The sequence below is a fragment of the Taurulus bubalis genome (genome assembly GCF_910589615.1).
Source record: "Taurulus bubalis genome assembly, chromosome: 4".
NCBI lineage: Eukaryota > Metazoa > Chordata > Actinopteri > Perciformes > Cottidae > Taurulus > Taurulus bubalis.
The window spans coordinates 32323501-32395589 of NC_136592.1; the positions used below are offsets into that span (position 1 = coordinate 32323501).

At 43.8% G+C, this 72089-nt stretch overlaps 2 protein-coding genes across 2 annotated transcripts; both read right to left on the reverse strand.

Annotated features, from left to right (window-relative positions):
• Positions 1-6851: 6851 nt before the first annotated feature.
• Positions 6852-13746, reverse strand: LOC306735382 (methyltransferase-like protein 27; the record flags this gene model as incomplete). Its single annotated transcript, XM_079216842.1, has 8 exons — positions 6852-7193; positions 7875-7967; positions 8367-8502; positions 9272-9400; positions 10249-10383; positions 12106-12197; positions 13427-13566; positions 13631-13746. The coding sequence occupies 8 exons, from the start codon at positions 13744-13746 to the stop codon at positions 6964-6966; spliced, it is 1071 nt and encodes a 356-aa protein (XP_079072968.1). The 3' UTR covers positions 6852-6963.
• Positions 13747-20551: 6805 nt separating this feature from the next.
• On the reverse strand, positions 20552-45230 carry lrfn5a (leucine rich repeat and fibronectin type III domain containing 5a). The gene is made up of 8 exons (XM_079217256.1): positions 45022-45230; positions 43431-43559; positions 43111-43291; positions 42363-42518; positions 41202-41461; positions 39189-39656; positions 23640-23913; positions 20552-22420 (listed from the first exon to the last, which is right to left on the reverse strand). Exons 1-8 carry the CDS (start codon positions 45216-45218, stop codon positions 21536-21538), a joined length of 2550 nt encoding a protein of 849 aa, XP_079073382.1. The 5' UTR covers positions 45219-45230; the 3' UTR covers positions 20552-21535.
• Between the last annotated feature and the right edge of the window lie 26859 nt (positions 45231-72089).

Consider the following 72089-nt stretch of genomic DNA (forward strand, 5'->3'; position numbering starts at 1 on the left):
TGAGCCCATATCCACAAAGACAACAACACAAACACACACATTGGGTTCAGCTGTGGGTCAGTGAGTGTTGGTCAGTGCTAGTGATGCTTCCTCTGCCAAGGTTTTGCTTTCTTCAGCTTCCTTCTCTCTCTGTCTGTGTGTGTGTGTGTGTGTGTGTATGTGTGTGTGTGTGTGTGTGCTGACATCTATCTGGGCTCTGTTTTTCTTTTTTCCCCCTCTGTTCACTTGCCAACAGCAGTAATTACATCACAGTCACCACACTCGATCACACAAATGAGCGCACAGGACTATTAAATAGATGACCTGGTTTAAAGCACCACACTGGTACACCTCTTCTTTTTCTTTTTTCTTCTTCCATGCAGCTAATAAAGCCAACGTAGAGTCTCAAACCCCGCCGCTGTATTTACCACAAAGCTCCTGCTGTCTGCTGCCGCCAGATTAATTTACCTCACGGGCGTCAGAGGCTCCCATTATTTTCGTCGAAATCCCTAAAACAGCTCGTCCTCGCTGCTGCTCTGTCCTGACACAACGCATCACGAGTGCAGCAGCTTTCCCAACTTAGCTGCACTCGTAGTTTTTCTGCTGCAAGTGTAATCTCTTTTTTTTTCAATAGGGTCCACTGTCACACACACCTGGTGACAGCGGCAGTGTGAGATGAGCTTAACGTCTAGCTGGAGGCACAAAGTGATTCTTTACATTAAATTCTGCTCCGATACAGGAGGAATACCTCAGAGGCCGGCAGAGAGGTTTTTTATAGGAGCCATGTGAGGAAGAATCCAGATTCACAGAGCAGCGGCAACAGGAAACGTGTGTTACCTTTGAGATGACGACGCTTTTGGTTGGAAGGTGATGGAAGCAATTATTGCCATAGCTACAGCAGCGTCTGAGCCAACACTGGAAAATGACGAAAACCTATATTTCTTTGAAGTATTATGTATAGCCTTCACATACTTGTATGAACATAACGTTTTCTACGAGTTTTGCGCTCCAAAGATGGGTTCGATTAAAAAAAACATGTTTCTATAAATGGCCAAAGGTCCATCTTTCCTTTACTATGGGGCGGTTTAACACGGCTACTTAAACAATACATGTTCGCTTTAGATATTTCCCAGTCTGTCGCACTGCAAACCTACAGCATCAAGGTTTGTACTGTAACCTTTACATCCCATAATTGTTATATCAGGAGGCATTGTAGCAAAAGAGCACCGACAGACGGAGCTCACCGACATTATGAGAAGGGTTAAGCTTGAGTGGCAGTAATTGTATATTTGCATGAACTATCGTGCACACAGCCATTTGTCAATTATCCAGACATTGCACGAGTTAGCAGGTATAACGCACATAAGTCTCTGGATGTAACCTGTAGTCTCTTCTAAACTCCCCTCCTCTCCCTCTCTCCGAGTGTTCACCAAGTAAAAGAAAAGAAACAACTTGCATGCCTCCTTTCATCTTTCTCCTTCTCCCATCCACCACTCCCTGCTGGACACGCCCCTCCACTTATTAAAACATGCATTCATGCATCTCTTTTCCCCCTTCTCTCCTTCTCCATGTCGATCTATCAGCGTAACCATCCTCCCCTCTCCTCCCAGGGCTCTCTCTCTCCCTCTCTCTCTATTTAAACATCTCTCCACTTACCATTCACTCTCCCATCCATCCGCGGAGAGAGGGATTGAAGTGCACTGCAGAGTAGGGTGAATTGGCAAACACTGCCTGCACTACTGGGATGGAGGGAATGGGTGAGGAGCAGGACTGGGAGGGGAGGAGAGGAAAGTACGGCAGAATGGAGAGTTTTTTAAATGGAAAGGGAGAGACTGCCTCTGTCGACCTCCACTTTTTCACATTACTTCATTCCTTCTTCGCGGCCCCCTCCATCTCGATTCCTCTCCCTCTTTCACGCTTTATGCAGCCCATCCAGTGAGTTTGACCCCCCTTCCCCCCCATCCCCCCTCTTTCCACCTCTCCGCCCTCATTCTTACGCTTCTGCTGATTCCCTGGAAAGGAACCCGATGTAAATGTTGGAAACCTGCCAATCTGCCGGTGTTGTGGGATCATTTTCTCAATGTTTTCTTGTTTTGAGGCACGGAAGCTTAATGCTAATACATGTCGACATATGCAACTACATTAGAAAGCGGGGGAACTCTTTGACCCCCAAAACATCTCATCCTCCTCCCTCACGGCTCTCGCTTCTCGCCCGCCATCGCCACCCGCGGGACGCCAACAAGCAGGCTCAAGGAACGACGGATGCAGCGCTAACATTCAGCCCGCGACCAATTGATCCACATAACGTCCAGTTCTTCTCTCTTTTGGATTCTTCTTCGTCTGCAGTCAGTCAACCAGGAACTCTTTGGAGCCATCCAAGACTGAGGGTGCAGCCACCAAAACACCAGAGAACTCCAAATAATTGACCACCAGCCTGATCCGAGTAACATAAAGTAACTCCATTTACCAAACAGTCTCGATACCACTGGAAAGACATGTAAAAGTGAGCTGTAGCTAATCCTAAACAACAATGAGTGGTCGTTTAACTTGCTCATGCAATATGTAGCATACAATTAGGACACGTGAATAATCAATTCACAGTGCAATTACAGCTGATAAAAAATGTGCGCGAGACTCACGGACAGCATATGATACCGGAGAAGCTCACAAAGTGACCGCTGAGAGGTTTGTTTTGCAGAGTGTGTTAAGCTAATGGACGGACCACCACTCTCACTCACATTTAAGAACCACCGGATTGCCGTGACATTTTGAATCGTGTTCACCAGAATCATAACGGACATCGGTGAAGCCCTGCCTCTCTGTTGCCAACAGTTTCCCCTTCTCCTGTGACATAGCAGGTTCATTTAGCATTGAACTACTTCAAGAACCCGTTGAATGGTGAGTGGCGTCATTGCTTTATATAGCCAGGCTTGCTGTTTTCTCTTGCTTCATATTTCACTTATGAGAGACTTACAAAACACACAAAATGGCAAAATGCACTCCACTCAGATTTGCACAAAAAAAAGAAGAACAAAAATATGACGGTGATTACTGCGACTGAAGTCTTTGAGGCGTCTATGGGGGTGGTGAGGAAATGTTCTTATCTCGCCAATCTTATAGAAGTAATAACACCATATGCACTGTTGCTTTTCTACTCTGCAACGAGGCCTGTTTGAATAAATACTCTAATGCTCCATCTTTGACATCCGCCCGTGTTGACAACACTATACTTACCCAAGATGTGTTGGAAATTATACCTTTCCAGCCGCGCAGACGTTCTTCCATTTAACTATTCATCCGCCCGGTCGCTGAATATGGATTCAGAACCTACTTTATTCTCTCCTTCACCCCACTTCCCCGTCTGTCCATTCCACCATCCCTCCTTTACCATGCCTTCATGCCTCCTTCTCTTTTTTTCATCCCTTCATCACCTTCTTGAAAAGAAAAATGAGGCGGGCAGTGGATGAAAAATCAGACCGCAATGCAATATTCAAATCAATCACGGTCCTCGGGGGAGGGCTGCAGGAGAAGGTGTTTCACTTAAGGTGCTTAGGAAAAGAGGGGTGGAGAGATGGATGAAGGAGCGGCACAAGGGGTTGTACCAACGCCTCCCTTGTCCTTTCATCCCCCCTTTTTCCCCCCCGATAGTCCCTCACCCCCCAAAGCCTCCCTTGCTGAGCTCCGTCTCCGACTTTGCCTGATGCACAAGCAGGACAGACGTCCTCCGCACAGCGGGGAGGTGTTCGTTGAAACGTTCGTTCCCTAAACGTTCGTACTCCGTTTAGGGCTCGAGGTTAAGGCTGTGGGACGAATGGGGAGGGGGGGGGGGGGGGGGGGGGGGGGTAAGGGCAACGCGGAGCAACAGTGTGTGTTTTGTTCTCAGGGGCACAACAGTACATCAAAAGAGAACGTGATCCTGGCAGTGAAGGAAATGGAAATCTAAAAATACATATTCATATGACAGACTGTGAACCGAGAGTAATTAAAAGAGCGAGAGTCGAACATTGTTACTGTCGACATCAACCTTTCCACCTCAGCCAAGTGTGGAACTTTTTGTTGTTAATTCAACTTCTTTTTTAATATAATAGGTTTTTCTCAATGTGCAAATTGAAATTGTGCATAAAAACAGTTGTTAGTAATAATAAAACCTAATGGAGTCAAAGCAAACGTCCAGAAACACTTCACAGTCTCATTCATATTGCCTCCTCTCTGAAATAATGCAGTATTTGATGTAAATGTTTTCCCTGGCTTCCACAGTGATTGTACAATATGTTTTAAAAAGGACACAATGGGTTCAGCAAGTCGTTTCAACGTTGCCTTGAGATCGCTCAGGTTATAAAAGTTGTATAACTCTGCATGAAAGAAGAAAACATTCAGATTCTGAATGGTTTGAATACTATATATATATATATATATATATATATAATAAGGCCTGCTGATCCTATCCAATATGACTCCGCTTCACATCCGCTTTTACAACCTCTTCCCTTGAATATTCCTCCCATTCCATTCCATTCATTTTCTACTTTCCCTGGAGCGCATCGATGTTTCCATCACCTGTTATGTACGGATGTTTTCTTTGAATTAAGCCCTTGATCATGAATGATGCCGGATCCGTACGTAAGACGCTTAAGGACAAACACAAATAAAAACTAAACAATATATTATACAAAACAAATTATTAGTATATATATACAATATATACAATATAATATAAGTATATATACAATATATATACAACAATAAAACATAATAAAATAATAATTAAAAAATATATATATATATATTATAAAATAAAGTAAATAAAAAAATATATATAAATAATTTAAAATTGTAATTAATATATATATATATATATATATATATATATATATATATATATATATATATATTTATATATATATATATATATATTTTTTTTTAAGCTGTGGTTTGGATATGCTTACTCATGCAATGTCTAGATACCGTAAAAGTCGGGTTATACGCCGCTCCTACCTCCGGTCAGTGTCCCGCTGTAGCAAGCTAGGAGCAGCGCTAGCTAGCACTGCTGCTACTGGCCGCTCCTGCTGCTACTGTCCGAGTCCCCTCTGCCCAAGTTGGGTGTAGAGCCGGGGCTGGTCCCTACCTTTGGTGGTTGTCGGGGAGCTAGCGGAAGTTAGCGGAAATTAGTTAACTAGCATGAGCGCCAGCTGGCTACAGCGGGGTGCAAATGGGGACAATGACCGAAGGTAGTAGCGGCGTGTAACCCGACTTCACGGTAATTGAAAATGTCTGTGTGCTCGACATTTATGATGACTGCATCAAGCTTCTTCTCGGTGAGCTCCGTCTTTGCCTCCTGATGCCGCTTAAGGACCTTGTTTTATATTCTGATTCTGATTTAGTTGTTGTTTCCCTCGCTCATGAAATTGCATTTCAAAATACATGTAAATGAAGACAAGAAAACAAAAGATACTTCAAGGTTTCTGAATGTTTGTTTCATATATAGCTATTGTATATAATGTTTTACAGCATGCATGACTAGCAGGCATTTTCCCACCCGTACCAGATTAGTTCATTTTCCTGCAGAGTCTGAACCTCTCGCCCTCAGCCGGTAACTTCTGAATGCCTGCTAGAGGAGAACAAGACGTGGAGCCTCATTTGTTCGCTGCACGGTCCATTTGCTTAATACAAAATGATGTTGCTAACTTGACACTTTCACTTATTTAATAAAATGCTGTTCAAAAACGAATCTCATTATTTTGCTTTGAGGTGACGTCGAGGTGATGTTCGCTTCACTCATTGCACATTGACACACACACACATGCACACAGCGCTGCGCACAATGCTGACGCCCTCTTTCTCTCGTGCACAAACGCATCACCACAGTTGCCTGGCACATGCTGACACCCTCATTAAGCAATGCTTCTGGCTTCGTGAGCAAAGGAAAGAGGGGCAGAATCATTCTTTTTCAACCCTGTAGCCTTTAGCTTAAATCTGGAGGTTGGAAATGAGGGATGCTCCTCTGTTGCTTTCTCTACTTGTATCCATCTATCCATCTATATATATATATATATATATATATATATATATATATATATATATATATATATATATATATATAGATAGATACTCAAAGCAGGTCTCAGGACTGGGATGGGCTGTGTGGACCACATGGGGACATCCACAGCATCACAGAAACATTAATGCTTTTTTGTTTTCTTTATCCCATTCATCGAAAAAATAATCAACAGATTAATCGATTCTTAAAACAATCGTTAGCTGCAGCCCTAGTCTATACCATACTTTATTTAAAAAAACATCTTAATATGGTATATAATTAATAGGTAATTATGTCACAAAAATAATAGTATACTGTCAAAAAGTCACTTTATAGATGTGATAAAAAGTCAATGTATCAAAAATGTCAAAGTGTAAAAAGTAACTTTATAGAAGTGATAAAAGGTCCTGGCATTTAACATAACAAGTAATTACATAACTTTAAGTATAAAAATCCACTTTATTACATTATTCATTACAATTATTTGTATATCACTAATATGTTTGTAACATACTTAAAAAAAGGATTTAGTTTTTTTTGTTGGAGTGTATTTGTAACCTGATTTTAACCTTTTAATTTAGTTTTTTTGTAGATGTTCCAGGTCTCTAAATACAGGTGAATCGGCAGGAGAAGAGTGGTGTTCAACACGTGGTCCCTGTAACCGTCGGTTCGGACTACGTCAGTGCTCGGGCCCAAATAATTCATTTTATTTGTGTAGCGCTTTAAAAAGTACTCAAACGCACTTTACATGGTAACAACAGACAGAATATAAGTAATACCAATATAAACATGAGAGGTGCCATAACAGTAAGAAACAAGAGAACAAAATACCCTTCCACAACTGTTTATTGTGTTTATTATTTTATTGACGTTTATGTCATATTATTGTCAGAACTTCCATCCATTCGTCTAAAGGTCTGGACAGAATGGACTGAGGCCCAGAGGGACTAAAGAAGTGACTTCCTGTAGAGGTACAAGGTCCCAGAGATGTATCTCTCATTCTGTGCATCCTCACACTTACTGAACACATCTATCATGTATTTGTCCATCTCTTTGGTGCTCACATGACTCCATAGTCCCTCATCCTCCATCAGCTGCAGCTCGCGCTCCAGAGACTCCTTGTATTTGTCTCCAGCCTCCGTCTTCATGCCGTTTCTCGACATGCAAACGTATCCACCTGCAGGATACAATATTCCATTATGAAAGAACTGAAGAAGAAGAAGCTTTATCATCCTCTAATATCATATAATCCTGTGAAACTCTTAGGATTTAGAATAGAGCTGTAGTGTATCTGAGGGGTAGTTTAAACCAAAGTAAATAATAACAGAAACAGAAAAATCCAGGCAAGAAGTACTTTTTTTTTCACTGTTGTTATTTGTTATAAAACGACAACACACTTTGTCCGGAAACTGACTAACTCCAAATGGGGAGCCTCAGCACACTGAGATCTACTGCTCTGGCCCGGTGCTACCCCTCTATATGCATGTCCTGTTTGGGGGAGTACATCCATGCCACAAGACTTGATCGACTGACCAACACCTGCAAAGTCAACAGCTCAAGTCAAGAAGAAGCTTTCTCAGCCACGTCCAGCCCCTAACGTCCCTCCTCCAACTTCCATGGGAATAACCCCGACTGAAGACCTTCAAGACCGGCACCACCACCTGTGAGTGTGGAGGTGCAGACCAGACTATGGAGCACTGCCTTGTCTTTCCTCTACTAACAGACCCCTGCAACTCAAGAGACCTTCAGTGTTCAGTACAAAGGCAAAGGACTGTGTAAAGAAATGGGAAACTGTGATATAACCACCACGCTTCAGTGAAACCAAAAGCAGACTATTGGGTTCAACAGTGTTGCTTACCTGCTTTGGCGGCGTTGCAGAGCTCCCTGACGACGCTGACCGGCACGAAACCATCTCGTAAAGCGCCGACGATGATCACCACATCAAACACACCTGAAACCAGAGGAGGAGGAGGAGGCGTGAGCTGGTTTCTGTGTGGAGAGGTAGATCCCAGACTGAACCCCAACACTAAAACGTGACGATTCATAAGCAAACTCTAGTATTTCTTCTATGATTTCTTACTGGAGTAATGGTTTATTGTGGATGGACATCAGATATGATATCCTCTAGAAGTGTAAGTCACACTGAAATATTCTATATATCCGTTTTATGTCTGTGTCTTTACCTTCCACTGAGTTATGAAGAAGAGAAGGAGGGACAGTTTTCACTTTAATACATACAGTACAACACTGCAGTTTAGAAGTCACCTCCTCCTGTGAGGTTCCTCCTGTCTGAACGTAGAAGTCGAACCCTAATCAGCTGTGATGAGCGGTCAGAGTGTATGTAGCGTACCAGTCTCTGCAGGCAGTGGCACTGTTCCCAGTAAGGCCTGTTTGAGCTCCTTATAGAGGCCGGTCTTAGCGGCTTGATCCAGCATGCCTTGACTGCCATCCACGCCCACAAAGTGCTTGAAGCCCAGTTCAACCATCTATAAACTCAAGAAGAAGAAGAAGGCTGAGGAGGAGGAGGGAGGGAACCTGTTTTTTCTTTTGCAATCTACACTTGGAACAGAATATTATGGACTCTTATTTCCCAGATAAGTAATCATAATGTATTGTCAACAAGTCCAGCTCCAGTGTGTTCTGGATGACGCCAGTGTCTCTCTGAATCGTCTGCACAGAGGAGCAACTTGCACTTAATAAAATAGTCACTGTTTCAGAAATAGTAGTTCCACACTTGTCCTTTCTACAAAGTGCTCATTTAAAAAACATTGGGAATCTTCCCATTTAGGATGCACAGATTGAAAATGTGTGTCAAGCTTTCCTGGTGAAAAGGTTAGTAAAGGGTTTGGAGACTAACATGTCCAACTCAAATGGGCCCTTCTGCAGGTTATACTCTCCTTGCCATCTAGTCATTTAAAAGTAGTTAATTATAATATAGTAGTTAATTATTATATAAACAAATATATATATATATATATATAAACAAATATATATATATATATATATATATATATATATATATATATATATATATATATATATATATATATATATATATATATCCATGTGCGAAGATAGATTCTACAAAGTGCATTCAGAAAAAATGTCACTCCACATCCGGCTCCATTGAAGCTGAACATTGAAGCTGAACAGAACATTTTATCTTTTTATTTGTTATGTTTTTTTACTGTTATGTCTTTGATTAATAAACTGAGGCTATGATTCAGTCATGCAGGAACACTGAGGTTCTCTCACCAGGTTAGCGACCAATCCAGACCCACAGGCCACGTCAAGAACCTGGACTTCCTCAGGCTTCCCGGAGAAGTTCTCAAACAGGAAGTCCACTGCCTGGTTTGGTGCCTTGTAGTTCATGATGCTGTGATCCTGTTGAAAGACATGTGTAAGTCACATGAAGTGTTCCAGGTCCATCAGACGGAGCGGTTCCCTTTAGGGGCTCTAGGGTTCCCTGTACCCATTCTTCAAGTAGTCGTATGGACCCCAAATTAGTTCTTTCTTTTTGTTTCATTCTTTTTTTTATTGGTAGTAGGCATCAATCAGACATCTATAGATGCTCTTCAGACAATTGACCTCCCCGATGATGCTCATACTAGCCATGTACATATAGAACAAGGGGTGAAAAACAGAACAATCAACAAAAAGTAACAGAATGAAACAAAGAACAAAAAGTAAAACAATGTATAAGGAGCGATCTGTCCATTGTACATTCATTGATCCATGAAAACAAAATCTCATCTATGGGGTGCCACGTATGCAACCCAGTTTGTGGTTGACAGATGCGATTATCTTCTCCATGTTGTAAATGTCCATTTTAACCACGACGTATGAATGGACCAGAAGGAGAACACAGTGCTATTCTATGCAGATGATCTGCTTTCATACATTGAGAACCTTGAAGGGTCAAACATGTGCCAACTGACAACACAGCCAAGAAACTATTTACCCCCAGAGAGTTATTCTTAGAGATCAGAGAGGAGGTCACACAAGGTCAGAGACATTTTTGGGGAAAATATTCAAATGCAAATGTGATTTACGCCCGATTGATTCTGAGAGATCACAAGATAAGGTAAAGACTGATGGGTGAGGTTTCTGTTGTGTTTTTATAGGCACATTTAAAGCCCACAGGAAATGTGTGTTTGATTCCTAAAAGACAGATTGTGTAGTTGTTTCCCTGTCCATCGGACCTGAAGGAGGAGGAGCTTCTGTCCGCTCACCTGGTCGTACGTCTCCGCCCAGTTGTCGTAGAACTTCCTCCTCCGCTGTGAATCGGCTCCTTCGACGGTTTTGATCAAGGTCCTCAGATCCTCCAGAGTTCTGCCGTCTGACATGATGGGGACACGACTTCGAACCTGCCGGAGGGGAAACATGTGACATGTGATTCATACCTTGTTGTGCAACTGTTTGGTTATATCCCTTGTTGTGTAACTGTTTGTTTCTATCCTTTGTTGTGCAACTGTTTGGTTCTATCCCTTGTTGTGCAACTGTTTGGTTCAATCCCTTGTTGTGCAACTGTTTGGTTCTATCCCTTGTTGTGCAACTGTTTGGTTCAATCCCTTGTTGTGCAACTGTTTGGTTCTATACCTTGTTGTGCAACTGTTTGGTTTTATCCTTTGTTGTGCAACTGTTTGGTTCTATCCCTTGTTGTGCAACTGTTTGGTTCTATCCCTTGTTGTGCAACTGTTTGGTTCTATCCTTTGTTGTGCAACTGTTTGGTTCTATCCTTTGTTGTGCAACTGTTTGGTTGTGCAACTGTTTGGTTCTATACCTTGTTGTGCAACTGTTTGGTTCTATCCCTTGTTGTGCAACTGTTTGGTTCTATCCCTTATTGTGCAACTGTTTGGTTCTATCCCTTGTTGTGCAACTGTTTGTCACATAGCACAAGGTTTTTATTGAGCAGATGTGCAACATGAGACACAAGCTGTGATTTCACGAACCCATTTCAATGATTTGTACCTTTTGTTTTTGGTCTTTTTTTTTGTATATAGTTTCATAACTTAAAACATTTGTATGGATCATTATAAATGTCTGTTCAGTCAATGAGCCCAAGTGAGGTAAATCAATGCTGACTGAGCCCGAGGTCACCGATGAAATAGTTCAAATAGAAATAGTTCAGACACGTTCCAGATGTTGATAACGTTCATGAGACCAAGTAGCCTGGAACCTTTCGGTTCTGGTTAAACAGGTTGTGGCTCCTCTAGTCACCACCATGAGGTCTCCTGATACCCGGCCTCCTCCATTCCCCCTCCCTTCTCCCTCCTAACCCCCTCCCCCCATTCCCTCTTTCCTTCCTCTCCACTGATGAAAGTATTGCGAAATAAAAATTGTTCAGACACGTTCCAGAAACAATGTCGATATTGTAGATTTACAATAATGTACTATGTCTTAGGCTGTAAATAAGGAATGTTCACGTGTAAAATATGATACTTAAGAAAGAATATAAACAATAAGGGGGAGTGAACCTTATGAAATTGTGTATCGTATCATGGGGAAAGTCACAGTTAGTTTAGTTAGTGTGTTCACATAGGAGGTGTTATAGGAAGGCCAGGAATGTGAAAAGTGCCAGGTACCCCTGAGGGGTGGAGAGATGCGAGCTGAGGTACCGCCTCTGAACCAACCCGAATACTGCCTCCACCTCTGTTAAACTTACAACCAATTGCACGTTGTAATATTAAGCCAATGAAAGACGACAACGGCCATTATATAAGATCTATAATATCAAATGTTTTGCACTGATCGGTGTGCATAACTGCCGTTAGATATTCGGTGGTCTGTGGATGCTGTGTTTTTGTGCACCCTTGTGTACACTGTACCATCAACTTTCTATTACATCTGTTTTATTATAATTTACTGAATCAAGAACTATTTCTTCGAGTCAACCACCCAAAGATTTCAGAACATAACAATAGCATTCATGAAACCTGGAACCTTTCGGTTACACATGATCAAGATGGATTTTGATGAAAGAAAAACAGCCCTCAATGATCATTGATCAATTATTAAAAGTATTTTTAGCAGCCCAAATACAAACACAGTCTGACTATGATGAAGGTCTGAGAGCGGTCTGTACTCACCTGTGTGTGAAGGAGCAGGTATGAGGAATGAGAGGTGGTGGTGATGATGACAGCCTTATAAGACGGTTGTCTGGGCACGCCTGCGACACCACCTGAGCACGGAAACAGGAAGGAAGTTTATGTTAGTCCCTTTTATGGTAAAACAAGAACCCAAACCTGTATTCTCTGTGGAGGGTGAAAGTAAGGAGCCTGAGGAAGGGGGCAGATCTGGTTAACAGGTTGTGGCTCCTCTAGTCACCACCATGAGGTCCACTGATACTCGGCCTCCTGCATTCCTCCTCCTCCCTAACCCCCTTCACACATTCCCTCTTTCCTTCTCTCCTTCATTACATTACATTTCATTTAGCTGACACTTTTATCTCAAGCGACTTACATTAAGTGCATTCAACCATGAGTACAAACTCAGAACAACAAGAATCAGCCACAGCATGGAACTAAAGACAGTGGGGTAAACAGTAGAAGCAGGTAGAGAGAAACACTCCATTTGGGGGAGATGAGTAAACCTTCACCGCTACTCGTTTACAATATTCAATAATTAAAATCCCTCAACGATCATTATTGTGATGTTCAGTCGATGGTACCGATGCTGTTCTGTATGTACACAACTCAATGTTATATAATTGTAATTATTTATGTCTTTCATTATCTAGCCAAGAACAACAAAATTGCAAAAACGTATATTTCAAAGAGATAAAGTTGCAGTTTAAAAGTCTATCGAGTCGTTATTTGCGAAACATTTTTACTCATTGTATTAATTAACTTATTTCTTTATTTCCGATGTGCTCTGTGTGTTAATTCACTTATTATATTATATTTCCGACGTGCTTTGTGTCTGCTGGATATGGAAGTCGGCAGATTTGAGCTAACGCTAATATTAACTAAGCTACTTTATTAGATGCTGAGTTTTCAGATTATTCTACTGAACCAACTGGATAGACAAGTACAAAAACGATAAAAAACGATACTAAAAGTAGTATAAATTGTTTTATTGACATACGTTACATTGCATTATGTATAACCCCATTTTCAGAATTCAATCGACTTTCCCAAACGTCCTGTTTATTAATGACTGGTTTTAATGGAGGGATTTCTTGTACAGGTAAGTGAGGTAAATCAATGCTGACTGAGCCCGAGGCCACCGAAGAAAGTATTGCGAAAAAAAAATAGTTCAGAACACATTCCAGAAACAATGTCGATAGCATTCATGAAACCTGGAACCTTTCGGCTCCACATGATCAAGATGGATTTTGATGAAAGAAAAACAGCCCTCAATGATCATTGATCAATTATTAAAAGTATTTTTAGCAGCCCAAATACAAACACAGTCTGACTATGATGAAGGTCTGAGAGCGGTCTGTACTCACCTGTGTGTGAAGGAGCAGGTATGAGGAATGAGAGGTGGTGGTGATGATGGCAGCCTTATAAGACGGTTGTCTGGGCACGCCTGAGCTGCGACACCACCTGAGCACGGAAACAGGAAGGAAGTTTATGTTAGTCCCTTTTATGGTAAAACAAGAACCCAAACCTGTATTCTCTGTGGAGGGTGAAGTAAGGAGCCTGAGGAAGGGGGCAGATCTGGTTAACAGGTTGTGGCTCCTCTAGTCTCCACCATGAGGTCCACTGATACTCGGCCTCCTGCATTCCTCCTCTCTCCTAACCCCCTTCACACATTCCCTCTTTTATTCTCTCCTTCCTCTCCTTTATTACATTACATTTAGCTGACACTTTTATCCAAAGCGACTTTCAATAAGTGCATTCAACCATGAGTACAAACTCAGAACAAGAAAGTACAATTTATTCAATAAAGTTAAACTACAAAGTGCTATCAGTCAGTGCTACTAAAGTGCTACTACGGTGCTACTAGGTGCTACTTTCCTTATTCAAGGTGTAGTCGAGAAAGATGTGTTTGCGACGGAAGATGTAGAGACTTTCTGCTGTCCTGATGTCAATGGGGAGCTCGTTCCAACATTGAGGAGCCAGGACAGCAAATAATTCTTCCAAGAAATCTCCAAGGAACCAGGTGGACGGTAGAGAACAATGTTCAGTAGAACCGGATGAGTCACAGCATGGAACTAAAGACAGTGGGGTAAACAGTAGAAGCGGGTAGAGAGAAACACTCCAATCGGGGGAGATGAGTAAACCTTCACGCTACTCGTTTAAAATATTCAATAATTGAAATCCCTCAACGATCATTATGAAGAACCATCGTGTTCCAGTTATATTAGCTTAGCCTTTTAGCTTGTTGGCTAGTAATAAAATGTGTGGAATGGGGGGGACTGTTGTTGCATTTCAATTCTTTTTGGTTTGTTGTAAAGTAAAGTGTGTCAATTTACAACAAACCAAGCTGTAAAGTGTTTCTTTCTTATAATTAAAGTGCAATTTGTCCTGGAAAAGAATAGTGCCGTTGAAATGTTGAAACATTGTATCAGAAACTCGTTTCAAGTGTACTTATTTATGCATCGAAAGTATCCTTCTGCAGCAGTAATTTAAGCAAAATGCGCCCCGTCAAAATGTAATAATTCTCAATTCTCTCTTGGTTGTAGGTGTCACGGTTGTGCGGGGCTGGACCCAAGAGCAAGGACAACAGAGCAGTACACAATGATCTTTATTTCAACAGAACCAGAGGTGGAAAAGGTGAGGGATCGGTGATGCCGTCCAATGCGGGCTGGTCTCATGGAGCGTGACGCTGCCTCTGTCTGGGCGAAAGGAAGACACAAACACCTGCTTATGAGCGAGGACAAACTCATCGGCCAAGACGGCTGCTTTAGACAATGACGTCACCTTTTGCTCATTTAAGAATACCACCACCTTCTCTGGTAAGGTACCCTTGAAATCTTCCAACAGCATTAACTGACGAAGGGACTCAAAACTATCTTTGACCTCACTAGCGTCACACCACTTGTCAAAGAGTACGCCTTTTTCCTCGAGCAAACTCCACAAAAGTTTGTTCGCCAGGCTTTTTATGGTTCCTGAACTTTTGTCTGTAGGCCTCTGGCACATGCTCATAGGCACGCAAAATTGACTCTTTGAGCACGTCATATCGCAAGCTTTCTTCTAAGGAAAGAGATGACACAACCTGGATTGGCCCATGTCCTTAGGCCGAACTAGAGCAGTAGCAATCCTTTCAAATGCATTGAACTATGAGTCAACTTCAGCAGAGCTACCAACTGTCACGGTTTGACACACGCTTTTGCATGTTTTCACACGCACTCACACCACGCAACCAATTTCTCACGGCAATTTTTTTTTTCTGATTTTGGGCCGAGGCGCGTTCTTCCTTTTCAAACTCCCCGACGATAGATGGCGCTAAGGAGCGCATCTGTAAACCTATTCGCTGCATAGACATCCTATTTACCCGAAAGCAGGGCGGACTGGCCATAGGGGACACCCCGGTAGGCCACGACTATATTCTATGGCTCAGAGAAAATGTTAAATTTACTCTAATACATAATGTTGATGATCACTGACTAACATTTATAGTAGTCCTCGCGTCCCTACTCAAACTCATGGTTTCCACAGTTTCCACACCCAGCATGCAAAACTACTGATCGCGATCTGTATTCACATTCATGGTTTGGATGTTGCTTGCAGGTTTTCAGGATATTCTGCCATTAATTTAATCCAGAAGTTCCAGAGTTGAAAAGTACATTTTAGTTTCATTTTGGGGGTCACGTTATCACGTAGCCTCTTGACATGTGTCAAGACTAAGAGGCTCAGACGCACAGACGGATGTATCCACTCATTCTTCAAAATAAAACATCTTTTGATTATTATTTTTTTCATTCTTTCTGTGCAGCCCGGTACTAAGGGGATCTTGCGTCACTCGGTCACAGACTAAGCCGCTTTTGAGTGTGACTCGACAGCATGGCACCAACACGTAAACCTTTAGAGTATACTGATATTGTTTTTATTACCATGTGACTGCACCTGGGCCGGCAGAGTTAGTTTAGGTTCTGTTACTTAACTTATTGTTTTGTTATGCACCTTCAACATACACACACTTTTTGATTTTGGATCATTTCTCCCCAACGGAGCAGTGCCAGACCGAACTTCCAGACCTCAAATCTTGTGGGCGGGGCTAAGTTCGGCTGGTACCAGGCTACATCTTTAGCATACCATCCAAAAATTCACTAGAATGCATGAAATAACATCTACTTAAACCAAAATATCCTAGGGGTGAACCATCAGCTATGTCTTTGCTTCACAGAATGTAACCAATGTTGTCCATCTCTAGTAGGCCGCCCCTATCAACGACTTTGGGCCCCACAAACCACCAGAATGCAGGGTACAACATGGGTACAACATGGGTACAACATGGGTACAACGGCAAAATAATTCCAATTTCCTGATATTTGAGCCACCAACGTGTGTGGCTGTGTGCGCGGAAACATTTTGGTCACCCCCGACAAAATCTCACTCCAAGGTTTTTTGAAAAGTTGGCATTCTGACTTCGGCCTCACGAAATGTTGGCACTAAGGCGTTGTTTTTGCTGGCATCAAACCCTGGTTGGTTAGGAATTGTACGGGAAGGTGCAGAGAAGTCCGTCGGCCGTTGTCCAGCAGAGATTCTCATGGCCTCTATGTCAAGCTGTCGGAACTTTACTTCTTTCTCAGCCTCTATTTCTAGCTTGCGTATCTGTAATTTCAGATCTGCTGTACGCACCATTTCCTTTTCCCGGGCCTCTAGCTGAAGGCGGGCAAGGTGAACCTTCAACTTGGCATTCCCACTGGATACAGGGAACTCTGGGGAAAAAGGGTCAAAACAAGGCAAAGCTGCAGGATGAGCACCACGGTCCACCTTTTCACCCGGAGGTGTAGCGTGTGTAGTAACCTTGCTACTTCCAACAGAGGAAACTCCTGGTCCTGCAAAAGGAACATCGTCACAAACAGGATTTACAAGGACCTTTAAGTCTACCAGTTTTTCTAACACTTGGTTTTTCATTTCATGCTTAACAATGTTCTTCTGTACCGACATGTTAAAGTGAGATGCAATACACAATAGATCATCTTTGCGACATGAATCAAAACTTGGATTTACAGGGCTCTCAAGTTTTTAAGACAGGTAAGAGTGACATATCCGTCACAGCATGGAACTAAAGACAGTGGGGTAAACAGTAGAAGCCTGTAAAAAAAAGAGTCTCGTATTGTATGTTGAACAAAGTTAAAGTAGGTTATGTGGAGTAAAGTCTGAAGAAATATTAAAAAATCTTAGGAGGTGGTGCAGAGTCCAAAAGAGTTATAATAAAAGTATATTTAATAAAAAATGATAGACAGACAGCTTATGCTTTCGATCGAGCTCTTTTGCTCCACGGCGATCTCCACTGACCACAGGTCTGAGTCGCTCGCTCCCATGCAAGTTAGTTTTCTACACAGTCGCGGAGCTTAGAGCCCTTCCTATTGGTTAAAAGTCCTGTTTTAACACCTGGAGTATCACTTTACTCGTTCATTGGCCTGCAGCTTCAGGGGCGGAGCTATTCTTCTTCTTCTTTAGAAAAGGGTAGATTCTATCATCTCTAAAGTCAACGTTCAGCTCCGCCCCCTCAGGCGAACAAGAGAACTACAACTCCTTAAAGTGACAGTTCACTGCTCCTGCAACATGCAAGATTGTCTAACATCCATTCACACATTAATCATTATATAGTAAATAAAAATGACCTTCATATGCATACAATTACAAATCCTTCTTAATAATATCCCATATTAATTATCATATTTATTGTGCATTGTAATGTACACACAAACAATTTCTTTCTTACATGTGCAAGTTCAAATTTGGCCAACTGAACTCTAAAAACCCTACAAGTCGTAAAAAAGTAAATAGTATAGTGTTTGGGCCTAAATAATAACAGTGTAGTATAGTGTTTCAAAATGTCATGAAATTGTATATAGTGTGTCATAATAAGTCATGAAACAGTCGATAAAGTCAGAGTGAAGTAAATCTTATAATGTAAAAAAAAGATGTTATAATGTATCAAATAACTAGTATTGTGTATTCCATGACGATTCCATTGATTTCACTTTAACTTTGCACTTTTAACTGTAGGTCTTTATTCTGCAACAGACTCTTCTGGATCACGTAGCAAAGTCTGTAATTAGCAACATTAAAATATCTTGGAATTCTGTAATAATGCTTTTCTCTCTTGTCCATCCTCCTCTTTTTTTTGCTTCCCAACTAATTTGTTTAATCATTCTTTCCAACTGTTTCCAACATTTCAGTTTCTTCTCCCTCTGCCACCCACCACCTGCTTCCACATTATGACTCAACCCTCCGCCGGGTCTTGATCAGGTTGCCCACATCAGAGCTCTCCTCCAGGTTCTACTCCCGAGTCCCGGATCATGTGACTCTGGAGTCCTCAACCACATTTAATGAACTCATGTTGCGCCTTATTCAGAGTGTTTAATAGTTTTAAATGCAGGGTGAATATCACAGAGTATTGCTTCACCTACACAAACTATCACTTCCTGCAAAAAGCTCCTGCTAAATCCTCACAAAAAACATGAATGATAAATGAGAGAAACTGAGAGATGAAGGGAGCGAGAGGGCTTGAAGGGGAGGGGAAAATGAGGGGAAAGGATATAGAGAGGGATTGTCTCTTCCAAAGCCTATTACCATAAGGCATGTACAGCTTAAGAAACACATTGGAAGGTCAGTCAAGGAGGCGTGAACCAGGACATCTTGTGTGATGGTGGAGCTCTCCAGTTGAGGTAAATGTGCTTTTAACACAAATTAAACAAGGACAATTGTTTCCCCGCTCAGCCGATCGTATGGCCGTCCAGCCACTTGGGTTCCCGTTTAAATATTCACCAGATGTCCGTTGGTCGTCATCGGCCATTGTAATTTAAAACCAGGGAGATAACCTGAATGCAATAGGAGTGCAGTAGTGGGGGGTATTTTTGGTTTTAATCCCACAGGAGTTCAGGTTTGCATCTCACTCGCTTTAATTAAAAAACTTTGTCGGGATAAGACGCTTCAGTTTCATCGACTTCATTATTGATCATTTAACCTAACGGTCTAACGGTGATGGCCTGCCACTGCAGAAAAACACGGAACAAAAATACAACAAAATCATGCTCAGTTCAGTCAATTCAATTTACTTCATTAAAACAGCAATGTCTGATAATTGAAGAGAGAACATCCATTTGCAATTGCCTGTCAGAACTGTTTCATGTCAAACTAATTTCAGGGGTTTCATTCCAAAGTGAATTAATTCCCTGCGTTGACGTTAACCGACAGTGACTCGGCCCATACTGTGTATAGGTGCAGGTCTATGCAGCGTACATGGCGGTGATTATGATGTGCAGTGTGCGCCCCGCATCCTTATTGCCGTGATCACCACGACTTGATGTGGTAACGTATTTGACGTGATTCTAATGTGTTTGGGCTGGTGCGAAAGACGTCCATTAAATTCCGGTTTGGTTTGACCAATCAAACGCTGGTGTTTGTGTTGTGAATGTAAAACAGAAAGACCAACCCCGAGATTGTGTGATGGTCGAGTTGTTAACTCCATCTGTCAGTCATGGGATTTCTCAAGGAGGAGATCTACGTATATAATTATGTAATATCATTTGGTTACCATGGGGGGAGCAGATGTTATGGCTGGGTTATGGCAGATATTATCACAAAAAAGGAGTTCAAACCTCTACGTGCATTTTTTTCTACAGCATTTCCCCCTAATATGAGTAGAAAACTCCTGTTACAGCATGTCCATCACTATTTAAGACACACTATTAATATTGTTCGCATTTCCTTCAATAATTGCAATTTTAGCATTGATAAGAAAACTTGGTGACTCAAATATCAAATGTATTATTTACATTTGACCTAGTTTGGACCTCAAAAGAATGACTAAAAAACCGATAAGACGATGGTTATTTTTGTAAGCGCTCAACAACAACATGATGTCCCGTGGGACTTCATCCTCGGCGTATCTTGCCACCGCCTCGTGGGAACACTTTTATTCCTTCTGAATTGTCACACTCTCCAAGATGAGTGTACAGCCGGGGGGGAAATGTGAGGTTTGGAAATTAGATTCTCGAGCCCAAGATTAACAGCCCAGATGCATCAAATCACAAAAAGATGAACGAAAAAGTGAAACTTCAATTGTTTTGATTAAAAATTACCACCCATCTCTTTTGATTTGCAGTAGATTATTTTGGGAGAAATAAATGATGCAGTAGTCTGACTAATGATCGATGTCACTTCGAAAAGCGCCTGTGACCTCCCGTTAATATTTCCGTTCTTGGTAGCAATCCATCTCAGTGGTGATTGATGCTGGAGACATTATCACTGCAGTCAGAGCCTCAATATGCAAACATCAAGTACATTTCCTCACGAGTACATTGTGTCCATAAAACACACGGTTCACAATTTCCGGTTTTCATTTTTATCCCTTTTTATTTTACACAACATAACAACACGGTACATGTTGTCTTTTTCTGTACAGTAGCTTTCCGGGAGCTCACGACCAACACAGGCTGAAGTATACCAATGTCAGTGAAAAGCTCACAGGGTTTTTGTGTGTTTTTTTTGTTGTATTTTTTTTTGTATTCTTCCGTTTAAAAAATATCAATTTCATCAGAGGTCCGTTAAAGTCTTCATCTGTTTGTTGCTTCCTGTGTGCCAGGAGACGTGTTGCTCCTCAGTAGGTAAGAAAGGCTCTGTGTGAAATCTCTCTCTTCCTGCTTGTCCGTCCCCTCCGTCCTCGGACCCCCGGGTCAGAGTCCTAAAACTGCTTCTGTCACCTGTGGGAGGGTCTGTTAGTGCAGAAGAAGGCACCGACTGCTATTCTCTTGCTGCGGTACGGACACACACACTTCCTGTGGGCGTGTGAGCGTGAGAATGGTGTGCTTTGCACTTCTTGTATTGTTTTGTTTTTTATTCCTCTTTTTTTTCCTGTAATATTTCCCGTTTTCGTGGTATTTTCAGATAAGGTGAGTGTGAATCGGGGGGGGGGGATGACGTGGCGAGCCCATTGTCTTGTTTTGTGCTATAAAGTGGAACCGACAAGACGACTCGACGCTACGAGACAAGGCGAGTTATTTTCCGCTCGCCGAATGACTGAAAACCAGATATGAAACTGTTTAGGTGGAAAAAAGAAAACTGTAAACTGAATACAAAGAATCGCAAAGACAAATTATGAAAATCATGATAATAGAAAAAAACAGAGTGAAAAAAAGGATGTGTTCACGCTTTCAAGCTTCTATAAACACAGGTTTCTGACATGAACACACACACACTGTACACACCAAAAACCCACATCCAAAATGTCAACAACACGCACAAACACACAGTAGCCTTCACTCACACACCTGTAGAGAAAATCAAAATAACACACGAAAACCTCACACACACACACACACACTCATACAAAAATGATGCACAATTATGGATGAGTCAAAGTGAATCTTATGGTTGCGGCCTCGCTTCCAGTTCACACCGTGCTCTCTAAGATCCAGTCCGAATCGCACCGCCCTTTTTCCGAGTCTCCGTCCCCGTCTTTCGGGAGTAGGATCCCGCTCATCGATTGGCTCCTTTTGTTGCGCATGATGCGCCCCACTTTGGACGCTCCTCCTGCTCCCTGATGGGGCGAGTGAGTCTTTGAGCCTCCTTCGCTGAGCGAGTACCTCCTCCTCGCCCTGCTCCTCCCGGCCTCCTCCGCTGGGAGAGTCTGGTACTTGGCGGAGGCGCGGGGAGCCCGGCGCAGGATCGGCGTCTCTCGAAACCGGGCGGAGGGCGCGGGGCTCAGGGTGGCGAGGGGGCTGGAGAAAGGGCACGGCGAGTAGGAATACGGGTTTTGGTTGAGAGAGGTGGAGTTGTTGCGGTTGGTGTTGAGGTTCTCCAGCGGGGTGGAGGGGAGGAGAGCCGAGGACGCATTGGAGAAGGAGGAAGGAGGCCGAGGGGAGGCGGAGGGGAGGTTGTCAGCAGGGGCCGAGGCGTTGGAGCCGGGCTTTCCCGGAGCGGGCTTCCTCTTTGACTTGCTCAGGGAACCGGTGGCGCCGGTGGGCGACGAGACGCCGACCTGCGCTCTCTCCTCGTCGGCTCCGGCTGTCGGGCTTCTGGCGCCCCAGGGCTGGCTGAGGACCGACGTGGTCGTGGAGCAGTCGGGGAGGGACGAGTCGGACGACTGAGTTACCGTATCCTTACACACTTCCGCGCCGCTCCTTTTCTTCCTGTCCCCCGAGTGGTCGTCTAATCCGATTGAGCCGTGTTTGGAGGAGCTGGGAGTCACTGTGCATCCCTGCTGCCCGTTGGTCTGTGAGTGAACGTTGGTCATCGACAACGAAACGCCTTTGCCGCCCTCTCCAGGGTTACACACCTGAGGAGAAAGACAGATGGAAGCTTCAAGGTTTCTGGGGGGAAACTGAGTGATTGCTATATACAACTGTAAATCATAGGTTGTTTTATGATTTAAAAAATAAATAAAAGCCCAAAACTTTGGATGTATTGAACATTTTAAGTAATATACAAGTGAAATATATGGTTTGGTACATGGTAAATTCAAATAGCATTCAAATAGCCCAAATGGGCCCCAATGAGACCTTGCCTGAATTTTTTGAACTAAAACCCTCTCTAACTTTGTTCTGCTTCACTTTATCAAAGTCAACCTTTTCAGAGAGAATGTTCACATATTGAGCTATGATTTGGGTTAGAGAATGTTCACATATTGTGTTAGGATTTGGGTTAGAGAATGTTCACATATTGTGTTATGATTTGGGTTAGTGAATGTTCACATATTGTGTATGATTTGGGTTAGAGAATGTTCACATATTGTGTATGATTTGGGTTAGAGAATGTTCACATATTGATCTATGATTTGGGTTAGAGAATGTTCACATATTGAGCTATGATTTGGGTTAGAGAATGTTCACATATTGAGCTATGATTTGGGTTAGAGAATGTTCACATATTGATCTATGATTTGGGTTAGAGAATGTTCACATATTGATCTATGATTTGGGTTAGAGAATGTTCACATATTGTGTTAGGATTTGGGTTAGAGAATGTTCACATATTGAGCTATGATCTGGGTTAGAGTTGGACCTTACAGCTGCATCATTCCAAAGAAATAATCATCCTGAAAGTGATTTTTTTCGTGGCGGACCTGAAACCTTTTTATTTCTTTCTGTGTGTCATCTTCATTTACTCTTAACCAGTAACATATAGACTGATATTTACACATCTGACCAAAATCTCACATGTGTACCTTTTATTATAACACCAACATTATTCAAACAGCCCTAGTGGTTGCAGAGATACACCCTTTTTAATTTGGGGATGCAATTTTTGAGCAGAGGCCTAAAAATAGGTTGGTTTTCAAAAGGTTAAATGTTTGCATTTGAACTCCTTCGCTTGTGGCTGTGATATGCTGCATCTGAAATGGTCAAACATATCTTGCTTGTCTTCCTGCTTAATGATTTCTGGTCAGAATGCATTAGGCGAGACCGACAGAGAGAGAGAGAGAGAGAGAGAGAGAGAGAGAGAGAGAGAGAGAGAGAGAGAGAGAGAGAGAGAGAGAGAGAGAGAGAGAGACCCACCTTGTACCGTATCATCAGAATGATGATGAAAACGAGCACCGAAGCCACGATTATCCCTCCGATGATGATGATCATGGTCCCGCCGAGGAACTGAGACTGCATGAAATGACACCTCATGTACTCCGACTCGGTGGTGAACTGCACGCAGCCGACCACGCGTGTCGCCGTCAGCGAGGTGATGACATCGTCGTAGATGGCCAGAACGCACAGGTCGTACTGGGTCCCTGCCGCCAGGTTGTTGACCAGAAAGTTCTTGCTTGACGGCGGGATCATTCTGTGGCAAAGGAGAGAGTCGGAGAGACAGGAAGTACAATTTAATCTTTGGCAGCATCAGCAGACTAGACGCCCGTTAAAAGGAAGAGCAATGTACAAGGAGGAATGTACCGGGAAGATTTGGATTCCCATTTGGACCAATTTCTTCAAATAAGTTACGTTAAATAATCCGACATGAGGCATTTAAGTGGTGCTGGTGTTGATTCACCCTTAACCCGAGAACACTAAAGTTAAAAATAGTCACACTATCACTAACGTAATGTACCTGATAAAATATACTTCGAATCGAAATATATTCAAATACAACAATACAAGGCAAGTTGAAGTACTCTTCTTGTATTTTACCCTATAGAACTTCTCATAAAACGAGACTCCGGTGAAAAATTAGGGAATTGTCAATAAAACATGATTAAAAATATAAATAAAGGAGCCTGGACATGTGAGTATTGATCTGTAAAGGAAAAGTTAATTAATGTTAAAAGTCAATGTTAAAACCCATCCGGAAAAAATAGTCACACTATCACTAACGTCGGGTGAAAATCACCCGAACAGGTGTCTGTAGAAAAAAACAGTGATCGGAGCAGGAAGACACGCCCACCTTCACTGAGACACGCCCACCTTCACTAAGACACGCCCACCTTCACTAACGTCTGTGAGCAGCATGAAGCTACAGAAGGACCCACACAATAATAAAGTATATATTCATTGAAGTATATATTCATTCATTCATTCAGGATATGTACGTTTGTCTGTTTGTTGCTAGGCAGGTGATGTACCTCCTCCATTGCACGGTAAGAGTGAACTAAAATAGTGAAGTTATGGGCTATAAAAGCAAAAACATTGAGCTAAAACACAGCAAAAAGCTTGGCTGGGTGGTAGTTCCCTATATGGTTCTCAGGCGACACCTTTGACAAACATGCGATGGGAGGATTACATGTTAAGATAGCAGCTTTAAACAACTTGGAAACCCTACATCATTTTAATTTGACTGTACAAGTCTGCGAATACAAATAAAATACTCAACAGAAGAATTAATGAACGCTCCGCTGTGTATATCACTGGGTGCTGAATCCTCAAAAACTCCAAAGTCATCAGCAGAACAGCCGACCAATTAGATGATTTATTATTCGTGAGCGATGCCCTTCCTTTTCCAAAAGCTTTCATCTTCAGGTTTTGCAAACAAAACATACACAGGGAGTAGTTTAAGGTGGATGAATCCGGATATTGTTTTCGACAAACACAAAGGGCGCCTTGCCACTTTGGGTGAAGTTGGTTATTCCTCACTGGACGCTTGACACGCCGATGAGAGGATTTGCACATTTTCCCTCGTCAGCTCTTCCTGGATTCCCCTCGTTAAAATGCAAATGAAATTCATCATTAAAATCAAAGAGGGTGGCTAGTTCACAGCTCACGGCCTCGTGTGCACCGGGAGGAGGCGAGGGCTGTTCTGGCCGGGTTAAGCATCTGGTGGAGAGCTCGAGTTAAGTGAAGGTTAGGAGACATGGCGCGGTTTAATGGTCAGCGTTAAGAGCCAGGGAATGAATGTAGCGGCATAGGTCATTAGCGCGCCCTCGGTGGAATAACAGCACAAGGCTGTAAGAGTGTGAGTGTGTGTGTGAGCATCTATATGACCTCCATGAATACTGATTGGAGCGTCTGAACGCCGGGTGACCATGAGTGTTCTCCTCTTTGCTTCTCGTGATGTTCTCATCACAGGGGTGGTGAACCTTGGTCCCCGCCCACACCGGCGATGTCATTATCTGTGTGTTGGGACACGAGGAGGCACATCGAAGCGTGCAGGTTAACGATCACCGGCACCAACACGCTCAGACACAAGCGGCTGCATTTGTATACATATACATACGCGGACAGAGATTAACTTCCCTACTAAGCCTTGGGCTTCATGTGTGTGCATGGATGTGTGTGTGTGTGTGTGTGTGTGTGATGTTAGCCACAAAGCATCACTATCTTAGTGTTGAATAATGTGACTCTGGGTTCGTCTTCTTTTTTATTTGTCTCTGGGATATGCATTCATATAGTGTGTAGAATAAAAAGGTTATGGATATTGTTTTTGGAACATTTCTAGACCCTGAGTGCCCGGACGTCTTGGTTACATTACATGACATTTCACTGTCGCTTTTATCCAAAGCGACTTACATGTTTGCTCTCTATACACCGTAGACACAGCAACGGGGAGCAACTAGGGGTTGAGTGTCTTGCTCAAGGACACAACGACATGGACTAGCACCCACCAACCCTCTGATTGAAAGACAGGCATGCTAACCACTTAGCCACAGTCGCCCCTTTCTTCTGCAATGACAGTATAAGAATAAAATACCTCAACCAATCTACTCTGTCTGAAGATAATCTTGTGTCGACAGCATCTGCCTTAAAACGGCAACGTCCAGCATTCAATTCTGGACCTTTGTTGGGGCGTGAGTAGCTCAGACCGCGGATACTTGGGTATTTGATATGGGAACCAGGCGGTTGCCAGTTGAAATATGCGTATGGATGGATGGGAGAGGTGCCAGTTCGCCTCCTAGGCACTGCCTAACTTTTCTTCTTCATCTCAGAAAACTGTGGGAACGGAAGACAAGGTACATTCTCTCTGCAGCAACAAGTTGATATCAGCGTACAAAAGTAAACTGGTGGCACTGGCTGACGGTGGAATGCGTTGTAAGCTTTTGGGCCAACCCGACGTGAGGGTTTTTTCCGCCCACTCTCTCAATCTTTGACTACCGACCTCCCTATAATAATACAACGGTATCGCGGGTTCAAAATAACTGATTGAATCACGGTTGAGTAGCCACAACAGAACGCAAAGTAGTTTTTTTCACTGCTATTGAAAACAGAAACGGCTTCGTAACGTCACTTTCCTGAGACGACCTCGAACATCATATTGAGGTGAATATTATGAACAAGAATAATAAGCAGGTTGAGCTCTAAATCACCATAGGTATAATATAGGGAATGTACATAACTATTTATGCCTCTAGAATTAAAAGCGGTTAAAAAAAAGAAGCCCCTTGATAAGATGCCGTACTCTGGGGTCCCATTCTTCCCATATTTCTTCCGTTGCCGGATTAAAGAGGGAGACTGATGGCCAACATGCAGTCTCACGACGTGTTGCCAGTTTTGGTCTTCTCCGCTGGTTTCTACATGGAAAGAAACACAAAAGATCTCTGAGCATATGTCATCTAGGGCAGCGGTCCCCAACCCCCGGGCCGTGGGTCCCTTGGCCGCAGAGAAAGAATTTATGAAGTCGGAAAAAAAAAATATTTTGAAAAAAGACCGGATACATGCGTCTGTTCGTAGCCTCAAACGTAACATCTTGACACATGTCAAGAGGTTCCTTACGTTACACCAACAATGAAACTTAAAAGTCTGTTTCAACTCGGTGTTCTGGATTGAAATCAAGGCAGAGTTACTGAGATCGGCAAAAAAGCTCTAAACCCTGCCTCCATTCCAACATCCTGTCTTTGTGAAGCGGGTTTTAATGAAGTGACAGATTGCATATAAAGGTTTAAGGTACGGAGTAGAGTCAGTCGACTGGACATAAACACACGTCGGTCTTTTCCTCCCGTCACCCCGAGGCGGACCGGCTCGTAGCAGAGAAACAAGCTCAGGGCTCCACTAATGCAGCGTCATGGTGAGATGTATCTTTATGCATTTTATAATTGTCTTTATGCCGGTCCTATCATTTACGTCATATTTATTACGTCATTTTTCGCCCACACCGTGAAAGCCAGTCGGTGAAAATATTGTCTGACACAAAACCGGTCCGTGGCTCAAAAAAGGTTGGGGACCGCTGATCTAGGGTATCTATTAGTAGGCCTTGTTTACAGTGAAGGCAGACAGTTGTGATTTAAAAATCCATGAAAGCGGCAGCAATGATGTCCCTCGCTTGAGGGTTTTTGTCTCCAGAGATTACCCTTTCTCTCTTCTCTCCACCTCAGGAACATCCGCTTCCAAGAAACCATTAGCTACGTGACTCCGCCTGACCTGGACACGGCCCAAATGAGCCTCTGAGCAGAAGAAACTAAATCCATCCGACCGGACGCCGCGGCCAACGACACTCACGTTGCACGGCGAGTATCCGGCGGCGGCGTGTAAGCCAAGCCGTCGCCATTTATAATTCATAGACGCCACGCGACGTCGGGATATCGATAATGTGTTTGAAGCTCACGAAATACATTCTCATGCAAATGTGGTGGCTTCTCTTTTTTGGGGGGGAGGGAGGGGGTTCTCGCATATGATTATTCCCCCGACTGTGAGAGCCGTTAGGATTGTGAAATCATCCAAACTGACTCATTCATTGTGGTTAATTTCTTTGTGTCTGAGCGGGATCTTGCTGCCAGTATTTGAAGCCCTACAGTGGGCAGATGATTGCCTTGGCCGAGACTATTACACTAATCTATCTACTCTGCTCTGCCAAGCCCTCAGCCCAGGGCGCCTCTCTGTGTGTGTGTGTGTGTGTGTGTGTGTGTGTGTGTGTGTGTGTGTGTTTCTGGGTTTCATTACGCTTTCATTACACAAGAGAAAGTGTCTGTGTGCATGCTCCTCTATGAGTATGCATTTGTGTACTTATGTCTATATGTGTGTGCAGTATATTATGTGTGTGTGTGTGTGTGTGTGTGTGTGTGTGTGTGTGAGTTCCATTACAGTAATCTTCCCTTCCCATGACAGCCTCTTCTTCCCAGTGGCTGTCACTGCGTCTGTCTGTCTGCCAACATTCGTAACCGATACGCCGTACCTTCGCCGCAGCGCACGCTCGGATGTTTGCGTGCGCGTTAATCAACTTTAGCTTTCTTCACCCCTGAAAGCCACGGAGGACGACATTAGTCTCTCTCTCTCTCTCTCTCTCTCTACTTTTTGACGAAAGACAAATGATCGCCTCCATGCACAGAACAGTGAACTATGATACCAGATTGTTGTATTTTCGGGCCATTTCACTTGATTAAATATTGGACATCGCCTGCAGGTCGGAAACGCGCATTATTCCAGCAGAAAAAGAAAAAAAAAGGCATTCATGGCAATGATTCAACACACAAGGGCGAGGGCTTCCAGGTCGAGCTGGAGCCGTGCGATAAGGAGCAAGGGCTCATAATAACTCGGCTGCCCCCCACAGCAGAGCCCAGTCAGACCGTGTTTTTAAATGATATTCACTGCTCTGGGCGAGCTCATTAGTGGTTTCATGTAGCTGCAGGTCGATATTGTTTTTGCATTCCATCAGGGGAAGTGGAAGCTGTCCAGTTTCCAAGGAGAAAAAAGAAAAAAGTCGGTGATCTGAATGTCATTTTCGTGTATTTCGAGTTTTTTTTGTTTTCTCAGAGACTCACGCCTGGCAGGTGTGTGAACATTATTCCACTTCTTCACGTCCTCATGTCACATCCGCGGTTTAGATTCCCGGGTTTACTGGATGCTTTTGACCGACTTAAAGGAACAGTTGTAACATGCTGGGAAACACGCTAACCCGTTGCTATGTCTGCGGTGTATAGAGCAAAAATGTAAGTCGCTTTGGATAAAAGCGTCAGCTAAAGGAAATGTAATGTTTGCTTCCTTGCAGAGATTTAGGTGAGGAGATCCGTACATATGGTAAATATAGAAGTTACAGTCAGCAGCCGCTTAGCTTAACTTCGCATAAAGAGTATAAACAAGAGGAGACAGCTAGCCGGGCTCAGGTGACAAGGTAACAAAATCCACCAAGCACAGCTAACGCTGGATAATTGACTCGTTATATCTCATATTTGGTCGGGTTGTTCTACTTTTATGAAATGCCAGCCGTGCTAATCAACCTGCTTGAGCTGTGAAATGTTCTCGATAAAAAGAGAGGAGAAAAAAATGGTGCAAATATCAGTGGGCTCCTATATTAGCACTACCCACTTTCAATAGTGTGTTTGAATACAGCGAAATAAAGTAATACAAAATAAAACATTTTAAAATCGCACAGCAGTGTTGCCCAAACAGGGATGGGACCAAAATGTGGGTCACAGATATCTAAAAGTAGGTTGTCCAATTATTTCAGAAAATGGTATTCAGTGCTTCTGGCTAAAGCCTCCCATGCTACCGCAGCGCAAGCTAGTCCAAATTAAATAGCCTGAAACATGAAAAACTTTGTCAGATAAGCCCAGAAAATAGCATGCAGAAGCAGTTATGTGTTTTAAAAAACTTTTCTTTACACAGCACTTTTTAAACATGTATTATCTTCATACTTCTCTTTTTGCTATTATATAATGCATACACTAAATTATGGAAGAGGATTAGGGGCAACTGTGAGAGTTATGAGGTTAATATTTGATTGTATTTGTGATTCCTTATTATTCTTCATTTTGATCAACACTGATAAATGGCTAAGACTTATAGTTTGTCTTTGTATATTTGCTTCTGATTTATGATTTTTCTTTATTGTAATGTATTGTTTGGTCTTACTGGTAATTTGAGGATAGGGTATTGGGTAAGAGCAGTATTAAGGCGAGGTACAAGTAGCTCAACACTTCCAACCCGTCCAACGCAGTCTGCGTTTTGACAGTGTTTACGTTTTGTAAATAATCATATCTTCGCGATAATACATCCCAGAAATATATTTTTCGTACTACCGGAAACAGTAAGACTTCCTGCTCCCGCTGCCTTCCTCTTGCGACATCTTACGCGATTCAGACAGGGAGATATGGGCATCGGCGTGTCTTTTGACGCGGTGCAAGAAAGTACTCGGCACACGAAATCCTTCACCGTGATTTGTTGCATCATGTGTCCGTCGACATTTTGTGAAAAAACTGACCAATGAACACTCAAGAAAATCACAAACAACCAAGATGGAACTACACACCTGAGCTTTGAAAACACGCTTTCAGTCCTAAAGAAGAGAGAGAACATGGCGTGGTTGCATTTCACTACGGAGGAAGCTGTGGCGGCGATTTTGGCGAGTAGCGACGAGGACACAGGAGCGTCAGACCCTGAAGGCGTCGACTCCTGTGACCAAGAGGAAGATGCAGACAGAAGGGATCCATTTGAAGATGGGTAAGTGGATTTAGCTACTAAACTTTGTGTTGCAATAGCATATTTACGCTAGCAGAGTGAGCACATTTAGCTCACGGTTACGTTACTGACTAGTCATGTTTAATAGTAACTTAGTATTGATTAGTCGTCATTTATTTTACAGAGAGGATTCACCACAGCCATCCCCACCAGCCCGGGTCTGGTTTTTATTTCTTAACATGTATATTGTGTCAGTATATATATTTTTTTTATGTATAATACATATTTTATATGAAAACAATGTTTCATTTGCACACACCCCATGAAGCTTTATCTGCAGTATGAAATCATTTCTCAGTCTCATTTCTATCATTTTGGTGAAAGATGTGACAGACCACATTTCTACTCAGAAAATGCTAATATAAGATTTGTTTTTAAACATGTATTTACATGTTTCTACCATTTTATTCATATATTTCACTGCTTTTGTTCAACTAAGACCTTTGGTAAACCAATTTCCAGCACCAAAACCGTTAACCGTAAAGTTATGTTTTTCCAAGAGATATGAAGAATTTCCAAAATCGAGATTCCATTTTTGAATATGTTTCTCTTTACACTTTTGCCTTATGACAATGGCTTCATATATAGAGAGCTGAGATTGTTCTGCAATTTTTGATGTAAAATATGGGTATGTATCTTATATGCAAGTGCCTTAAAAGGTGAATTTAAGAAATGATGTAAAATCGAGAAAATTACCTCAGTGTTCAGAGGGTTAACAATTTCATTGTTGATATAATGTCATATTATTAACCACTTTCATAACTGCATGTGTTGCATTTGGAATAAATGTGCCGGAACATAAACATAACTGAATGTAATTCAGAATTGTGCCACCAGCACACCACACACTGGAGGTGTGCCACGAGTCAGATCAAACCAGTTAAGAAGAACTGGTTTTTAAGCACAAAGAGAAGAGGATTAATGGCGGCTCAACTCCGGCCCTGTTACTCTTGACCTCGGAGCTAATGTGGCTTACACAGCAGATGGCACTCTGCCATGCTAATAGGTCCGAGTCTCTACGGCAGGCAGAAACACTCAGGAGCTAGCTTCTTATCTCTGATGTACCATGCATAATGCCCTGATTCCTGAGCTAATGGTTAACAAGCACCCACACAGCGTGTAGTCAGAGGTGGAACAGGGACTTAGAGCCCCGGCCAGGTGGGCTTTGCTAACACCTCCCCATCCATTTCTTCTTTCATTAAACCGTTTAGAGCCGGGCTCAGAGCACAGAGCTGAAACCACATGTCTGCTGGCCGAGCAATGATTCCACAGTTGTATTAATCCAGCAGTGGAGAGGACCAGTTCACACTGGTGGTAACGTCTCACTGGGAAGATACAGAGAGGATAATATTCTTCAACACGGAACTGTTTCATAAATCTGTATTTTAATTACAGTCACAACATTGCAGTTCCCCATGAAACAACCTTTTTTTTTTTTTTTTACACCAGAGTGGATGATCGTTATCTAAAAACTGTAATTAGTGCCATCCTTTGATTTGTTATTCACAGGATCATCCTCACTCACTAACATAACTGGGAAGGAAAATAAATATGATCAAATAGCTGCGTTTAGCTTCTTTATGTGGAAATAGTGTGCAAATACTCATCTCTTACCAATGAACACAAATGTTTCCTCTAATTAACGTTAGAATATGTAAAGGTTACGAAGGAATTAAATTACATTTAAATGAGTTTAGTGCATACGCGCCTCTTTGTGTTTACTGTGTATTTACTGAAGTGTGGCAGAGCATGCATGCCAGAAGAAAGAATCAGCTTTTCTATTTTGCCAATTCCTAAATCTGATGATAAGGATAAAACAAGAGGATCCACCAAGGATCTCAGGACTGCTGAGCTCAGTGCTGTGCAAGGCAAGCTGTCCCAGATGTGGGGAAGACCTTTCAGCAACATCTGTGGCTCGGTACAGACCTCCATCTGCCCAGCTCAGCTCCATCCCTCCACTTCTGCTGACTCATCTACATTTATTTTTAATGCATTTGGCTCCTTCCACACTTTATCCCTCCATACTGTCATTTCTTCCATTATCTCTTACTTGTATCTACTCTACTAGTATGATGTTTTTAATCTCCCATACATTATTATTTTCTCCCGGTTCCCTCTTTTTTACCCATTTTCCTCATGAATTACTTTTTTTCATGTTTCTGTCTTTCTTTCTATTCCTTCCTTCCGAGTCTTTTCTTTTCACGCTTTTCTCTTCGACCTTCCAACTATAATTTTTTCATTTCCTCTCCTGCCTGTTCGTTTTTTTCCTGTCAATTCTTCCTAAAACCATTCGTTCTTTTCATCATTGTTCTATCTTTCTTTCCATTTTCTATTACCCTTCTTTTTCTTCTTATCCTTACTTACTTTTGCCTTGTTTTACACCTCCCTCCTTTCTTTCTATTCTCCAATCTCGTTTTATTCTCCATTTCTCCTCCCAAAAGCATCTTCCTTGATCCTTTCTCCCTCATTCTTCTTGCCACTCAATAATTCTTCCTTTGCTCACAACCTCTTTCTTCTGTTAGTTCTTCCCTTCTTGTTTCCTCTTCCTTTTGTCATTCCTTCCCACAACTTCCCCTCATCTGAGTCATATAAATCTTCTTTATGTCCCGTTTGTCTCCCTCTTCCCCTCCTTACGTCCTTGCTTCCTTTTCTGCCTTTTACACCTCTGCCTTCCCTTTAGAATCATCCCCCCGTTTAAAACCTCTCAGACGACTTACAACAATAACACTGTTACGTTAGGCCCTGCAATGCGTTCGTGGTGCTATAAAATCAGAATTGGAACATTACGACGGGATAAAGGCGGATGTTTTTTCACGCCTTAAGCACAGCTGAGCAAGGGGTAATACCTGGGCTGCAGGGACCAAAGGCAAGGATAAAGTACTTCCTCCTGTGAGAGAGACACGGGGAGAGAGCGCCTTCTTAAAAGCCTGGATTCATCCCCCGTTCCCTGTTGTGTAGCCTCATAAAGAAACTTGCCACACAATTTGCTTGATGTGTATTTTTTCTGCTAAATGGCAACCAGCCCCTGTAGCTCCATGGATCTGCTGGAGCAGAAAACTACCGCTGAATAAACAGGGAGGAAAAACAACAGGCAGAGCAGATGAGGACTGGGATCGAGGTAGAATGGGTTCTGTGTGTGTGTGTGTGTGTGTGTGTGTGTGTGTTCGTAAGTAACTTAGTGAATGTCAAAGAGGAGTGTGTGTCCCATGAAGACAATGCAGCTTCAGTTATGGCACATTGTGGAGCCTTCACGCCTGCAGGCTCGGGGTGAATGAATATGACTTTATTCTACCTGTGCCTTTAATAAACCATTTGTCCAGTATTCATGCATGACAAACGAAATGTAGGTATTTTATTGAATCAATTCCAAAACTCAGCCTGGTTTAGCCGCTAGCTCTGTACTGGTTGTCGTCTTTGCAGCTTTGGTTCCTCAGAGGCACAAGATGGACTCCACAATGGGACTCTCCTCTGTCACCGGGTCCCCAGAACATGGGACAACGAAAATTCTTAATTCTTAATTTAGTGTCCTTCAAATGTCTTTCTCCAATTATTATTTAGTATCTCAGTGTAATTATCATCATTACATACCTCCTGGTTTAAAATACAAGACCAGTGGTTCTCAATGATTTAATGGGTTGAAAGAGTAAGACATAACTTATATATATCTTCTATACTACTTTATACTTATTTTAGAAAACCCTGTGATGAGGAATGACAGAAGTAATAAAGGGTTACAAGAACAAAGGTTTCAAAGCCAAAAGGTCCAAATAAAGGTATAATCCAACCCAAATGTCAGTGCCTTAATAATAGCTTATTATTGATTAAAAAATGTATTATTACGTACATATTTAATTTATTTTATGTTATATACCTGTTCAAGGCACAAATGTCTATTAATGGATTAAACAATACATCCTATGATTTGTGAATTAATTCCATAATTCCAGAAAGGCTTAATGATTGTGTTTACTTCTAAATAAGAGCACATTCTACGTTTCATGATCATCGTTTTCGATGCCAGCAGTGACTTTTATCATCATCATCATCGACGCGGCGGCTGTGGATTCTTCAATAAAACCAGCGAGGTGTAAAGGCCAAAACCTGCATGATAAGTCATTTGTAAAAGGTCAGCACATTATTTCAGCAACATAAGGCTTCCCTTGACCTGACCTTGGAAGAAGGGGTCAACAGCTGAGGCCTGGATGAGGGCTGTGTGGAGGACTCAATTTAGTTCTTTACAGTTTGCAGTCAAGAAGGAAAAGAAAAGAGAAAAACCGCAAAGGTCCGACGGATGAGTAATGAAGAACATGTTTCTTTTGATGGCCATGCAATACGAGCGTTTGACAAAGCCAATACATGGAGATCAACACAAAAAGCTAATTGAACTCAATTATGTGTTGACAGATGGTCCCTCGGTAAAATATTGCCAACAGGAAGCTGAAATAACTAAATCTCTAATTTAATTCTAAGGACTTTGGACTAGAGCTGAACCATTTGAGTAATGTATCCTATTAACATTCTAATTAAGACCATTTTCCATAAATTAAACTATTGGCCAACGTTTTAAACAAGATAAGTATGTCTCAAGCATATTCATCACGATCCTACATGAAGAGAATAGTCGGAGAATAAGAGAACAACCAGTTGCTTGATGTTGAGGTCCTCCAAGGACTTTGATTTTCAGTAGAACATTGCTGACAATGTGATGTTCAACATGCTATCATGTGCCATGATAATTGCTGAATCTGAAAAAACTTGTATGGGATCAGCATCACTCACGAAACCTTTGATTAACGATATTACCAAAGTGGTATACTTTACTTTAATCCATTATCAAAGTGAGTCATGCCACTTAAAAGTGCCGTTTCTACATAGACAACAGCCTGTTGGCTTGCTATGTTAAGACAAACTGCAGCTAATCACTAACAAACACTACAGTTTGTTTGCACTGAAAATGCTTCAGCTAATGCTAGCTTCACAGACTCACACATAAAAGAAGCTAAACTGGTAAACCCAGCAGCTGTCGGCCATACGCTCGGCAACTACTGAGCGGATATAATCACCTCCATTGTTTCTGTGGAAGCAGACTCGCCACACTGTTCATTTTGTACGACACAATTCAATTTGTGATCTGAAATTGGCACTTTTTTGCTATTTGGATTTAGAAAATGACTCATTGTTGAGCCATAATTCACTCTTAACAATAATCCCCAGTAAAATATCCATCATTATATTAACACATTGATCACTTACATGTTGAACAACAGCAGCATTGCTGTGAGTTTGCTGCTGTGACTGTAGAATAGAAACACAATACTTAAACAGGATTACTGCTGTTAAAACACCAGTACTGTATCAGTGAACATCTGCCTGTCTCGCGTGTCCTTGAGCAAGACACTGAATCCCCGTTAGTGCTGTTGTGCAGCCGACCCTGACCTCCCAGTGGAAGGAGCGGAGGGTGGGGCTACCCCGCGGGGATCAATACACAATCCAGTGCTACAACTATTTCATATGGGCCGCGTATCGCATGCTCGGGAGGTTAACATCACAAGGACGATGTGCCTGTAAAAGCTTTAAACTATCGCTGACTTATCCTTCTGTTTACGCAGAACCCAAAGTATGAAGGCAACACACAGGTGGGGAGTGAAGCGAACAAACGTCAATGTGCGGCAATTCAATAAGCTCTCATTGAACCTGAAAGGTAAGTGCCCCTCCTGTGACAATAGACCCATCTTCCAGTGTCTGTCATTCGCTTTCCTTTTCACTCCCGCCACCTCTCCCCAACATCGTCCCGTCTATGCTTTCCATTGGCCTTTTTCCTCATTCTCCCTCTTTTGTATTCTCTCTATCCCTCTCTGACCCTCTTCTCTTTTCTTCTCACTGTTTTGGGTAATGAAAAAAACGAAGCACAAAAAAACCCCAGAATCAATGGGTGGCTGCTTTGTGCAAGAGGAGGTGTTGAATGGAAATCAATCTGCTATCTAAAAGACAGGAGAGCAGCGAAACAACATGGGGAAACACGGATGACTTCAGTGCTTAATATTGTGTGTGTGTGTGTGTGTGTGTGTGTATCAGGGTCGGTGGCGAAAGGCCGTCTAAGGAAGTGGTTTGTTTTTTCGCGGCCTCGGCACTATCCGGCGTAATCATCATTACCAACACGTATTTTAAAGGCTGAGAGTATACACACAGCCTTTTTTTCTCTTTTGTAGGATGACAATCTTACCAATGCACAACGGCTTCGGTGTGCTTATGAGCACAAAAGAGAGAGAGAGAGAGAGAGAGAGAGAGAGAGAGGAATGGAAGAAGAGATGGATAGAGAGGGAAAGCGGCTATCTTGATGTGAAAAGCGATGGCGCTCTATCTTTGTGAGACAGACAGCTATGAATCCCGTCGGCGCCAACCCCTCGATGATGCATTCTCTGAACCGGGTTAAGGGCTGATGAATTATGTACAGAGATTAGGAATAATATGCATGGCCGATAATACCAGCAGACTCTTCTATGAATTATCTGTGTATGTTAATCATATATTGGTGTAGTCACAGGGAGATAAAGACCGTAAGAGATCAAGGATCACAAATCCATAGCTCATGGGAAAACATGGCAACCTCCAGTATTGCCGTTATCCTGACCCAGGCGGTCAATCTCAATGCTCCCCCAGCTCTTCCTGAGGACGCGTACAGATGAAGTATGTATAGGGATTAGCGGCGATATGAAAGGCAGATAATACTGACAGATTTCCAAATGAAAGCTCTATGTGTTTGTTAATTCCCTCTCTCCCTCCATTTCACCTGAGTAAATATTTAGCTCAAATAACAATCATTCCCTGCGAGATCGATGTAATCTGTGAAATCCTGAGCAAACGGCAAAAGTCAAGAAGGACTAGCACGGCTCGCCCTGTCAAGGCCGTCCTGGTGAGTCAGCTGGATGGAGCGTGCTGCATCCTTTTGGCTGGGTTTCACCGGCGGGACTGGGAACTTTTTCACGTGGCACTGTTTGGCGTCTTTGCAGTCCTTGCCTGTTTCATCTCTCTGTGTTGGTCTGATGTGCCCTGATATGATACATATATCTATATGTTACTGTGCTGTAAAATAAGACAGGACAAATAGTCTGCTTCAACCTCTTCAGCATTAATAGGATTTGCGTTTTCTTTTTACATTTACTATGTTTATAAAGATATGCAAATTGAACTCTAACTGAGGCATTCATAGGTTGCATTGTGTACTAGCCTCAGACACATTTTTACTTGCCATTCTATTTGGGTATGTGTCATATGCTGTACTTAGTTGAAGTATTTACAGAACTTATTTACAGAATCAAAGCATTGAAGCGTTCTTCTAGCGCTCATGTAGTTTCCTGGTAGCGCTCTTGCAGCGCTCTTGCAGCGCTCTTGCAGCGCTCTTGCAGCGCTCTTGCAGCGCTCTTGTAGCGCTCTTGTAGCGCTCTGGTAGCGCTCTGGTAGCGCTCTGGTAGTGCCCCGCCAGCGCCCTGGTAGTGCTCTGGTAGCTCCCTGGTAGCTCCCTGGTAGCTCCCTGGTAGCGCTTTTGTAGCGCCCTGGTAGTGCTCTTGTAGCGCCCTGGTAGCTCCCTGGTAGCTCCCTGGTAGCGCCCTGGTACCTCCCTGGTAGCGCACTGGTACCTCCCTGGTAGTGCTCTGGTAGCTCCCTGGTAGCGCTTTTGTAGCGCCCTGGTAGTGTTCTTGTAGCGCCCTGGTAGCTCCCTGGTAGCTCCCTGGTAGCGCCCTGGTACCTCCCTGGTAGCGCACTGGTACCTCCCTGGTAGTGCTCTGGTAGCTCCCTGGTAGCTCCCTGGTAGCTCCCTGGTAGCTCTCTGGTAGCTCCCTGGTAGCTCCCTGGTAGCTCCCTGGTAGCTCCCTGGTAGCGCCCTGGTAGCGCCCTGGTAGCGCCCTGGTAGCGCCCTGGTAGCGCCCTGGTAGCTCTCTGGTAGCTCCCTGGTAGCTCTCTGGTAGCGCCCTGGTAGCGCCCTGGTAGCTCCCTGGTAGCTCCCTGGTAGCTCTCTGGTAGCTCCCTGGTAGCGCCCTGGTAGCTCCCTGGTAGCTCTCTGGTAGCGCCCTGGTTTGGTTTTCAGGATCCAAGCAAGATCATTAAAATTGCATCTAATCTACTGTAATCTGATCCATCCATCTCAGACTTGGGTAATTCCCTACCTCCACGTTGACCATATCATGGTTCTGTTTCCATTGTGCTTTGATGAACGCCATGGTGACGTAGTGACAGTCTTACCTGTAGACCAGAGAGTCGTCTTGGCTCCCGTTGTACTGTATCTGGAACATCCTAATGCCGGGAATAGTCCTCTGGAAGTTGAACTTTATCAGCGCCGTTGATGACGTGGCCTCGGCCGTCACCACCCTCTTGTCCACTCCGCCTTTCACGTCGCCCGTCACGTTGCTCCCGTTGGCTCCGCCTCGGGTCGACGTGGAAATGTCTGAGGATCCCGGGTCGGGCTCCTGGATGTTGTTGGTGTTGTTGGAGATGTGGGGGAGTTTTATGATGACCAGGTCTATGGTTTGGTGGGCTTCGCCGGCAGGGTTGGAGGAGATGCAGGTGAAGGAGCCTGTGTCTTTCACCGTACTGATGAGGATGTCCAGAGTACCGTTGGTGTAAACCAACGTCCTAGAGGAGCTAGATACCAGCTTGCCCTCAGGAGAGATCCAGTGGATGGCCGGCTCTGGGTCACCTCTTGCCTTACACCTGGAAAGAGAGAAAAAACTGTATTAGTTAAACAAGACAGAATGGGGAAGCAGAGCATCGCTTCAAGGACGTTTCTGGATTCCCTCCATCTTCTGGCTGAGACTCAGGTGGGAAGAAGAAGAGGCTGAACATCATCTACCGTGTCGCCAGAGCACATTTAGAATATGCTTTACGTTACAGCCTTTGAATGACTGTGTTGTCTGTCCTTACTGAGTACCAAATCAATCATCTCCAGTACCTACAGGGACAGAGAAGATATCATGGAATAAGGCAATGTGTTAGTGAATAATGGGATCACAGTTCATCACTGATGAACTTTATCTGTTAAATGATTACAGATGAAAGTTATTTTTAGTTTTGCACTAGGAATCTTTAGGTGCAAAAATATTTTCGGGCTGCTTACATTTACTTTAATTATCAATGAATAAACTGGTCTGTAGAAGGTTCTAAGGGTCCTTTGAAATATTTGAAAATGTCTTGCTTCACCTCTCCAAAAGTCACAAAACCCAATAATGTTCCGTTTAGAGGACAAAGAAAACCAGCACGTAATCACATTTAAGAAGCCTGAACCATCGAGTGATACACAATTAAGTAGTTAATTATCTGTCCACTGACTGATCCATTACTCGACCTATAGTTTATGTCAGGACAATAAACCAAAGAACTACATGAGTGTGACCTACTAGCTCCTTCGTACATGTTAATGTGGTTCGGTGAAGCAGAGATGCAATGAAAGGACAGGAAACTGTTTTATGACGATGGCTTTAAGGGCTTCAGACAACTAAGACATGGATTGTGCCAAAACAAACATTTATCAGGTAGGTTCACTATTGGGGGACTGAAGAAAAAGTCTTCTATTCCAACTGGCGGATTTTCTACAATGATTGTTTGTATAAGTGCATCACTGCTGATTTTAATTGGTGCATAAAAAAAAAGAAAATATTTTAAGTTAAGTTGTCAAAATTATAAGCAATCAAAAATAAGTGTCACAGTCATTGTTACATTTCTCATTTGCTGTAATTCTAGTGAAGTGCTGTGATGAAAGTAATAAATAAGAGCTTCCTCAAACATGACTGGCGTTTGAATGCATTAACGTGGACACGGCACAAGATGATAGATGTCAGGTGGGTTGACCCTCCGATAATCTCGACTCATACCTTATATGCGGAGCTGAAGACAAGCCACAATAAAGGAAAGAGAATAATAGTGTCACATTAATTTCCATTGCCCCCTTTTCTTCCTGCCCATACTTCAATATTTGAAAACATAACATCTATCATGATTGGAAGCGTGTGACCAATATATATGCAAATGAAGTAATCATCATCTCTCAGACCTGCTCTTGATTTAGTTTCAACCTCCTTAACATGTAAGCGTGATGTCCTTGTCTTGTGCTTCGTTGAACAGTTGGGCATTTTGTGTATTCCTGTGCAACTATGAATTAAAAGAGAGATTCTAAGTGTGCGTATGCTCGCGTGCCACTACCTTTTTTTTGCACATCCAGACAATTCTTTTTGCAGCTCAGTTAGAAACTGATCCAGGTACCTGAGTGTAACTCTCTGCCCTTCAAGCACCCTCATCTCATGCGAGTATCTGGTGATGAGTGGCGGCTCGCAGAGAAACTCCTCCTCCGGGACGGACCAGAAGTATCGGCCAGACAGCTGCTGAGGAGAGGCGCACGTCTCCAGGTCGTCCTCCCTGTTCAGCCTCCGCAGCCACAGCAACTCACAGTTGCAGTGGAGAGGGTTCCCACCGAATGACAACGCGAAGGAAGTCGGGGTCATGATCCCTGATGTGGCCAGGACCTGGTAGTGGGAAACAATGGTTGCATATTTTAGCTTCATTAGTGGAGTAAAACCTTGCTGTACACTCAAATCCACGTATTCAAAAGGTAGTTGTCTAACCGTGTGCTAAAATACATATTTTTCCTTCTCTAACATGTTGCCAGCCGCTTCCCAGAATGTGATGACCGGTTGTATAAATCAATAGGGTCAGAAAATAGGAACTATGATTCAAAATGTAGTTGCATGCATTTGAAGAAAGGAGATTAAATCTGCTTTAAACAGCTGGACAGTGATTGATAGGCCCTTCGCACAGACGCCATGTCATTGCATGGTAAACACATAATAGCATTCATTATGACCTTGCTCCATTTACAAGAGGCCAGGGCCCTGCTATTGTGCATGCTGGCTCACTGGAATGACTGTGACACACTACATATAATAGGAACATCATTAAATTGATCAATTACACCCATGTTATGCTGCTATGACGTTTTAAAATAGCTGCTGTTCAAAGGGCCTATTGTCACCCAAATGGAAGCTATGTAATTAGTGGCACAACCACATTTTATTCTAAGAGCAAAACTCTTCACAATGTTATTCATCTCATCTGTAAGCAGAGCACATACTTTTCTCACCAGTAACATCTTTAGAACAATGCAATTTGAAGACTAAAATTATAACGATGTAAAATAACTAATAGCTAAACGCTTCTCGAGTCACAAGGAGGCAGGAAAAGGCATCATATCTCCGTTGAGCAACAGTGGTCATACAAAAGTTGTGACTCATTCATTTAGTTTGAATTCAGTTTGTCTCCAAAAAAAAAAAACGTTATTTGAGGCGCCTGATTGTGTGTAAGAGTTTCGGGCCTTTCTGTAATATTGGATTTTGATGTGGTGGGAAAAAAACAATTTCCCGAAAATACCTGTGCTCGTTGAAAGAGGGGGTCCGGTGGCAGCTTTTGGAGTTTATTAGAGGTGACGTCCAGCCGGTTGAGTTTCTGTAGCAGGGAAAATGTTCCCTCTGGGATGAAGTCCAACATGTTGTGGTCTAGACTCAGCGTATGGAGGCTAATCATCCTCTGCAGGAACAACAAAGAGAAACACCGTTTTTCAAGTGGAGGACATTAAGAGAAAAAAGAACTGTTTTAATACTTTCCTTCTTTACTTATTTAGGCTTCCTAGCCAGCAAAATCCTGGTTATTGCTACTGTCCCTTTTAATAGTGCATGATAATGTTCAAGTGTAATTACAGTGTCTACATTTCTATTTTATAAATGTAAAGTTAAACTGAAAACAACGAAGCCATCATGCGGCTAATCCATACAGAAGCACAGTTACTGTATCTGAAGCAAACTCGACTGTAACTACTTTACTTCAGTAAACTGATTGCCCTGACATTTGTATTACATACAAATTGCTTGTTGGCTGGCAGAGACCATTGGGGAAATTGAAACTGTTAGCGCTGAAAATGCTTAGAAATTAAATGTCAGCGAGGCTTAATGAATAGTCCACGTCATGGCCCCTGTTCAAATCAAAAGCCTTTAAGATCTTTTGATTTCAATTTCAAATAAATGTCCGAAAGAGGTTTTTACGGCCATTTTCTTGGATTTCTTTTGAAGGGCCTCCAGCCAGACTGGTTGGATTGGCTGCAGCAGTTTAACGAGATCCTGACCTGGATGGCTTCCCAAGGAATAGAGTCCAGGTTGTTGTAACTAAGGTCCAATTCTTCCAGCGCCAGCAGGTCGTTGAACGCTTCCTGGTGGATCAGCACCAGCTGGTTGTTGTTCAGAATCAGGTGGTGTAGCTTCGACATCCCGCTGAATGTATCATTGCCTATCCTCGTCAGCCGGTTACTGGGAAAGAGAGGGAGAGGTTGATGAAAAGAAGAAGAAAAAGAACGTTGCAGCTTAAGGAAATAAAGTACAACCCCTCACATTCACCAAGGGAACATGGTGCGATACTCATATCAGGAAGAGCCGCATGCATCCATACCTGTTGAGGTGTAGAGCTCTGAGGTTTTCCAAATCGGTAAAGGCCTGAGGTGTGATGAAGGAGATGGTGTTTCTGGATAATGTTAGGTCCACCAGCCGTGTCATGTTTGAGAAATCTTTCCTCTTCACACTGTGGACACAGATAAGCAGCATTCAGATAAGACAAGGGTCATACGACGTATCTCAAGACTTCCTCTAGGAGCCGCTCTGCTATTGGAGCGAAGCAAAAAGTTTCAGTAAACAGTCAATTTACAGATAAAAATGAATTTCCTCTGAAAAGCGACATTTAGAGAAATCTTTCCGAGGAAAACTGTTTACAAGCTAAATAATAGAAAACAGAATTTACCCAGGGTGCTACTTGTTTCCCCTGTGCAGCTCATTTAATGTTTGTGAACGTGAACAACTCCCTCAAAAGGCAACAAACCAGAGAGCAGAAGCACTAAACTGCAATGCAATCAGGAGCCAGCCTTGAGCTGCTCCATTGACTATGAACCGGCTATGACTTACTCTGCGGCCTCAAAGAATCTTTTTCGTGTTCACACCTAATGAGTTTTATTTCATTCTAGTGCCGGCAGATAATGTGCTCGTCTGGTCCTGAGCAGCACCCTGGGAGATGCCGCTCTGTCCAAAAGTTCTGCGACGTATTCATCTTCGCCAGAGAGGCTCCGAGCTTTCTCGCTTCATGACATCACAGATCAGTGTTTCTGTTTCTAGCTTTGAGGGGAGATTGTTCATTCTCACACATTAAGACTGAACTTTCCAAGTATGATGTAGTTCTTCAGGGATTATACATTTGGTTGTTAATAACTAAATGCGAGTGGAGTGGTAATATCATATGGAACAGTGTACAACAAGATTCACTTGTTTATCTTCCAGTTGAGGAAAGGAAAGTTTACTTTGTCTACTATGATCCATTAAAAGCATTAGACACACGTATGATCATTTTAGTTATTTTTGAGAATTATTCACACAGATGTCAGAGGTCAGTGAGCACATTTTACAAAAGACAAGTGGCGATCGCCAATGTTCTTACTACCGTAAAAGTCAGGTTATACGCCGCTACTACCTTCGGTCATTTGCACCCCGCTGTAGCCAGCTGGCGTTCATGCTAGTTTTGCGCTAACTTCCGCTAGCTTTCCGCTAGCTCCCCGACAACTACCAAAGGTAGGGACCAGCCCCGGCTCTACACCCGATTTGGGCAGAGGGGACTCGGACAGTAGCAGCAGCGGGGAGCTAGCAGCAGGAGCGGGGAGCTAGCAGCAGGAGCGGGGAGCTAGTAGCAGCGCTAGCTAGCGCTGCTCCTAGCTTGCTACAGCGGGACACTGATCGGAGGTAGTAGCGGCGTATAACCCGACTTTTACGGTAACTTGTCAGTAACACTGTTTTGTAAAACTGAATTTGATAAACATTTTAAATATGCATGTGTTTGGGGAGTAGTGAGAATACGACTAGATAAATGAGATTACTTTATAAGTATAGATATTCATGCTGTTGTTAAACCTGGCCATTTTTGAGATTATTCGTTCAATGGGGAGACATGCAAGCCAAACAAAGACCTTAACTTAATAGCAGCGTTATGGTGTGACTGTTACCTTGTGACGAAGTTGTCAGCCAGCCGCAGCTCCACTGTATGCCTATCGATGTTGGGCGGTACAAACAGCAGGCCTTTCTTGGCGCAGAGGGTTGCCAGGTTGGGTGACAGGATCTGACAGACGCAGCGCTTCGGGCAGACCTGTGCCCGCACTGCCATGGCAACTGCCAGCATCACACAAAGCAACAGCCTCTCCATGGTTACCACCCCACCTGGACGCGACACCTGAAGGCAGACGGAGACAAAAGCGAGGAGGAAATGGAGACGTTAATGACATTGGACTTTTGTTTTTCTTTCAGTAGGAACTCATGCATTGTATCAGCCACAATGGGAATAACAGAGCAAGACAGACAATGGCATTTCTTCACTCAATGGAATTATAAGGAATCATGGCCCACTTATTGACATGTTTTCTTCAAAGTCTGAAGCAGTGCGAGGCCATCCACTGTGCACACGGTATTCTCTCTATTGAGTATAACGTCCTCATGCTACGCAGGACTAACAGTCCACTTATCACCCACTGCACTTCCTTCGACATCAACAAAACCGAACGCCGCTCTGAATACAGAGAGCGGCATTAAAAGTTGAGTGTATACAATTGAAGTAAGGGCTGAGGAGCAGCGTGGACAAGGCTGACTGGCACATCAGTGAGCAACACGTATTGCACTTGGCAACTGGACTGAGTCAGATCCCGATGAAGTTAAGAAGTTAAGAAACCCGAATGATCCGTGAGCCGTGACGAGATGAACCCAAAGGCCCCCAAGAGTTGAATCACCACCAACTTTTAGCCATCGCTAATCGGACCAGAGGAGATGTGTATTAGAGCCATTTATTGCTCATCTGTTTTGCTATGCACACACACACACGCACACACACACGCACACACACACACACACACGCACAGATTCAGTCAACATTAGGAAGAAGCAGTGCTTGTAGTTAATTATGAACGGTTTAAGGAGAGAGCGAGAGGCAGGGAGAGAAAACGCTCATTAATGACAACCTTGATTGGGGTTTGAAGGACACGGGCGAGTCTGGATTAAAAGGATCATGCACACACACGCAGACGTATGCACATTAATATATGAACAGGCCGGGCGAGAGCGAGAGCAGCTCAGGTTTGGCCTTGGTAAACCCTTCTCACACTTTAATATGGCAAAAAAAAAAATATATATATATATATATATATATATATATATATATATATATATTGCAGAGATGTGTGAAAACTCATTTTGACAGAAAGATTGGTATCACACTTTATTTTATGGCAAGTCAGTTGTATTAATGTTGCTCTTTTCACAGGACTTATTTGCAAAAAATATAGAGAATGACCACCCTTATGATATGCTGCACCACAGCAACATGGGGCTTTATAATGGCGGACAGAAGGACAGTTTGGGAGAAGTGTTGTGAGCAATGTTCCCTCTAATTTTTTTCAGCACTGAGCAATTTTTTTTCTTTCTGAGCGCACATTTCAGCACTGTGAGCAATTCGCAACCACGCAACCTGCCGACCACAAGCCTGCGTTAGCCATAGGGGATTCAAAGAGATGACAGCATGTATACAAGGTTGATATTTATTCAATATCCTATATAATATAACATTTTAATGATGGTGTTTTACCAGTCAGTTTAGTCGAACTTCAAGGATCTTTGTTGAACTTCAATAAGGGGAGGTTATGACTGGTTCACTGGTTATGACTGATAATGATATACATAAAAAAATAAAAGTATCAAAGGTGTTTAGTCATTTCTCAGCAAGTACAACATTTAAGTGGAACTTCATTGAAAGAAAAATGCTAATGCAGTGCTTAACAATAATTATATACCTATTAAATTGACATGGTGTCATTTTTCCTAAAGGTAGCCTATATAAACAATTTCATAACTTCATATTCTTCCTATTTAAATATGTCTGAAAGTTTCATCCTACCTGTATCAGTTTGGACTATTTCATCTAGACACTCATGTTAAACGTTAGGCAGACCTTTTTCTGGGGCGCCTGCTCTGCCTTCTTTTCTCCATGGTAGCCTATAGCTGCTGGAGCAGGGCCCGCCAAGAGGAGCCTAAACAGCGCCGGCCCGAGCTCATGTGGCGCTCTGGGCGAGCTTCACTCCTGGCGCCCGGAGGAGGACAGCGGGGTGGGGGGTGCTAACGGAGGCAGAGCGCTAGCAGAGGTACAGAGAGCGCATGTCGAGAAACGGGACGCTGATTGGCCAAGAAGACTCGCCACGTCACGTCAAAGATCTTATTATTGTGAAGATGGCTCACTCCTATCTCAGAAACACTGGCGCAAAGAAGATTTTTAACCCCTGAAAAAAAATCGTTTGTGCGGTCTGAAAGATCTATTGCGCGGCCACTTCGACTGGCCTGCGCGGCCACGCATGCGCGCAGCTTAGAGGGAACACTGGTTGTGAGATCAGTTCACTATCAGTTTCAGTAATTGACATTTTCTTGTTGCTGCCTGAATGGAGTCAGTGAGATGAAACTCTGCTGCAGGTTGATATTACTACTGCATATTCATATTCTATTAAATCACTACCCGGGTCTGACTGAGAAGCCAATTGCCTTTCTCTAGTATAGTGCGGTCCACTCACTGTATATATATATATATATATATATATCTTTTTATGTCTCCGCGTAATTACTGAGCAGACATCGGAGGTCATTCAACCCCTATTTTCACTTTCTCTCTCTATTTGTGTGCAGAGAAATAAGAGCAGAAAGACAGGAGCAGCAGCTAAAGAGAGCACCGGATGACTCATGTGCTAGAGAGAGAGAGAGAGAGAGAGAGAGAGAGAGAGAGAGAGAGACAGAGAGAGGTGTGAGAGAGAGAGAGAAAGCTCGCGACCCTTTTGACACAAAGGCAGATTTCAGCTCATTACTCTGAGAAATGACTGTACAGTAATGAGAGCGAACGAATGAGCGAGCTGGAGAAACGCAAAGGAAACGAGGGAGAATTATCAGAGAGGGAGAGGAGAAAAGAGAGATCAGACAGCGAGCTAATTAAAATAAGGGCTAAGCTGTGAAAGGAAGAGGGGGAGACGTAATTTCATTTAGCGGGAGGAGGCGAGGCAGGGTAGATGGCGGCATGACACGCAAATCACACATACAGCGCGGGAAAAGGGCGCATAGGTCGACTATCTACTGTCATCTTAAGATGTGAGCGGCTACACTGGAATTGAGCTTTAATTTCACGCAAACTCGTCTCACAGAAATGACAGAGGCGGTGCAGCTTGAGGTGACGTGTAGGACCACTGGGATCACATGGAATGGAGCATTAACCAAAGGGATTATGGGCGAGGAGGACAAATTAAGCTCTGTTTGTAGTGAGTGGGTTAAATACGATTCGGTTTCACACACACACACACACACACACACACACACACACACACACACACACACACACACACACACACACACACACACGGGGTTTTCCATTAAGCCGGTTTGCTCACTGACGAACAATTGGCTTCCCGGACAGCTCAAGCGGATTCTCCACACGTCCCATAGACCGGAGCGGGTCTTCGGCGCGTTTCCGATCTCACGAGGATGAACAGTGGAACGGTTTGGCAGTTAAAACGGGCGACTTGTGAGCGTTCACACTTTCAAACTCATGTGAAGCGGCCAAGCTGCGACGACTGAAGATTCTTCAGACTTGTTTTTCTCCCGATCATCTTTTTCTTCTTCCACAATATATATACAATTAGCCGCCGCCACATATGCCTTACATTGCAGTGTTAAGAACAACTATGCAATGCTGTAAAACCACTTCATTCCCATGTATTATTGACAGCGATGTAGAATCCCTCAGCGTCTTCCTGCCTAAGTATAATGCACCGTCAGCTTAGCTGCGTTTTAAGGTTTAAGACGGGTTTAAACTTGCGATGTCTTGAACACAATCACGTAATCCCTTTAACCCAGTTGCTGTGTCCAGGAGCATCTTAATGCCATTAGAGGTCATTGCATTCGAGGTCATAGGGGGCACATTTCATGAATCTCCAAACAGGCATCATCCCAGTGGTGTTTCCTGATCACATTCACAACTAAGAGCGGGACGGCACAATTAATGATATTGAGAATAAAATAGGACTATTTGCGGATGATATAATGCTCTTTCTGACAGACTTGACACGATCTATTCCTTCTTTATTAAGCTATATAAAACATATGGTAGTTTCTCAGGTTATAAGGTTAATGCATCCAAGTCTACAATCCTATTCTTGAAATATTAACTCCACCACTAAATACACCATTTAAGAATATTGTGGACAGCTTTACATACCTGGGAGTTAAAATCACGCTTACAATAGAAGCCATGGTGCCTCATAACTATAACCCTGTGACTGAGTCAGTAGTTGAATCCATTAATAGATGGAAATCTCTGCCAATTTCCATGATTGGGCGTATTCATATTATAAGATGAATATTCTTCCTAAATTCCTGTACCTTTTTCAAACCATCCCACTTGCTCCTCCTTCTATTTTTTAGTAATCTCTTTTCTTTTGGTCCTCTCTTTTATTTCTTATCTCATTGGTCGCATTTAAGGAATGTGGGAGCATTCCATTTGTGGGGTATAATATGCATATATATGTATATATATATATATATATATATATTTACATATACATATATATAGATACATACATATATATGTATCTATCTGTGCATCTGCATATCTGTAACCCTCGATTGTTATTTGTTGGTTCTCTGTTGAGGAACAGTCAAAAAAGAGAGCTGGACGGCACCTTTTCTGACTAAGAGCTCGTCGCCGCCGTCCTTTAGCTCGTGGCGTGGACGTTCCTTTGCAAGTAGGAAACTCTATCATCCTAAAGTGTCATCCAGTGGGCTTCAGGCTCTCTGTGCTGAGGAGCGTCACATAGTTCTACTATGGCACTTGTGTTGTTAAAATAGATTAGTCATGTCAGAGTTAGGAAAACACTTCATACGTTGAAGGGTTCTCCAACAGTCTCAGAGCGCCGGGGCCCTTGTTGAGAAGAGCAATGTTGTTTAACATATTCATTTTTTTGAACATATTCAAACAGACCAACAAAGAGAGAAAAAATCTCTTTACATTTTCCCTGTGTTTGTTGGGTCCCTTCAGAATGATAATATGAGATTAATCTAATATTATTAGAGTGCACATCCCATTCATTTCATTTGACAGATAGTGCATTTTCTCTGTGGTATTTCACCTATAATGGAATATAGCATGTAATGTAATATACAGACTTGTATGTTTTGATATATGGGATTGTTGATTGTATATGTATGATGGCAGATGTGTCTGTCATTGTATGCATCATACACGTCATCAGCATTACATTGATTTATTAAGAGTCAGTTGGCACAAATCCAAAACAAGCTTTAAACTGCACCATCCCATTGCTTTGGTTTTCATTGGAAACACTTCCTATTCTAAGAAAATACTCTTGTTGTTTGACTATTATCTCAACTGCTGTTTCCACTATATACTATATATACTCTATACTAGAGTGATGCGAGGTATTCTTCCTGCTTCTGGAAACATTGGAACAAGTGTCTGTATGTTTTTAACCACGAGTGATTTTTTAACTGCAATGATTCTACCCGTGTCCTCGTATTGTATTGTATTTTATGTATTGGTGTTTTTGCTTATGGACCTATGAGTCTGAATTAAAAGGAATGTATACTAATAACTTTGAACCTCTGATTGAAAGGTTGCTTATACAACACACTGATGACTGTGATCCCAAACAGGCGACTATCTTCGATCTTCGGAGCCTGATGCGACTGCCACTCTCACAGCTGAGCGGTCACAGCGGGGGTCACACTATGCATGTGAGAGGAAGTCAATGGATCATTCCATGCTATTCAGGAGAGCTGGACGTCTGATTTTAAATATCTGCTTGGTTTCTCATGATATACTGCATACTTAATAGCAATTTGAAAATAGTGTGCAGGAATAAATCACCATGTAGGCCCGACCATTTTGTCGATATGACAATAAACATAAATAACAACAACATAAGGCCACTGTTTCTAAATCAAATAATCCATGTCAGCTCGTGGCATTACCAGAGTGCTAAATATATGTTCAACTGAATGTCTCCCTAAAATCAGCAGAGGGAGGTGCGGCTTCTCTCTCTCTCTCTCTCTCTCTCTCTCTCTCTCTCTCTCTCTCTCTCTCTCTCTCCTCGTCTGTGGGCCGATACAAAGCGTGGAAATGGAATTATAAATCTCTCTTTACAACCACAAGAAACAAGTAGGCTGAGAAACTGTGTCTGCCAATCGGTCTGTCTATTGATCGCCATCCATGGCAGTACTCTGGATAGAGCCACACACACACACACACACACACACACACACACACACACACACACACACACACACTAGTCCAATAGTTTTGTTCCTTTTACTATTTTTCTATATAAAGCTAAAACAGAGGGCGATAAATGAGTAAAAAATAATAAAAAACATGATTTGATGATCGGCAAAACATGACCAATCAGATTTGACAACGTCTACTCTTAGTTCCGGACACCCCGATGACACGACCCCTCCAATAATGATGTCCACAAAGTAGATCCTCTATCAGGTCAAATGATGTGCAAAGCATGTGGGACACCATTAAGCACACAACACACAGCACACAGTAGGGGAATATGTGAGACAATCAAGACAAAGCTCGTGCAAAATTGGATTATATTCATTTCCTGACGTTTTGTACACTGCCCACTCAGATTTAAATTCCGAGCATGTACATTGGTGTTGCGACTGCAAAACATTTTAGCTGCTGTATTTCATTTTCTCGAGTGAATTCATATTTTACATGCTCTTCTGTGCCTTCGAGCTTTTACCTAAAAAAGCACAAATGCCCAAACCACTAAACCAACCTGCTACCCTTTTCCCTCGCTTCCACAAGTTATCTTTCTTTTTATGGGTGTCCACTGGAGTAGACCTTACGCTTCATCTCATGGCTTTACCCGCATGAACAACAGGGGTCAGCGACTGCTTAAACACATCACAATTACTCTTTATTCAATTAGTGCACTTTGACAATGCCACACACACACACACACACACACACAGGCAAGCTCTACACACTCTGAACATGCCTATATGAGCATATGAGCAACCAACCAGTGCACACGCATAGTTAAACAAGCAAAAGTGATCCCAGCCACACACAGACTTCACTCTCATCTGCATGGTGCTTTTGCATTCAAAACAGATGCCAAATGCATTCTGTGTGCTCCAACGTCACACAGACACACACATATGTACACACGGGCAGGAAGTCTGGGGAAATATTGTCATTAAAAGATTCCTACGGCCTCAATAACACAAACAAACACGAGGAAAAAATGCACATGCAACATGTTTCTGATGATTTTTTTCAAGCAACAGCGAGTTTCTCATTCCTAGCTGGCAAAGGTGATCAGCTGTAGCTAGCAAGATGATTCATTCAGCAGGTAGCTTGAGTGGTTGGTTATAAATGCCAGCTTGTTTTTAAATGAGCATCTTGTAAGATACGTGGTCCGCATACATTTAATGACTTCTTATATGATATCATGCTCAAAGGCACGCTATTTCATTCTCAGGACCCATCAGCTGGCGATGATTTAGCCTCTGGGGGAAGCAGCAATATTTTGTGGGTTCTGGTGTAACCAGCTGATATCCAGGCTACTGATGACTGACATCTCGGCCAAGACGTCCTCTTCTGTGAGCGGGTAATTGGTTCGACTCGCAACCTGAGACGTGAGAACGGGGTTGATCGACGACGTCAAAACGACGGCTTAGCTCTAGAAACAGATGTCGGCACGTGGATGCGGAGCAATACATATAAAAGCTAATAACTATCTGAATTGCCATCTGACGATAGGTGTGCCGACATGTTCTGCCTCTTTTGCTCTCCACATGGACCGTTTACCTGTATGCAACCAAGGCCTGCTCAAGTGTGATTGGTCAATACTGCTACAAATGGAAATCAGAATGCTGCCGATTCCATTCTTTATGAATTGTCATTATTAAATCACCTGCTAGTTCATTTATAATCTTACAACTAATAAATTGGAACAACCACCTCGACCCCAACTCGTGCCATGTGGAAACGTTGCCTTGTGTTTTCCAACTCGCGTCTTTCATCGGCTTCAAATCCAAAATGTTGCCATTCTGACACAGTTTTAGCTTTCCCCTCTGCTGGAGACAAACTCTGCCATGTCTAATCTAAACGCCCCAAAAAGAGTCTTTTCTAACAAACAAACTCAACGGGAGTTGTGCACATCGTCCCATCTTCCACCTCGACTGCAATGTGATCTACACGTTGCTTCGGCTCGGCAGAAAATTTCCTTCAGACACTAGCGTCTCTGTTAGTTATAAGCAACCACATGCTATGTTCATCACACTGTCATATTGCTTATCACTGCTTATGTTCGTCCTTGTTGATTGTATCCCTCGGGGTTGAAGAAAAAAAGTGGAGGGGCAGAGACCTAAAAGGAGTAAGAGAGGGGGGGGGGGGGGGGGGGGGTGAAAGGATTGACGATAAAGTGTTATGGCTGATGTTTGGTTGTTCACTACGGGTTTACTCTTTAAAAAAAAAACTGTTAGGAAAACCAATTAAGAGCCGCTTAATGATTACTGATGCATTCAAAGCGATGTGATGCCTTTAGCAGAGGTTGCTGATGTCGGCTACTTTTGGGTTGTAACGACTAATGCCAGTTTGACGTGTTTGAACAAATCTAAATCATACGGGTTAAAGCTTGGACTTAACCAGACCAGCTAAACTGGAAAATGACCCAACTGTGATCGCCTCCCTCAGAATCCATCTTACTGCAGCTCCGTCCACATTAGAGATGTTTCAATTGCTGTGCAGGGGAGGAGTTTAGCGTCAATTCCAATCAATGCACTTTGCTCATATTGACCTGCGAGTCATTTTGCACACGCATGTGTTTCATTGCATGGAGGCTGAGAAACCCTCCGGCCTCGCGGCCCCCGTCGCAATCTCCTCTTCGTGACTGAATTGGACTTAATGGATCAAATCAAAGCAATCAAAGGCAGAAACAGCCAGCTGGATGAGCGCATGAGCTGCCAGAAATACGAGACGGTCACCGCCAAGGTCAGTCCGGTAGAAGAGGAGCGAGAGAACACACAGACGGACACACACACACACTTAACAACCATACACACACATGCAAATGCATGTCTCATGCACACACGTGGAAGTATACACCGGACGCACGCAGATACCACTCGACTATTGATTTTAGATCCAGTTATAAACACACTCATACGCATTATGAAATTGACTTGGAAAGAAAGAGAAGTGGTGAAATAAAAAAGGAGAAGGAGATTTGTAATAGGAGATCTTGGCAATGAGAGCCGAACAGCGGTGCTCTAAGTGCCTGATTCATGGCTGGGCTGTGTAATATCTGGTCTACAATGCTATTTCCGCACCATTACATCACAATACTGTTTTCTTGTAGACGCTCCGGAGTGCATCCATCACTGGCTAACGGATGATATTGTCCTCACAAGACAGTCTCGATGCCATAACATTAATATCGCAATCCCTCAAAATGCATCTGTGATGCTGGAAAGCATCAGATGGAAAAAGGTTTGTCAGCTCATTGTTCCACGAGGGATCAAGGAATGTTGGAGCCATTAAAATGCATCACCTTGTGCATTCTATTGTAAAGTAGTCAATGCCATATTATGTCAGGTGTGCTTTGATAAGTGAGTGTCACCAAGACACACACTCTTGTACCGTGCACCACTACATACCATATATACATTATATATAGTGACCTTATTGAGAATGTCTTTCTCTGCACTTTCTAGTTCCAAGATAAGCTTATTTTCACAGATAATAATAATCATTGAAAATTCATTTGCATGTTCACCTTGATTATCTATGGCAGTGTAGATTGATGCAAGGGAGGGCTCCACCAAGCAAAATACAAAGCTGTAGCAATTAGTACCATCACAGTACTTAATTCCACACAGCTGTAGCATGTTTAATGCATAGCTGGTTTAAAACGCGCATTGTTTAGATCCATAAGTGCTCCATAGGCCGTCCAGGGATCCCATCCAACACTCTAAAGGTCAACAGGCTCTGTGTCTCAGCTGGTTGCATTCAGTGAGCATTCACTGGTTCAGCCTCTGGCACAGTGTAGCATGACGCTGCCGAATCCCGTTTGAAATGTGGCACTGCTTTTTATATCTAAAAAAACATGAATTCAAGCCTCAGAAGTGCTTTCAGGTAGCATGGCAGGCAACACATAGAGGCTCTGTGAATGCATACGTTCACTTTGCGATACCTGCTTCCTCAACCTTGAGCCAAACAATGTGAGGCAATCCTCAAGCAAAACCAAGAGCACTTGAAGAGAAGTTCCTGTTTAAATTTGAAGTCAGCCCGTCTGAGCTGTAGCACACAAACACTTGCACAATTCGCACACACACACACACTCAGTGATTTTCGTCAAAGCAATCATCTGTATTGTCAAAAACGGACAGCGAAAACACTTCAATGGTCAAGTTTGTAACAACACAGAAAAAAAGGAGAATTGAGCGTCACAATCAAGTACAAATTGCACGAGCAATCTTTTTTTTCTTCTGCTGCCTCTGTTGTGAATCACATTCTCAATAAGAAGAAAAAAAAGGTTTCAGGTTTGTTTGAAAATGTACACCCGCCTCTCAGCAAGCTGTGCCTGTGATGACAGAGCTCTCAGAGACCCAAACAAACCACTCCAGGGTTAAAATGACTGCTGCAAGCCAGATAGGCGTGGAAATGCCGTAAGAGGTGTTGGTCTTCCATAACACTACACTTTAAAAGCCGAAACGTCCTTTTCCTCCCTAGGAAACAGCAGCTTCCAATGCGAGGGAGCCTTTGTTACAGTCACAAGCGCTGATTATCCTCAATGTCGTGTTTTCCTCCCCCGAGAGGTGCAGAAGTGTTTGATGTTAATGAAATGACACCATTTGTTTCACCCCGTCATCCAAACTGCCAACAGCCGGTGGATGCACTCCCCTTCCAGAAGCACGAAGAAGAGGGTGAGAAAATCCCATTAATCTACCCTGTCGTTGCAAATTACACTTTGTTGGTGTCGACATTTACACGGGAGGAAACACAATGCAGATTGGTGGTTTTGATGTACTCATGCATACATGAGAGGAATACATAAATGCACATATTTGGATATAAACATGAGGAGAAGTCTGCCAGATGTACTCGGCTGCACGAGGCGGTATCTTGCTGCCTCGCTCACACCCTCACACACTCCCTGGATATTGAGAGGTATCAAGAGGAATTCTAAGCAGACTATTTGGAGACGATAACCTACTTCTGTGTGCTCGCATGTTACAATAACAATAGCAACATATTGCATGTCTGAGATCATTACCACAGACTCTGGAGGCATTACTTTTTTTGTGCCATCTTTCAGAGCGAAAACAATTTCGTTAGATTAGAATTCAAACCTGGCAAGCTATGATAGGTTTTCCATTCATTTCGATAATAAATGTAAATTGCCAAGACTCAAAGGATTAATCATATAAATGTAATGTCAGTTGTTAAGTCGCTTCCTCACCGTATGATCAAACACAATGGTGACGGGCAACTGATGAAAAAGCCCTTTACTACATTTGTAGTAATACATATGCTCCTAAACATTTTCAAACCTTAAACATTAGCATTTTTTGTATTTATTATGTGAATGTTTAATAACTACAATGTTCCGTGGTTCTCAAGCAAAAACACAGCACTTAAGAAAAAGTACATTGAATTAAAATGTGACAGAATATAAGAAAAGTAAGAAACTGAGAAGACTAAAAATGAGATCAGAAACAGAATAATACTAAAAGACAGCAGGATAAGATTCTCAGAAAGGATTTATTTTCATAATGGTCTCTCTTGGGTGAAGCACGTATTAATCATGAATTGGGAAGAGGCACTAAATATTTTATTCAAAGAGTCTAAATTGGGTCAGGCTGTTTTATATTAGAATATATGAGAGATACACAGTGACACTAATGGACCAAAATACTTTAGCAGGCGAAGCAGGAGAACACAAGACCCAGACAGGAACAAGAGGAGACGCTGCTTCCATTCCAGTGTCGACAACATTTGAAGCAAACTTTTGAAAAGTTATCAAATACTGATGCAATATTAACTGCTAATAAAAATGAGTCCTGGTGTTGCATTACTTCTCAAGCATCTGCAAGAACAATCTGCGTTGAAGTAGTGACTGATACGTCGCCTCACGGTGGAGACGACAGATCCATCAGACAGCGCTGCTGCATGAGCGACGTCCCTGCTGACGAGGCATCACCTGATTGAAGCGGACTTGTCTACACAACCAGCACGTTACACATTGTCATGACATACAGTGTCTGCAACAGAGTCAGTACATCTATCCAGCTGACTTAAATATTCCTGTTTGGTACACTTCCCAGGCCATCTATCCCAGTAAAGCAGTCTGTATTTATTTTTTATTTTTTTCTGTATTATGTCTCTGTGTCCGCTGTTGTTAAAATTACATTTTGTAATTTTAAATAAACTAATTACGTTATATCTATTTTATAATGTCATTGTTTTTCACAGCGCAGCATCTCGTCATGCGCGTATTCATGTAAACGCTATCAGACAGCAGGCCTAGGTAGAAAATGCACGGCCCGCCACTGGTGGGACTATTTACTCTTCCATAACTGTTCCAGCTGAAAGCGTCACCATATGGGACATCAATTTATGTATATATATATATATATATATATATATATATATATATATATATATATTTTTTTTTTTTTGTTTTGTTTTTTTTTTGTTTAAATATATATATTTATACAAAATGATACAAAATACTTGTGATTCGTACACAAGTATAATCAGAAAATAGTGTAATAAACTGCTTATTTTAGGGAGTAATAAAGCTCCACCATACATACACAATACAATTTTTGTGCTTTTTAAAAATATAATAATTGACTCGCTCGTGGCCCTTTTCTCCCCCAGTGGCTGTTTGCAGGCATTGCAGTTGCAGCTGAGCGTCTGACATCATGTCTCATGTTTGAATAGCAAACCTGCCGCCGCTATCATTGTTGATATGGGTTTAAAATTCTTAATTAATTCGCCGTTTGTGTGCGTCGGCACGGTTACGTTAGTCTGGAAATGCCTCTATTGTGGCAATAAAGCACATTTGATTTGAATGAGTGAAGAAAGAGAGAGAGAAAGAGAGAGAGAGAGGTGGGAGGATGACAAACGGTTTCCATCATCATCCTCGAGGCAAGAAGAGGCTGCATGCTTATATAAGAATACACAAAGCACAGCGCACACACACACACACACACACACACACACACACACACACACACACACACACACACACACACACACACACACTGTTTTTGTTTGTTTGTATGCAAACGAGTAAATGGTGTTGGCCTACGGAGCAAAGCACTGTGGGAGGGCATGGCAAACATATTATGGCATTAGCTCGTAATGACCCATTGTTGATTTTACGTGTGTGTGTTTGTGTGTGCTGTCTGAATATAGTGTGTGTGTGTGTCTCTCCTGTCTATCGCTCATCTTATCTCCAACTGTCAGAGAGAGGAGGATGTGTGTGAGGGAGGGAGAGAGAGAGAGAGAGAGAGAGAGAGAGAGAGAGAGAGAGAGAGAGAGAGAGAGAGACTACAGTTGAAATGACAACCAAGAGGCAGCCATCTTTCATCTTCCAAACAATTGAGAATAAAACCTTGATGGGGAACCGGAGCGCTGCCAATCTCGCAGAGAGGATGTTTCTCACAGGAGGAGCAGCGTCTTCTTCCCCTCACATGTCAACTATTGGCTTTTCTTTCCCCTCAGTGTTGGCACAGAAGCAATCAAACAGCTGCAGTGTCTGACAGGCATGCGAGACAATCCCCAGCAGCCCCTTTAGCTCTCAGATACCTGGAATGCGGGTTTGCTCCATTGTTCTATTTCCGTCGAACTAGATTCCCCCGCTTGAAAGCGGATCCACGCAGATTTGGAATTTGCACAGACGAGGATGACAGTCTGGTTCACTGATTCATATTTGATTGATGGAGAGAAGATGCTGATTCGGATTGGAAACCAATGTAACTCTCATCACCCTCAGATAGAGACCAAAATATACGGTGTGTGAACTTGCAGTGCAGGTACATCTGTGACTCCTGCGCTGCTGATGCGGCGCCAGAGTCAGAACTTCATCATCTTCAAGATCACACCGTCTCTGCCAGTCAGCCACGTTCCCTGTGTGTGTGTGTGTGTGTGTGTGTGTGTGTGTGTGTGTGTGTGTGTGACGCCTGAGGCTCTGCTATGTCCTCGCTAATGACACCTATTACAGAGCTCTGTTGGAGATTTTAGATGCAAAAAAACCCCACAAAAAAACAGCGTTTAGCTAATCAGAAAAAGGTTGTATCCCATTAGCTTTTTTCCAAATGGCGCCATTATTTTCTGCATACTGCACTCATTACATTTTACAGTTGACAGCCAGCTTCGTAACATGGGGCTTTCCAGATTGTGAAGGACTAATGGTAATATTAGCTAATTAACAATTACTTTGCAAACGACTTTGCAGCAGCGCTATGTACACAGACAGATGCAAACCCGTTGTTACTGCTCTGCTTGTGTGGTTTTTGTGCATTTTAGGGATTCATTTTTACTGGGAACCACAAAATACTGTCTCTATTGGTTTACCGATTATGAATAATGCACGAAAGCTGAGTTGCCTTCACGTACTAGTCGGTTATTTTTGCCACTTACCGACATGTAATGTCAAAAGTGATGTTTTTTGGGGGGGTTTGTATGTGTGTAACCAGAATCCTGTGTGGTACGGGCCAAACATTTGGCATAAACACAGAAACAAACATGAATCAGTGACTGTAAGTGTCGGTTTACACTCCATCAGAAGATTATAGGACGCGTTTTGCCCGATCATGTTGTACATACATGTTGTAATATTGTACATATTAGTTAAATGTTAATGTTGAGGCTTAGTTCCTGTGTTCTACTCTGTTGTGTTTAATGTATTTTTTTGTATTCTCTTGTTTATATGTATGTAATATGTATATAGGCACGAATAGAGCATAGTGTGACCGGAGTCAAATTCCATGTTTGTGTACACACACATGGCCAATAAAGCGCACTGTCACTTTAAATGCTCCGTGTTTTCTACCCTCCCTTCTCCAAACACATTTTGCAGTGTTTTTCCTTTAAACATTAAATGAAGAAAATGAACGTCTCTTAGGATTAAAAACACCCTAACCTTTCCATTAGCAGCCATTATAATGCAATCACCGATGATAACATTGTGTATTTACATAATTCCTCGCTCTCTCGAGCGTAACAAGGAGCCTGGTGAGGGTGCCCGACTCAATAATGATCATTATTATTTCCTTAATTTATAGCCACTGCTTTGTAATTAACGGGCAGTAATTCACCTCAAATCCCCGAGGGGAGTCAGTCAGAGCACAATGCTGGCAGCAGCATCAATAGTCAGAGCTCGGCACTGACGGCCACGAAGAAGACATTTGATTACAAATTAGGTCGGTTGAGGAGTGTTTCACTTCACCCTCTAGGGGTGAGAACCTCCTCTGCTCTCCACAAGTCCTTCTTTCACGACTCTGCAGATAAGTCAATGATGTGTTTGAACATTGTGAACACTTCGGTGTCCAACACACTTGTTGGACCGGGACTTTTCTTAACAAGTACTTATTGTTTTCCTGCAGTGTGAAATCCACCGAGCACAAAGAAGCATGTCTCAGCGACCTTCTTAAGATTAGGAGGTGTTTCCTAAAAAGTATAAAGATGTGCTTTTAGATATGATAGAAGAATAAGGAGTGCCTCTGACTCTGGAGCCTGCAAGAGGAACCGCAAACTACTTGTTGCATTGATGTTTCTTATGTTTCTTTATTCATTTTTAGGACTGTACGTGTCCTATTATCCTGTGCATGGCTCGGAGGCCACACTTGACCATGTCTGCCTGCATGGATCAGCAGCTACATCCATCCAAAAAGTTGACTTTCTTACACTTCAATCCGCTTGGTAACTGAGGAACCTGCACATTGAGCTGCACTCCCAGGCAGAACATGAAAAAACAACGCATGCACTTGGTGATTGGCATATGTTGGATTCACCGTTTGGCTCACACACAGTGTAATTGTGTCAATTTCCTTTAATGTGCGTTCAGCATTCTCAATATCGCCTCGTGAAAAAGCTGATATCGCTGCTTTGAAATGAGGTATTCATAGAAATGCTCATGAAAAACACTCTAATCTCCTTTGCAATGGAAGCAAGGAAGGCTAAGATCTACGGTCAGTGTGAAAGAAAGAAAACACACAATAAGTCAGCACACTGAGGTGTTTACTTCCTGAGAAAAGCTGTCTTGACCTTGTAATTTCCAACCGAGAAGCTTAATAAGAAATGAGACACAGAGAGGAGAGAGAGATGGACAGAAAGAGACAGGCAGCGTGTCGCAGGGGTGTGTTTGTGTGCGTGCAGGCTGCCTTAAATAATTTACACCGAGCCAAACATGAGCACGCTCTTTCATTATTTACAGGCGGCACATTTAACACACAATCAAATACACACACACACACACACACACTGACACATTTAATGCATTCTGTATTGACAAAAAAAGAATTACCATGAATTTTTAAGAAATCGTACTGAAGGACAAGGAAGAAAGGAGTGAAAGGTGAATCACAGCCAGAGACATGCAGAGAAAGAGAAGATATTAAACTTGCATAAACCTCTTTTCTCAGTGTTTACTTTGCTCCTCAGTGTCCCATCGTGTCATAGCAATAAAAATAGTACTTCAAAGTGAACCGAGTGGGGTTGTGGTCGGGTCAACTGCTTGTTTTCTAGTACTTTCTTCCCCCAGAAGCCAACGCTACAAGGGCATTAAAGAGGGCCAACGACTTTGTGAATACAAATTCAAGATCATGCAAGTGAATGCACGCTTTTCTTTAGTCCCCAGCTAACCGAGACGCCCTTGAGCAAAGCTCTTGAGCTGCGCTGCCGGCGCCGCTGAAGCTGCTCAGTGGCTAAAAAGTAACCGAGGTTCTGCCGTAATAAGCGGCCCCCAAGGGCCAGTGTGTGCCCGATTGCATTCATGTTGCTGCAAAAGAGCAGAAAGTATATATTTTTAACATCAGTTGATCTAGCACTTCTTCAAAGGAAGGTGCACGACCACAAAAAACACAATTCAATCACAAAAGCAGTGGAAGGAAGGAAAGACGTTTGGTTAAAGTGCATCAGAGCAAACACATGAAAACCATGACGGAGAAAAATAAATGGCTATTGTATTGGTTTAAAACATTTTACGACAATTTTGAACGTAGTGACATTGAAAACACTAGGGGAGCCATGTGGTTCTATGGTGAGCAGAGTCGTCCTTCAATCAAAGGATCGGCGGTTCGATGCCCGGCTCCGCTACACCAGGTCCATGTGTAGATTTTTGACGCTACACAAGTAGCCCTTCTACCATTGAATGTAAAGACTTAGTACGTCAGCTGACTGAAACCAAACATCCAGTTCATTTGAGGTTTGAAGATGTGGTGAAGGTGTGATCTATTCTGGCTCTTTGCCAGGCCAAACTGTGCCAAAACAAATTCAAATATTTACAGAGAAAGTGAACCATAAACAGATCGGCTGCTAATTTCAGTGAAATACATTTACATACAATTTAGTTTTTGGGCAAGATTCTTTGAAGTGCATTACACAATGACTATACAAGCTGATTGCCTGCATATATTGCTGCTTGTTTTTGAGTTTGAATGTCTTTCTTTCTTTTTTGACACTTTACAGCCTTTTGAGAGAATTCATTTCATGTTGTGCACTTTGATGCCTGGATCTGATACACATATCGAAAAGTATTGCACATGTCATTCAAACTGGTCTTATAACATCCTCAGTGTGTGTGTGTGTGTGTGTGTGTGTGTGTGTGTGTGCTACGTACGTTGCCTTTAATGTGTCGGAGACTAATCAATAGCCACTGGCGGCTAATCACCACATTATCTGGGTTAAAAACAGATACATAAATAACCACCACAACAACTAGGCTAAATACAGCTTGTGTGTGTGTGTGTGTGTGTGTGTGTGTGTATTAGCCTTTGCATAAAAATACCTGCACGCCACTGTGTGTGATTACTTCATAGAGTGTGTGATAATCTGAATGTATCCATCAAAAGCTACATGTCACTTCACAGTCACAGAAACAGTCACCAGCTGCTGTGAAAGATGACAGAGTTTATGAACATTATTATGAATGCTTTCTTCAGACTGTCTTTCTTTACATTGAATTTACTTTAGAAATGTCTCTTCAGTGAAGCAAATGATATAATACATAAATAATAGCATGCTCTTCCAGCATGTTTTACTTTTGTGTAACTAATGTAAAAAAATGCAACGTCTGCTATTAGTAAACCTTTTTTTATTTTGCTACAACACGGCAACCGATTTTTATCATCAGCTGTACTGACATCCTGCTGGCCCCCAAGAGATAAGCAGGAGGATCAAGTCTTGAATTGTGGATGAAAGCTGTTTGTAGCTCCCTCTACAACCCGAGTTTAATATTCAATCTGTCAACCTTAAAGGGCCGCAGCTGCTGAGGCGTTGTGTCTCTGGAAGCTGGAAACTGTATTCACCTGCTCTGCGAAGGAGCTAAAAATAACCAGCGCTTAATACAATGTGACTGTCGTAAAGTTATGGGACAATTATTTCCACGGCGCATGAGTTGGAGATCTCTGATCCTTCTGCCACACGACTTCTACAACGGAGACCAAGCAAACGGAATGAACAGCTCCTGCTCACCATGGGATCAGATCGGAGAGTTGTTCCTGTGCCGATGTGAGGTCCCGGGACAGAGGATGTCTTATGTGTACAGATTGTAAATAAAGCCCTCTGAGGCAAATTTGTAAATTGTGATTTTGGGCGATGACGGAGCTGGAGACGGAGACGGAGCTGGAGACGGAGACGGAGCTGGAGACGGAGACGGAGCTGCAGACGGAGCTGGAGATGGAGCTGGAGACTGAGCTGGAGACTGAGCTGGAGACTGAGCTGGAGACGGAGCTGGAGACGGAGCTGGAGACGGAGCTGGAGACGGAGCTGGAGACGGAGCTGGAGACGGAGCTGGAGACTGAGCTGGAGACTGAGCTGGAGACGGAGCTGGAGACGGAGCTGGAGACGGAGCTGGAGACGGAGCTGGAGACGGAGACGGAGACGGAGACGGAGCTGGAGACGAAGCTGGAGACGGAGACGGAGACGGAGACGGAGCTGGAGACGGAGCTGGACACGGAGCTGGAGACGGAGCTGGAGACGGCGCTGGAGACGGAGCTGGAGACGGAGCTGGAGACGGAGACGGAGACGGAGATGGAGACGGAGCTGGAACTGGAGACTGAGCTGGAGACTGAGCTGGAGACGGAGCTGGAGACTGAGCTGGAGACTGAGCTGGAGACGGAGCTGGAGACTGAGCTGGAGACGGAGCTGGAGACTGAGCTGGAGACGGAGACGGAGACTGAGCTGGAGACTGAGCTGGAGACGGAGCTGGAGACGGAGACGGAGACGGAGACGGAGCTGGAGCTGGAGACGGAGCTGAAGACAGAGACGGAGATGGAGACGGAGCTGGAGACGGAGCTGAAGACAGAGACGGAGATGGAGACGGAGCTGGAGACGGAGACGGAGCTGGAGACGGAGCTGGAGACGGAGACGGAGACGGAGCTGGAGACGGAGCTGGAGACGGAGCTGGAGACAGAGACGGAGATGGAGACGGAGATGGAGACGGAGCAGCTGACGTTCACGAAAAAGAGACACACGCCGATGTGACACACTCTCAGGATTCCGCTAGGCGGTCGAGATCACACCGACTCTGCCTCCTAGGCCTCTATAATATCAGTCCAGGTTGTTACAGTGGATCGACTGTAAATGCGCCACGGTACAAAAGGCGCCTCTGGCATCTAAGGCTGAGCTCGGGCGGCCCCCTACAGGCCACCGCGGTTGACCTCAGGCGGTTATGGTAAGCCTTGCTTGTGGGAGAGCAAAGAGAAAATTGGCAGAGGACGTGCAGTGGAGCCAGTGATGCATCTCCAATTGGTGGTGGCAGATCCCTCCTGGCCGGGTGAAAGAGATCCCTGGCCCAGGGGGTAGCCCAGCATATCAGTGTCCTGGAGCTATACAGGAAATACTTCTAGAATTCTGCCGTTTACTTTCCAAACCTTCACTTTGTTAAGTTCTCACAAACGGAAAAACAAGATTGATGCATTGAATTAACCAAATTAAGTAAATGAATGCATGTTAAGTGCACTAAACAAAGAGATATGGATTAAAAAAACACATCTTACAAATAAGAGCTAATAGTTGGAAGTCACCGGTTCCCTAAATGTTCGTAAGTGAGATCAAATTGACACATTTTAAGGTTTAGTTTCCCTTGACTCCGCTAAGAGTCACAGCCCAGATGAGTGGAATCCAGGAAGTTTTATTTTTCCCCTTCAAAATAAACTAATCGTGGTTCATCAGAGACCACAGGCCGTTGGTACCGGTGACCTTTGTTCTGTCAAATCGTCTCACAAACAATCCCGACACAACACCGACAGCAGCACAGTGCTACTTTTTCTTCCCTCGGTATTATACCTGTGCATCATATGGAGCTCTGAGGGTTTCAAAACAGCGTGATAATACCGCTAATTACCAATAAAGCTTTGACATTTAATCTCTTGACTCTCGAACGCCCACTACATCAGTTAAGCTTGTTTACCAGAGGAGATCGTCATAATGCCAGAATTAATAGGTTCATTCGACATGCATCGCAATAATAATAGCGCTGCTTTGCAACGAGTGAAAAAGGGGATACACTGAGCCAATTGAGGAAGGTATCATTATAAATATGTACTGCACATTTTAGATGTGAGCAGCTTCCCATCATTATACTGGAATGGTTGTTTATGTGCTTGAATGTGAAGCATCGCCCCACTACTGCTGGTGAATGCTGACAAATAGACTGTTTGTTAAGTAGACAGTTTTCTTTTTACAGACAACACACACACACACACACACACACACACACACACACACACACACACACACACACACACACACACACACAACTCATTAAGAAGGCGTAGGCAGCACATTTCCTGTTGAGGGACTCAACAGCATATTTCTCCCATGACTTCAGTCCTCCACATCCATATTTGGACAACCGCTGTGCACTTCCTGTCTAAATGTTCCACATGCATCAGCGTTTAACAAAGGGATGATGGGACAGATGGATTAAGAGAAACAAAAACAGATGGAGAAGGAGAACAAATCATGGACGCAGAGGAGCAAAAACCGACCTAATCTATTTTTTGAAACGCACATCTGCTTTTGTGTGTTAACCCGTTTGTTTATGTAAAGATCACCTTTATGTTCCCTCGATATATATAATGTATTTCCTTACGATCTTACGCCAAACATATCAAGCCACAGAGGAGGACATGGAAATAAAGAGCAGCATTGTTAATACACGGCTACACTCTTTGAATGCCAAGCATCACTTTTGTTCGACAGTCCTTTGCACTCTGCTTCAACACGTGGAGGGATGCAAAGCTGCGAATGCATCGTTCACTGTTTGGGGAGTGGTTTCCAAAACTGTCAGTTATTTTACTTTAAAAAGGGGAACACCATTTAAATGAATAATGATGATATGATATTTCCATGGCCTGAGTTTAATTCATATTTGAATACTTTCTCTCACACCAGGGAGAACAGTCTCAAACATGTGATGTCATCAAGGATAAAGTCCAGAGCTGCTCCATAAACAATGAATGGAGGCGACTGACTTTGTTAGTTTTCTTTTTGTCACAGCCCGAATCTAAAACTATGATGAAAAACAGGTGATATTTGCGCATATTTACAATCAAAAAGTACGTTGATTTTAGTCAAAGAAATGGAGGGAGAAATCAAACGCCTCAACAAAGTTATGGGATGAGAGGAGATCTGTCCACAACATTATTATTCCTCTTTATTTGTCGTTTTTGGAGCAATTCCAGACTTTATACTTGATGACATCACACATTTCCTCATGAAAGAGTTTTACCTCTCAATATCTGGAGTGTTTGGGAGAGTTGTTTATGTTTATTAATATGTCTGAACTGTCTTGGACCAAAGGTGTAACAGCTAAAAATGTGAGTGGTTCGCTTTCAATATATAATATTTAGTAAGCAAAGTATTATTTAGCATGCAATGGTTCAGCGCCACACTTTTCTTTAAGTTATTTTCATCCTGTCTGCCTGTCTGTATACTAACTGTCCTGTCATTCCAGATCCTGCCACTCACACCTGATTACCACTCATCACCGTCACCTGGCCTCACGCCCATCTCACCTGCAGCCCATTCCCTCATTAGCTCACTATTTAGGTCTTCGTTCCTGTTTTCTGCAGAGCTTCGCAAGGTTTTTCGGGGCAGTTTCCAAGGGCCCAGATCCAAGCGGGGGACTAGCGGAGCTGCGTCAGGGAGACCGGACGGTGGTAGATTATGCCTTGGAGTTTCGAACAAGAGCACGCCTTAGCGACTGGAATGAGGCGGCACAGTGCGAGGTGTTCTTGACTGGGCTAGCGGAGCATGTTAAAGATGAACTGATCTCTTTTGATTTGCCTGCCAGTTTGGATGGCTTAATAGAATTGACTTCCCGAGTGGACAGACGCATCCAGGCAAGGCGACAGGAGCGACGCAAGGGGGAGACAGATCGCCGCGCTTTCAACCAGCGTCGAGCTCCTCCGGCAGCCACCAGCCTCACCTTGGCCGCTCAACCAGTGGAGGTTGAACCCATGGAGATAAGGCGCACCAGTCTCACCCGCGAGGAGCGGGAGCGCCGTCGCCGGGGAGGTCTTTGCCTCTACTGTGGCCAGGCTGGTCACTTTGTATCCCGGTGCCCAGTAAAAGACATGGCTCGCCCGTAACAGGGGAGGTACTGGTGAGCCGAAACACAAGACTCTCTCCCAACCAAAGACCCCTTTTCCACGCTCAGCTGCTACTCGTGAACGGATCACAGACCCTAGCTACGTTCATTGACTCTGGTGCTGATGACAGCTTCATTGACGAGGACCTAGTCCGTCAGCTGGGTATCGAGCGGGTACCGCTGCCATGCCCTGTTCCTGCTAATGCTCTGGACGGCCACCTACTGGGGACAGTGACTCACCAGACCGCACCAGTTCGTATGCACCTGTCGGGTAACCACCTGGAGACCACTCGGTTTCTTATCCTGCGGTCACCCCAGCATCCACTAATCCTGGGACACCCCTGGCTCCGTCGCCATAACCCCCACATCGACTGGGCCACAGGGGCCATCAGGGAGTGGAGTGCATCATGCCATCTGATCTGCCTGAAACAAGCTGCTGCAGTTCCGCAGTCAGCTTGCCCCAGCTCTGCGTCGGATCTGTCAGGAGTGCCTACGGAGTACCATGACTTTCGGGAGGTATTCAGTAAGGTCAAGGCCGCATCCCTGCCCCCACATCGTCCCTACGACTGCTGCATTAACCTGCAACCAGGCACCACCCCCCCAGGGGCCGTCTCTACTCCTTATCGGCACCTGAGAGAGAGGCCATGGAGGCGTACATCAGTTCCTCCCTAGCTGCTGGGATCATCCGTCCCTCTTCTTCACCTGCAGGTGCAGGGTTCTTCTTCGTAGGGAAGGACAAGTCACTTAGGCCATGCATTGACTACAGGGGCCTCAATGACATTACCATCAAGAACCGCTACCCACTCCCACTCATCTCTTCTGCCTTTGAGTTGCTGCGAGGGGCTACCATCTTCACCAAGTTAGACCTACGTAACGCCTATCATTTGGGCCGGATCCGAGAGGGGGACGAGTCGAAGACAGCTTTCAACACCCCCACTGGACATTATGAGTACCTGGTGATGCCCTTCGGTCTGACTAATGCCCCAGCCGTCTTCCAGGCACTGGTGAACGATGTGCTGAGAGACATGCTGAACAAGCAGGTATTTGTCTACCTTGATGACATTCTCATTTTCTCGAGGTCCCGAGAGGAGCACATCCACCATGTTCAATCGGTCCTCCAACGCCTCCTGAGGAATTCCCTGTTTGTGAAGGCAGAGAAGTGCGAGTTTCACGCCTCTTCTGTCTCCTTTCTGGGCTACATCGTGGGACAGGGGATCGTGCAGATGGACCCTGCCAAGGTGTCAGCGGTGACGTCCTGGCCCATCCCTGACTCGCGTAAGCAGCTGCAACGATTCCTGGGATTCGCCAATTTCTATCGGCGGTTTATCCGCAGCTATAGCACCGTGGCTGCCCCACTCACGGCACTTACCTCATCTAGAGTGCAGTTTCGGTGGTCACCTTCGGCTGAGGAGGCCTTCCAGAACCTGAAGGCCCGGTTTACGTCGGCCCCCATCCTGCAAGTCCCCGACCCAGAGAGACAGTTTGTGGTGGAGGTGGACGCCTCCAATGTAGGGGTGGGGGCCATCCTGTCCCAGCGGTCTGCCAGTGACCAGAAGCTCCACCCATGCGCCTTCTCTTCCAGGCGGCTCTCACCGGCATAGAGCAACTATGACATGGGGAACCGAGAGCTGCTTGCCGTTAAGCTGGCCCTTGAGGAGTGGCGTCACTGGCTTGAGGGGACCAGTCTGCCATTTCTGTGTTGGACTGATCACAAGAACCTTGAGTACATTCAGTCCGCTAGGAGACTGAACTCTCGGCAAGCCAGATGGTCTCTGTTTTTTACCCAGTTTAACTTTTCCCTCTGTTACCGGCCCGGAACCCGTAACGTCAAGCCGGACACCCTGTCACGTCAGTTTGTGGACAAGGGGGATTCCACCCCTTGCACTGACAAGATCCTGTCTGCCCCTGTTCTGGTTGCCTCTATCACCTGGGAGGTAGAGGAGCGAGTCAAGGCTGCCCTGGAGGCCCAGCCCGGGCCGAGCTCCTGTCCCCCTGACCGCCTGTTCGTTCCCCAGACCCTGAGGTCCGAGGTCCTCCAGTGGGCCCATAGCTCCAAGCTCACGTGCCATCCTGGGAGCCAGCATGCTAAGGATGCCTTGCAGCAGAGGTTCTGGTGGGCTACTCTGGAGAAGGATACCCGGGAATTCGTCAATGCCTGCCCTGTCTGCAACTGGCACAAACCTTCCCACCAGGCTCCCGCTGGTTTCCTGCAACCTCTGTCTGTGCCGCATCGGCCCTGGTCTCACATCTCCCTGGACTTTGTGACCGGTCTCCCGCTGTCCAACAAGCATACCACCATCCTAACGGTGGTAGATCGGTTCAGCAAGATGGCCCACTTTGTCCCCCTGCCCAAGCTCCCCTCGGCCAAGGAGACTGCTGAGCTGGTTCTGCTGCATGTCTTCCGGCTTCACGGGCTTCCCACGGATGTAGTCTCCGACCGGGGTCCTCAGTTCACGTCAGTCTTCTGGAGGGAGTTCTGCACGCTAATCGGGGCCACAGCCAGCCTGTCATCGGGATTCCACCCACAGTCTAATGGCCAGACGGAGCGCAAGAACCAGGAGATGGAGACAGCTCTACGGTGCTTGGTCTCCGAAACTCCAGCATCCTGGTCCCAGCAGCTCCTGTGGGTGGAGTATGCTCACAACACCTTGACCAGCTCTGCCACTGGAATGTCCCCGTTCCAGTGTGCCTACGGGTTTCAACCTCCATTGTTCTCGGCCGTGGAGAAGGAGGTTTCCTGCCCCTCGGTCCAGGCTTTCGTCCGCCGCTGCCACCGTACCTGGGCCAAGGCCAGAGTTGCGCTCCTCAGCTCAGCCAACCGGTACTCCGCAGCGGCCAACCGGCGCCGCTCCAAGGCCCCCACCTACCAGGTTGGTCAGAAGGTGTGGCTGTCGAGCAGGGACCTACCCTTGCGAGTGGAGGCAAAGAAGTTGGCACCCAGGTTCATCGGACCATTCGAGGTCCTGAAGGTCATCAATCCTGCAGCGGTGAGGCTCAAGCTGCCCCGGGCCATGCGGGTCCAGCCGTCATTCCACATCTCCAGAGTCAAGCCGGTTCGGGAGTGTCCACTGGTCCCTGCAGTACAGCCTCCACCGCCACTGCGGTTCATCGATGGAGGTCTTACCTACACGGTGCGTCGCTTACTTCGTTCCCGCCGTCGTGGGAGAGGGTTACAATACCTGGTAGACTGGGAAGGCTACGGCCCAGAGGAGAGATGCTGGGTCCCGGCCCGACACATTCTGGATGCCCCTCTCATAAGAGAGTTTCACTGCAGCCACCCTGACCAGCCCTCCAAGGGGCCTGTGCCCACGGGGGCTACCCAGCCGAACTCTGCTCCCTCTCTTCCGTCGGCAGAGTCAGACATCGAGGAGGAGCCGTCCTCCGACCAGGACAATTCACCCGCCGATGAGGAGAGGGCGGAGATGTCGGAGGAGTATTAGTCCTCCCTCAGATCCTCTTCGCCAGCGTGGCGATGGCTTTGGGACGTCAGGAGCCGTCCCTTAGAGGGGGGATTCTGTCACGGTTCAGCGCCACACTTTTCTTTAAGTTATTTTCATCCTGTCTGCCTGTCTGTATACTAACTGTCCTGTCATTCCAGATCCTGCCACTCACACCTGATTACCACTCATCACCGTCACCTGGCCTCACGCCCATCTCACCTGCAGCCCGTTCCCTCATTAGCTCACTATTTAGGTCCCCTCACTTGCATGTGTCCTCTGCCAGATCGTCTTGTGTTCTTGAACCTAGCTCTCCAGTATTCCTTGTGTGTAACCTGTAGTTACCTGTTAAGTAAAAGAATCATATTCTGTACCTCTGCCTTCCTGAGTTGTGCTTTTGGGTCCTTGGGTTATCGGGCCGTTACATGCAAGGCCAAACGCAGCCTTAATTAGAGAAGAATGACCACAACATGAACTCGGATAACACCGGCGTTATCCTTCAATCTCCACAAGGAAACACATCTGCACCAAAAATGGGAACGATCCAGCTCAACACACGCTCCTTGTTAGGGATCCGCGAGGATCTATTTTTACCACCAGAGAGACGGGAGGGGAAGATAGACGCAGAACGGTAAAGGCAGATGGGAAAGAAGACACACTCACATCCACGATGTTCAAAATCAGGGTGAGGAAAGA

Excerpts from the sequence above, each read along its gene's own strand:
- lrfn5a (XM_079217256.1), bottom strand. The coding sequence starts at position 45,218 with ATGGAGAGGCTGTTGCTTTGTGTGATGCTGGCAGTTGCCATGGCAGTG. Across the intron at positions 43,292-43,430 it reads AGAGCTCTACACCTCAACAG|TAACCGGCTGACGAGGATAG; the intron begins GTATGGATGCAT and ends TCTCTTTCCCAG. Across the intron at positions 41,462-42,362 it reads CCCTCTTTCAACGAGCACAG|GTCCTGGCCACATCAGGGAT; the intron begins GTATTTTCGGGA and ends TCCCACTACCAG.